This window comes from Hibiscus syriacus, unplaced genomic scaffold (assembly GCF_006381635.1).
Source record: "Hibiscus syriacus cultivar Baekdansim isolate YM2019G1 unplaced genomic scaffold, ASM638163v2 tig00111582_pilon, whole genome shotgun sequence".
Classification (NCBI taxonomy): Eukaryota; Viridiplantae; Streptophyta; class Magnoliopsida; order Malvales; family Malvaceae; genus Hibiscus; species Hibiscus syriacus.
The window spans coordinates 10,628,417-10,700,505 of record NW_024063126.1 but is presented as its reverse complement, the minus strand read 5'-3'; the positions used below and the strand labels follow the sequence as shown (position 1 = coordinate 10,700,505).

General features: G+C 34.4%; 2 protein-coding genes, 1 long non-coding RNA gene and 1 pseudogene across 5 annotated transcripts; 3 read left to right on the top strand and 1 right to left on the bottom strand.

The window, feature by feature from the left end:
• The first annotated feature begins 3,377 nt into the window (after positions 1-3,377).
• Positions 3,378-5,931, top strand: LOC120165262 (chloroplast stem-loop binding protein of 41 kDa a, chloroplastic-like). Of its 3 annotated transcripts, none has more exons than XM_039174818.1 (7): positions 3,378-3,826; positions 3,930-4,051; positions 4,355-4,457; positions 4,553-4,691; positions 4,762-5,039; positions 5,233-5,442; positions 5,838-5,931. In XM_039174818.1, the coding sequence occupies exons 1-6, from the start codon at positions 3,449-3,451 to the stop codon at positions 5,413-5,415; spliced, it is 1,203 nt and encodes a 400-aa protein (XP_039030749.1). In that variant the 5' UTR covers positions 3,378-3,448; the 3' UTR covers positions 5,416-5,442; positions 5,838-5,931. The 3 variants fall into 3 exon arrangements, with proteins under 3 accessions (XP_039030749.1, XP_039030748.1, XP_039030750.1); XM_039174817.1 differs by having other exon boundaries at positions 5,233-5,421; positions 5,846-5,930; XM_039174819.1 differs by having other exon boundaries at positions 5,233-5,446; positions 5,845-5,921.
• A 7,274-nt stretch (positions 5,932-13,205) lies between these two features.
• LOC120165161 lies at positions 13,206-22,904 on the top strand (annotated as a pseudogene).
• Positions 22,905-27,604: 4,700 nt separating this feature from the next.
• LOC120165268 lies at positions 27,605-42,124 on the top strand. Its single transcript, XR_005519791.1, has 3 exons — positions 27,605-27,618; positions 31,790-31,795; positions 41,993-42,124. It is a non-coding gene; the product is annotated as an uncharacterized LOC120165268 (long non-coding RNA).
• Positions 42,125-42,137: 13 nt separating this feature from the next.
• On the bottom strand, positions 42,138-43,333 carry LOC120165267. The gene is made up of 3 exons (XM_039174822.1): positions 43,217-43,333; positions 42,871-42,918; positions 42,138-42,595 (listed from the first exon to the last, which is right to left on the bottom strand). Exons 1-3 carry the CDS (start codon positions 43,294-43,296, stop codon positions 42,385-42,387), a joined length of 339 nt encoding a protein of 112 aa, XP_039030753.1. The 5' UTR covers positions 43,297-43,333; the 3' UTR covers positions 42,138-42,384.
• Positions 43,334-72,089: the final 28,756 nt, after the last annotated feature.

The following is a 72,089-nucleotide window of genomic DNA, read 5'->3' as shown; positions in this document are numbered from 1 at the left end:
CACACGCCTACAAGAAACATTTAAGTAGATTTTGGTATCCAAATTTCTTTGGATCCTTTAGCGTTAGTTTCAATGCTCCTTGTTCCCTTGGGAATCCATACTTGTCTGATTTTGAGATATTTTCCTTTCTTTAAAGGACAAGTATGTTCCTTGTGACCATGATAATGACAATATGAACATTTTGTCATTATGGAACTAGATGAATTATTTAAAATGATCTTTGTTTTCTTTTGTTAAGCTTTCAAACTTAACTTTTAAATCTAAATTTTCTTTTTCCATACTTTCAAATTTCATTTTTGAAAGTTCTAAATTCTCCTTCAATATTTCGTTTTGATTTTCAAAATCCTTTTTAGTTTCTAGAAGAAGTTTGTTTAATTCGAAAATTCCTTTTTCAAATTTTTCAGATTTCGTTTTTGAAAGCTCTAACTCATTTCTCAACATTTCATTTTGATTTTGTAAATCTGTTTTAGCTTTCAAAAGAAGATCATTTTTAGCTATAAATTTAGAAATCAGTTTATTGTATTTGGAGTTCATGGTCTCAAACTCCAAAAATAATTCATCATAAGCATCTTTTAACTTATTAAAAGATTTTGAATTTAATTTATTTGAGTTAGAAGATACATTTGGCTCTGTGAGAGCTAATAGAGACATCATCTTTATTGGTTCTTCTTCTTCCTTGTCTCTATATATCTCCTCAAGCTTATCCCACATCTCCTTGGCACTTGAACAAGAAGAAACTCCTTTATATACATTAGTATCAATTGCACAACACAACATGTGCATAGCCTTTGTGTTTTGTTGAGCTTTCTTCCGTTCTTGATTACTCCACTTCTTTGCCTTCTTCGTAGGAGAGGAATATCCTTTCTCGATTATTATCCAAGCTTCCATATCAAATGCTTGGATAAAATATCATAATAAACCTCTTCCAACGACGATAATTTGTTCCATTGAAGTGTGGAGGCACGTCAATTGGTCTGGATTCTTCCATGGAGAATGAACCGGAAGTGGACGACATCTTTATCGATTTAACTCTTCCCGGATCTAGTCAAGAGATGATTAAACCTTCAAATGAGTGAGGCTCTGATACCAATTGTTGAGTTAATCGATCGACGAAATATGCCAAGAGGGGGGTGAATTGGCAATAAAAATTTCGGTGGAAGCTTTTGCAGAAAATTGAAAATATTTGCACAGCGGTTTAGAGTGGTTTGACTTTCTCAACCAAAGTCTACGTCCACTACCTTAGCTATCCACACTAAGGATTTTCCATAAATTCACTAATTTGTCTTTCTTTTGAGGACAAAGAGTAACCTTACAAATCCCTCAAGAATTATACCCCAAATTCTTGAGAACACTCTCTCCCAAAGAGAACAATACAAATTTTGCAAACTTATAAGAAAAACCTCACAAGGAAAGATGTTTGCACAATTCTAGAACAAAGAAAGAACACTCAAGAATAATACAATTGAGTACAATAAGTGTTCTTGAAAGCAAAGATGGATATTGAATGAAATAGGCTTGAAAATGCTCAAACTTGAGGTTTGTTGCTTTCTCTTTGATTATCTCTTGATTCTTGTTTCTTGTTGTTGATCAATGGCTTCTAAGCTTGTTTAAATACTCCTTGGATCATTTATGAACGTTGGGGATCATTACTGGAGTTAATAGAGTCGTTAGTGTGTGAAAACAATTAATAAAATCAGTTGGGAGCGTGTGTGCATCGATGCATAGTTAAGGTGCATCGATGCATCAAGTGTAAAATTCAAATATTTTGACCGTTGGAACACTTAGTGCATCGGTGCACTAAGGGTGCATCGATGCATAAAATGCATTCGATGTTTCAAACAAGCCTAGAATGCATCGATGCATGGTCTGTGCATCGATGCATAAAATGCATTCGATGTTTCCATAAAATCTTGAGTGCATCGATGCATGGCAGTGCATCGATGCATAAAATGCATTCGAAATGGGGTGTGCATCGATGCATCAATGAGTGCATCGGTGCATCCCTTAACAAATTTGATTTTTGGCTCGTTTTTTGTTCGAAATACTTTGTGAAAATTGTTTTAAAAATATTTTAAGTATAAAACACAATTTTACACTTTAGTAAGGATTGAAATTAAACTTTGAAAGACTTGGAGTAATATTTTGATATTCGAATAATTGTATCGAATATACTTAGAAAATCATTTGTAAAATCTTAAAATTCATTTAACTTACTTTGTTATATCGAAACATCAAAATGTTTTCAACAGTTACGTTTTGATTCTGTTTTGGTCACCATATTTTAAAATGAACAATGATGCTAACATGAAATTTTTTAATTATGTTTGGATGTTAGACTATGTAATTCGAAGTTTCAAACATTTAAATTTGTGTGTATTTTTTTAATTAATAATTTGAAAAAAAGGGTATTCGGGTACCCGCAACATCCGAGACGGGGCACGGGTCGAGAAATCAATTACCCGAAAACCTGGTACCCGGATTTGAACACCCCTAATTTTGTTCATTCAAAAATTCATTATGGTTGAAGCTAGATGAAAAAAAAGAATCGATCGATCGTTCGAATGTTCCATCAAATTGTATGATCATAAAAATATTTTAACATAGATTTAAAATGAATTATTTACAAAACAAAACTAATTAAAGAGAAAAGGAAAAGCTTAGTTCAGGGTTTTTTTAGTTTAACCCAAATTTTATTGGTTAAAGTACATAAATGGTCCATGACTAGAAGGTATTGTTTTCTTGAGTCCCTTGATTATTAAAAGTTACAAAATGGTCACCGATTATAAGACAATTTTTTTGAGTCCCGACTATTAAAAGTTACAAAATGATCACTCAACTATTCATATATCCCAAAATCATAATTTTCTGTTAAAAAAATCAACGTCCATCTAAGTTGGATATTAATATGCTAATTGAGAAAAGATAAAATCATATTTTAATGATATCTACTAGCACCGATGTTGCTTTCAAGAACTTACTCGCCCACATAATGTTTTTAGCACCAACTCGATGACATAGTATAAATGAAAATTCAATCCACAAAATACAACTAAAACAATTTTGAGATTAATTTTATTATATTCAAGTCAACAAGTTAACGTACATCTCAAACGACCGTCAATTTTTTAACGAAAAAGAACGAATTTGGAACATATGAATAGTCGGATGACCATTTTGTAACTTTTAATAGTCAAGAGACTCAACAAAGTAATACCCTATAGTTTAGGGACCATTTGAATACTTTACTCATTTTTATTACTTTTCATATAATTTTGGGAAAAATATATAAAAAAATGAAAATAAAAACTTGAATACTTCTGAAAATGATACGGGCATATGCAAGGGGAGCAATCCACAACCGTTACCTTTAGATAAAGGCCTTAACCATGATCCATGAAAATTGCTGGTTCTGAAACAAGCACCAAGCAAAAGTAAACCTTCCATTTCAATGGCTGCTCTTGCTTCTTCATCCTCCTCCTCCTCCCTCCTCTTCACCTCACCGCCTTCCAAGCTTTCTTCCCCTTCTCTCTATCCTCTCCCACGCTTATCTTTTCCCATTACCTCTTTTCTTTCTTCTCCTCTCTCGATCTCTCCTTCTTCCCTTCCCTACCCCACAACCTCTACACGCTACTCTCCTTTCACTGTCAGGGCCGCTGCTGCAGACAAGAAGACGGTCCTTATACTCAATACAAACAGTGGTGGCCATGCAGTCATTGGTTTTTACTTTGCAAAACAACTTTTGGGTTCTGGCCATGAGGTCACCGTCATGACTGTCGGAGATGAGGGTTCGGATAAGATGAAGAAGCCTCCTTTTAACAGATTCTCCGTAAGAACTTGTTTTCTGGGTTTTTTTGTTGTTGTCATTTGGTTTCTAATAGGAGCTTGTTTTGTTTTGTCATTTTTTGTATGGGATTTGAGAATGATTATAGGAAATTACGAGTGCTGGAGGGAAGACCGTGTGGGGAGACCCTGCGGATGTAGGGAATGTTGTTGCAGGGGCACCATTTGATGTGGTGTTGGATAACAATGGCAAGGACTTGGACACCGTCAGGTCCGTTGCATCAATTTCTTTAAAAAATTAAGGATTGAACTTGAATATCACATGTAAACGCAACTCGATCGACCATTACTCCTTTTTCAAAAGACATGTACGACTCGATGTAAGTAATCGTCTCGGTTATCTTTTGGGAGGAGAGCAATGGTTCGCATGCATGAGTGTACATATATGGGAAAACATCAAAGACAAGCAACAATCATTGGATTAAAGCTAGATAATCAACAAGTAGGAACTTGCATATACCTGCATGTAATGTAAATAAAGCAGTTCATTCAAATTTCAATGCTTTCAACATAGGCCGGTGGTAGATTGGGCGAAGAGCTCTGGAGTGAAGCAATTCCTGTTCATCAGCAGTGCCGGAATCTATAAGCCGACAGACGAGCCACCTCATGTCGAAGGGGTATATATAACAATATGTGAATGTATATAATGTTGTCCCTAGCATGAATAAACAATACTGGATACGTTGCTTAAGCAAAATCTTCACCATTGCAGGATATTGTTAAAGCTGACGCAGGCCATGTCGGAGTCGAGAAATACATTGCAGAAGTTTTCAGTAGTTGGTCTATATTCCGGCCACAATACATGATCGGATCCGGAAACAACAAAGACTGTGAGGAGTGGTTCTTTGACAGTAAGTGTAGCAATATTTTCAACTTATCCATAGAACTTTGCAATCAGATTTTTACATTTTCTTGCAACAGGAATTGTGAGAAACAGACCTGTGCCAATCCCAGGCTCAGGGATGCAACTTACTAACATTGCCCATGTTAGAGACTTGTCCTCTATGCTGACCCTAGCTGTTGAAAAACCAGAAGCTGCAGCTTCTAATATCTTCAATTGTGTGAGCGACCGTGCAGTGACTCTTGATGGAATGGCCAGATTGTGTGCCGAAGCCGCCGGCTTACCGGTAGAAATTGTTCATTACGATCCAAAAGCTGCCGGAATCGATGCAAGGAAAGCTTTTCCTTTCCGTAATATGGTAAACAATACTTCTTAACTTGAGCATACTGTTCTTCAAGCAAAAATATGGTTTCACTGCAACAAGTTCACAGGATGGATATAATCTTTATGTTATCTTCATCTCAAATCGACTAATCAAATCCGAAAGTCTATACAGTCTAATGGGAAACTGATTTGAACTGTATAATCACCTTTATCGTTCTTATGGGCAGCACTTTTACGCCGAACCAAGAGCTGCAAAGGACATACTAGGGTGGGAGGGCACAACAAATCTGCCAGAAGACTTGAAGGAGCGATTTGAGGAGTATGTAAAGGTCGGGCGTGACAAGAAACCCATGAAGTTCGAGATAGACGATAAGATACTAGATGCCCTTAAAGTTCCGGTAGCTGTTTGATAAGCCATAATCAAGTGGCATTCTAAAGTTTTAGGGTAAACAATGCATTTAGTATCTAAACTACCAGTTTAGATCCGTTTTAGTACCTAAACTTTCAGATTTTTCAAAATCATATCTAAAGTTTAATTTTTGTTTCATTTTAGTACTCTGCTGTTAAGTTTTGAAAAAAAATGAAAGTATGGGTATCAAAACACGTTTAGTACCTAAATCATACTTAGGTTCTAATTTTTTTTTGAAAATTTAGGTACTAAAATGGACCAAAACTGATAGTTTAGGTACTAAACGCGTTAAGGTTTTAACGACGGGTATCAAAATGAAACAAAAATTAAACTTTAAGTATGGCTTTAAAAAAATTGAAAGTTTAGATACTTAAACATACCAAAACTGATAGTTTAGGTATTAAATATGTAATTTACCCAAAGTTTTAAACTCATACGAGTCCATGCTGCCATTATGTATGAGGGTGTATGTTCTGTTTTTGTTTCCCCTGGCAAGTCTTCTCAATTTAAATCGAATACTTGATAATAATTTTTTAACTCAATTTATAATATCATAATTCAGATTTTAAATTATTATTTAACGTATATAATGCGTTATTAAGTTGGATAGAGTATTTTTTTTCTAATAAATTATTGAGTTTTTGTATTTATTGGAGTTCACAATGTAACATAAATAAGTGTGGGGAGGAACACTTAGGCCTGTAAATGAACCGAACGAACACGAACGGGATATGTTCATGTTCGTTCGTTTAACTTTAACCAAACAAATGAACGAATATGAACATAAACGAACGAAAAATTTCTTGTTCATGTTCGTTCGTTAAGGAATTTAGCTTATTCATGTTCGATCATTTAAATAATAAACGAACACAAATGAACGAACATAAACGAACGGATATAAACGAACACAATAAACGAACGTAAATAAATACAAATGAAAGAACGCAAAACGAACACAATAAATGAACGTAAATGAACGTAAACGAACATATATGAAAATATATTTTTTCTTTCCTAACAATTTTAAGATTATATTTTATTTAATTGTTTTGAGCTTTTTTTATTTGTTTTAAAATTAATTAATTTTAAAATATTTATGGGTATCATATTAAAACTTATTGGGCCTTAATATTTTAAATGAGTCTAGAGAGATTAGGCTGCATGTAACCCCCCAGACCGATGGGGGTAGCCCGATCCGATCCGAGAAGTCACATTAGGGCCACCGGAGCGACCCATTGTAAAAAATAACGGAAAATTTAAATCTTTTTATCAGAACATGTAAACTTATAAAATCATTTGTCACTATTTAAAAATAAAACATATTTCCAGACTCGTATATAAATCAAAATACAATTACATGCCCCCTAATCACATGTACCATACTCTGCAACAACGCCGGAAGAACTCCCTTACTGAAGCCGATAGATGCACTGGTACAATTCTTTTAACCTGAAAAGGTGAGTAATAGAGTGAGCTTCGAAAAGCTCAGTAATACAGAACTACCAGATGATGCTGAAAAACGTGCAGATACAGATAAACATATTTTCTTTATTGGTTCAGATATTTACAGATCTTTATGTTGAGCTGATGTCCATTGATATCGCATGTAGTAACAAATAGTATTCATTTCAGATGGAAATATTTCGGATGTCTAGGTTCAGGAGATCAGAACAGGTTTTCTAGTGTGTTCCCAAAAATCATGTAACTTTTCAGATCTTTTTTTTTTAAAACATATATATATATACCCCCATCCAACAAGTCCAAGTTGTGTAGGTTCCCCAGAACCATACACCCACCATCAAGTCCAGTTGGCCCTGAGCACACAGCCGAGGAACCGGTAAATAAGGCCCTGAGCACACAGCCGAGGAGCCTCCAGGTATACTTCCTCCAACATTACCCCCCCCAAGTAAGATATGTCCGTCCGTAAACGGATATATCAAAAATCAAAACATAAATCAGGTCAAGTATCATATCAAAAATCAGGTCAAGTAACAGATCAGAATCCAAGTCAAGTATCAGATCAGAATCCATGTCAGATATCAGATCAGAATCCATGTCAAGTATCAGATCAGAAATCAAATCGAAAATCAGGTAAAATATTCATGTGAGTAGGGAACACACCAGAATTTACAGATAGTATTCAAAGATATTGGATAATCTTAACAAGTAGGGGAACACGGATCTTTAGTATACCGATAGAATATCGGAATTCAGAATCACTATTGAAAGAGTTCAATAACTGGCAGAATCATCAGTTATTCAGAAAGTGACTTGAGCTGATAAGGAAGAAATGAAGGTTCAGGACATTTATATTATCTATCGATTGATCGAATTATCGGACAACTCTTAGATGAATAGTTTCCAGAACTAATGCCTGTCGATTGGTCAATTCATTGTTCTTCCAGGGTATTTACTCTTTAATACCACAATTCTTGTCCATAGACCATTTTCGGAATCATCGTTGAATAGATCTTCCAATGTCTTTATTTCATTTCCACACTTCTACAATATCATGAAATGCTGACGTACTTGATTAATTTGTTCAAACTCATTGTAATTGTACACTACGTAAACTCATCAGAGTTTCCAGACTTATCCAAGTCACTTACTAAATCCTCAGTCATTGAAGTTACCTATTTCATTTAGCAGTCATCTCTATTCCAGTTACTTCAGGATTTTCCAGAGTAATTCAAACGTTCCTGAATTTCAGATACATGTTGTACTTCCATTCCATTCAATTTGGTCTTCGTGGTTGATTGTCGAACAAACGTTCAATTCTTAGTACTGAATACAATCTAGAGCTGAGTTGAATACTTCCAAAATTTATCATCGAGCCAAACTTGAGAAGATGAACACATGTTCCAGTAATATTTATGTCATTCAGGTATTGACATAGCTTTAGGGTTGATCTATTCACTTGAATTGTTTTCCATTACCTTTAAAGGTAGTCCAATACTTATCTTACTTGGATTCCTTAATTAATCCAAGACATTTACTTAATTTAGGCCATAAGGGTATTTTGGTAATTTTGATGTTTAGTTTTATTCCATTCATTTCAGAGCTCGAGGATATTCAATCATTCATGAGCTTGGTGATATTCTTGGGTCATTTCTATTACAGGGGTAATTCAACCTTTTTCCTCAATCCGGTCTTATTATTTCATTCCAATTTATTATCTATTCCAGTCCGTTCGAACAATTCTGATAGCAAAATACCCCCGATAAATTACTCTTCAAGTATTTACTCATTATTTGAATATTTTCAGGTCAAGTGTCTTCTCAGACTTTACAAACGGAATATCATAAATTTTCCTGCACTAAGTCGGGATCTTAACAATTAAATCCGTACTTAATCGAGTTAAGTACGAATCCTCTAAGTATTTTCTCATTCAGAGTCATCTCAGACTATTCTACCTCTTAAGGGCATTTTTGTAATTTCTTAACCAGATAAGTTCGATATTAGCTCTTAACGAAAATAATATAATTTAGAGATCCTATGATTAATTGCTTTCTTGAACACTCTCTGATCTTGAAATAATTCCCTTAACACACTTCTAGTATCTTGTATAAACCCTCTTGGGGTTAAAAACCGGTTATCCATAATTTCTAAGTATAACTATCATTTCTTATGCACATCAATATATTTATCGTATCAATATGTCTTTTCAGATTTATTAGTCCACTTCCAGGGACAATTCTTATCATTTTCCAATATAAGAGTAATTTCCTATTTTTACCATACCGAAGTATTCTCATAATTTCCCATCCAAGTACCTTTAACATTTAATCCTTTGATGATATAAAATATAATTTACAAATCCATGTCTGATTTCTTTATCACTATTCACACAATTGTAATTTAATTCTAACAATCTTTCAATCTCATATATTAGTCATTCGATCCGTATTCAGTTACAGAATTTCTACCACATTCATATCGAGTGAATAAATTATTCAACTCCACAAAAGTGACCAACATTATCTTATTCATGCATTTACCAATATCAACATGTTCCATAAAGCATAAAGAGGTAGTAAAGTATTACCTTGATTTCCGTGCAATACTGATCGACCATAAAAATTCCATTCGAACGCCTTTGATCTTCAATTCAACTTCCAATAATTCCTCAGATACATATCAACATAAATTATATCAGAAACGGAGCTTAATTACGATAAACGGATCGAATCGGGTGATAAATTAGTGAAAGACGGCTTACCGGGTTCGAATTTGGTGAAACGGACTTCGGATTCGGATTCAGGACGTCGAAAGCATAAAATATGACTTTTCGGAAATTTGGAATTTTCGGTCAAAATCAAAGTCAACGGGTTTGACTGACAATTTCGAAGACTTCGGGTTCGAATTTTGAAAAACGGACAGTGGAATCAGATTTGGAACGTCGAAAAATGTCAGGATAGGTATACTCGGTCGAAGTCAAAGGTCGTTTAATGCCCGATCAAAGCCGGTCAAAGTTTTGGTCAACAGTGGTCAACTCCGGTCAACGGTCAACGGGTCAACAGTCAACGGGTCGGGTCAACGGGTCGGGTTGGGTCAACGGGTCGGGTCGGGTTGTGACCGGTCAAACCGGTCAAAACAGTTCCAAAACCGGTCAAACCGGTCACTTTTCCCTTCCCCACGCGCAGTGGTGGCGCGTGGGGCGCGTGAACAGTGATAAAATCCCGGAAAAATTTCTAAAAATTATTTTGAGCGATTTCGAGATACTTACAAAGCTCGGTTCACAATTTTGAACGGCGGAGAGCTCGATTTCAACAAATCGGGAAGTTTGACTGATTCACCTCCCAACGCGCCGCCGCCGCCGGAGAAAAAGGAGAACACCAGTGGACTCGGAACGGCACAAGGAACACGATGGTGCGGGAGGTGTCGTAAACGGATGACCCGATCGTCGTGAATCGATGAAAAACCAACTAAAACTGAGTTATTACCGACGATACTTCCGACTGAAATTCACGACGAACGGAGATGATTCACGACGAAAGGTTTGAGGGGTTTTGTTCCTCGGTTGACAACGAACACGATGGTTGTTTCGGCTTGTCGTTTGGAGGTCGGACGGCGAGTAGATTGGAGTTGGAAGTAGGGAGAACGGGAAAGGAAAACTGGAAAATTTTCCAGAAACATACGGGAGTCTGGGGGTTTATAACATCTCATAATTAAAAATGGCTAAACCAAGAGTTTAGCCACTGAACTTCCTGCACTTCTTAAAACGGTCTGTCAACTTTGAAATCTTACAATTTAATCCCTTATTTCTTTCAAAATACCAAATTAAATCCACCAATTTATATTTTCTTAAATTTAGCCCCTAAATTGGGGTGTTACACTGCACATAAATGAACATAAATTAATGAACATAAACGAACAAATATAAACGAACATAAATGAATGAACATAAACTAACGAACATAAACGAATATATTATTGAACGTTCACGAACGTAAATGAACGAACGAGCCCTTTGTTCATGTTCGTTCATTTAATTAAACGAACACAAAATATTGTTCAGGTTTGTTTGTTTAATAAATAAACGAACATAAACGAGCTTCCCGCCGAACGATTCACTGAATGTTCGGTTTGTTTACATGCCTAGGAAAAAAAATTGAACAATGACATCGAAGCATTACAAATTTTATTGAAAAAGCATGATATCTAATATTCAATTCGACTCGAAAAAAATTAATTAAAGCTTGAATAATAAAATATGATTCGTATATTCAATTAATTCGAAATTTTTTAACTTGAATCAACTCAAGTAATTCAACTAACACGAATACTCTTCCCTAATTCATATGTTATTTTAATTTTTTTTATCTAATTTGAATCAAATTTTCCTCTAATACTAAAAATTATCTACGAAATTTCATTTCTTATTTTTAACAATAAATTTTTTTTTAATTTAATCCCTCAACATTTTATGTTATTCAATTTAGTTTTTATTATATATCTTTTTATAAATTCTTTCTTTCCGTTACTTCCTTGACTCATTTGCATTCTCATCAATAGTTTTCTCCCAAAATATCTTCTTTTAAAAAATAAAATTATAAACATATTGATGTATTAAATAACATCATAATGCGAAAAAATAAAGATATATATATAAATGTATATATTGTATGATTATAGAAACTCGTTAAATTAAATCAATTCACATTATACTATTTACAATTGAATTTGAACACAATTTTGAAAACTAGACTCGACACAAATTTAAAAAATTTTAAATAAAATTTGAATCTTAAAATAAGACTCATCAACTCAATTATCTCATAAATTTTTAACTCAAATTGATTTGACTCAAACCATTAAAATACTCAGCCTAATTTGTATAAGATTTAGGTGAAATATTATTACTTGTTTAATTAGTTTAGATGGATAAAATTAAACAGTTTCTATCTTGTCATTAGTAACACCTAACAAACATTGACCTGACAAAACTTACCACAAAACATAGTTGCTTGCTTACTTCTAGGCTGCCACCTGTCCTGCCAAGCCCAAAACTCGTAGTTTTGATTTTGGTAACTTAAATTTATACATAATTTTTATTTAATCTTAAAATTTTAGTTCTAATATATTTATTTTCATATTAAAACATAACAAAATAATATAATATAAATTATGGTCTTTGACTAAAAACAAACAAGATAAAGATTGCAAGAGATCTAAAATTATATCTAAACAATTTTTTAACTATTAAATTTTTAGAAATTATGAAATAATATTAAATATGTCGAATTATTATTAATGTCCTTTAATTGGATTTTTTTGTCAATTTGGAGGGACTTTCAAACAATAAATTTTTTACTCATATTAAGTTTCTCATTATCTTCCCTTTAATTATCACATCATTAATTGTCTTAACCAATAAAATTATATTTTTTTTTCTTTTATCATTATTTACTCAAAATTAATTTTTAAATAACTACCCATTTTATGAGAGCTTTCTCTCAGCGTGCTCCACTTGGTTCTTTTTATTTCTTTGCTTGACATACGGCATCACCAATTTTAATATTGGTAGTTGATAGTCTGTATTTTTTATTTTATTTTAGAGTAAAGTTATAAATAGGCTTCTAATTTTTAGGGTGCTTTCATTTTAGTCATTTAATTTTTTGAAACTTGCAATACAATCATTGAATTGTTTCTTCTTCTGACATGGTACTTAACTCCCGTTAACCCCCTCATTCTTTTTCTTTTTCTTAACCAACAGCGGACGGAGGAGGGACGAGGAGGAGGGACGACTTACTGGGTTTTGTTCAGAACGGTGTGAGGACTCCAACAGTGGTGGAGTTGTGGCAAACGGACAACCTAATCGACCAAAAATCGATGAAAATAGAAAAGGGGCATTGGGGTTTTTCAATAAGATTTGGGGCCCTATCCACAGTGAACGAAGGTGAGTCTCGGCGAGTGGCTAGTGGGGTTTTGGTCAGAATGGGGCGACTCTCCTATTGGTACCGGTGGGGATGGTCACCGACGACTAACGACATAGATTGAGGATAGGTGTTCGAACGGTCTTCTTGTAATTTGGGACGAACAGTGGAAGGTATGTATGAATCGAGGGTCAAGGTATGATCGGGAGGCGACACCGATGATGATGGTGATAGCACTGTGAGACACTGTTGATCGAAGGTGGGGTAACCAGAGGTGGGTGAGAGAAGAAGAAAAAGAAGAAGAAGAAGAAGGGGGTTAACGGGAGTTAAGTGCAATGTCAGCTAACCCTAACGGAAGGTAACGAAAGGGACCTTACTGAAACGAACTAAAAGTTCGATGATTGTATTGCAAGTTTCAAAAGTTGGGTGACCAAAATGCAAGCGCCTTAAAAGTTCGGGAACTGTTTATATACTTTACCCTTTATTTTATTACATTATATATTTATTTTTTTAGTTTCTATTAATTTTATCTTTATGGTTTGTTTTCCTCTACTTTTTATGATATGTTTTTATCTATCTTTATGACACATTTTTTATTCTTTCTATCAGTTGTTTGGTCGTTCTTTTCGTTTAATTTTCTTGGGATTGGATTTGGTATCGCCACGACTGATCAAGATGACACTTAGTTGTTATTTTGCTTATCTTCCCAACTTTTAAATCTCATATTAGATTTAGATACATGATTTGTGTTCGGAGATAGTTTTCTCACGACGTTTGACTCTAGTTTTCGATTGTCTTCTTTCAATAGTTTGATTATCTGTTGTGGTTTGTTTGTTGATGCAGATAGATCTATTAGTATATATTTTTCATTTGAGTTTTTTTGAATGATTTTTTAACCTTTTACTTATGTGATCCTTGTATGGTTTCAAGTGACTAATTTTTTGTATTGATACTTAGGCCATCTCCAGCCCTCATCTCTACTCTACAACATCTCTATCTCTACTCTAAAGATGAAACAATAATTCATCACCAGCACTATCTATACATTACCACCAACTCTACTTTATTCACAATATTTAACTATTAGTATGTTTATTTATCTAATTTCAATGTATTTTTTCTATCTTGCAATTTAATCTACTTGAATTTATTATATTATGTTTAATTGTATTTTATTGTGTAGAAATTACAATAAAAAACATAAAAGATAGAATAAGAGAAAATAATGTAACAAAGAAAAGGAAAAGAAAAAGAAAATAAAAAAAGAAAGTAAAAAAATAACAAAAACCAAAAATTAGAAAAATAACAAAAAAATATATATTATGTAGCGCATCTACAGTGCTGCGCCAGATGTATAGTATCACTGTAGCATCTCCACATTCCAGACTCTACCTAGAGATGGGCTGGAGTTGAAATTCATCTCGAAAGTGGAGATTTTCTCTACTTTAGAGATGCACTGGAGTTGGTCTTATACGAATATATTCTAACTATATACTTAATTTACACATATACTTATAAACCTTCATTTTAATTTTATATTTTTTCTAATTTTAAACAAAACTAACTACATCTATTTACATAAAAGATAAATATCCATTTAATGTTTATACCAAAAGAAAATTATCTTTATAAATGACAAAAAAAAATCAAGTGAAATAAATAAAATTCATTTGTCGATATCATGAATAAACACGACGGAACATGTTCATAAATAACTTTTTGATTAGAATAATCTAATATAAGTTTTTAGGCGGAAGTAGTTGTGACATGGGCATATCGATAGGCTATAGGTCAGACTCAGGCCTAAAAAATTTATCGTAGACCAAGCTCAGGCCTTTTAAAGCCTGGCCTGGCCTGACCTGACCTATTCCCACCCCTACTTCTTATGAATGATGAATGAATCATGATCGTATAATTTGAAAAAATCCGTATACAATTGAACTTTACCCAAAGTAATAGAAAATGATGATTTTTAACATTCGTTTGAAACGTAAAAGTCTAACAAAAATGATAATATTTAACAAACATCAATTGTGTGGGTGTGGTCCAATCCTGATGCTACCACCACACCAATTATTTATTAGTTGGTGGTGTGTCATTAGAGGATTAATAATAATAATAATAATATTGACGGGTATGATGTTTAATATCTTATTATTTATTTGGAAATTTTTGATTTTCTAGAATAACACTTACTTTCGTGACATAGGACGAAGGCATGTTTACGTGGAAGGCTTAAAATGATATCAACGTTTGGAGAAACCATCCATGTGACATGCCACGTAACTAAAGACGTTTTATTTTATTTTATTTTGGAAGCTGAATTATCGAGCGTTCTTGAGGGTATCAACTTAGTATGGCAATATAGTTTCGAGCGTGTTGTTGTGCAAATCGACAATAATAAAGTTCTTCGGCTTCTTTCACCACCGTCTCCTACTAGTCCTTTCTCCCAGGTGAGAGCCATTTCTAGATTATGACAAAAAGCGAGGTTCATTAAGTTCGAGCAAATAGCAAGAGAAGCCAATGAAGCGGCAGATTATTTGTCTAAACACAACATCAAAGAGGATGGTTCCCTTACCATTTTCAACTTGATCCCCACCAGTCTTCATCCTTCCCTCCAAAGAGTCATGGTCCGCCTCATTTGCGGATTCGAGGCTGATGTAATCTCTTAGTTATGTAGCCTTTCATTTTCATTAAAAAAAGAAGAAGAAGAAGAAGATGCCATGTAGGCGCGTCTTCGTCCTATATAGCATAAATGAGTGTTATTCTAAGATTATAAATATTTTTATACTATTTTGATAACAAAGTATAAAAGAATATTATTTTAATAGCTCAGTCGATTTTTCTCTTCAATGCATGTAAATTCATTTATATTTATTTTAACAAATGTTTATCAAAAGGAAAAAGAAAATAAAAAGTTTCACATGGATTTAAAATAACCCTTAATGTGAAATACATTGCATGTGCATCTTCAAACAAACTAAACATGCTCAACCACCAATTCAACCCACTTCTTTCTTCTACATCTTTCTTCTTTTTAAGTTGCATGCAACTCAGGCTAAACTCACGATATAATGCACTCAAAATAAATAATTCACGAAATAACGTTCTCCCAACATTATTTGCTGAAATAGGGCGAAATCAACAATGTGGTCGTAGGTCGCCATGCCTTCCGGGCAACCTACGACGTGGCTTGCTTCTGTGCATGGGACATGCACAACCCAACCATAGGTCGCCATGCACTCCCAGCGACCTCCTAGGTCGCCATGCACGCCCGGCGACCAAGGAGGTCGTCATGCACTCGGGGCGACCAAGGATTCATGCATGGGGAGATCGTGCCATGCACTCGGGGCTCGGTTCATGCATGGGGCACTCGAGGCAACCAAGGATGACCAAGGAACGGTTCATGCATGGGGCACTCGGGGCGACCAAGGATCGGTTCATGCATGGGAAGAATGGGGAGATCGTGCATGTGTAGGTCGCCATGGAGTCTCGGCAAGGTCGCGAGCAGGCGAGCATGCAGCAGGGGATGTCGCCGCGAGTGCATGGCGACCTCCTTGGTCGCCGGGCGTGCATGGCGACCTAGGAGGTCGCTGGGAGTGCATGGCGACCTACGGCCACTGTTGATTTCGCCCTATTTCAGCAAATAATATTAGGAGAACGTTATTTCGTGAATTATTTATTTTGAGTGCATTATTTCGTGAGTTTACCCTGCAACTCACGACACGTAAAAAACAGTTAAATATAAATTCTTATTACTTTTGAACTAAATTAAAATAATTAATAATTCTTATATATTTTAAATTATATTCCACCATTTAAAATATAAAATATTATATGAATCAATTGACTTAAGTGGTTAAGAGATTTGTTATCTCTTGAGGTTCCAGATTCTAACACTACATATATAAAATATGAGCGTTTATTATTAAATGATTGAGAATCTTTGAATATATATTATTTAATATTCACCCTAAATTTATAGTATGAACATGAATACAAATCGATCGACAGTGATGGCTACGACGCGCATTTACCAAAAATTTATCGTTTTGGTAAATAATGTTTTTAGGTATATTTTTATGAAAAACTAAAAAATATAATATTTTAATAAAATAATAGTATATTTCATTATTTAAAAATATAAAATATTTAGTTTTATATTTTAAAATTAAAATATAAAAAAATTAAAATCAATTCATATAATTATAATTTTTATACTTATAAATAATTAGTTATCTAAATATTAAAGTTTGGTTTGATTTTGATAGGGTTTTTTCTTGACTTTTTACTGAAATATACTTCATTTAAAAATAATTTCTTATTTTAACCTGTTGTTGATTATTTCTAGCACCTCTTCTATGTCACGTAGGACAAAGGTGTGTTTCTTGTAAAGCGTTTTTGGAAGTGCGTTTTCTAGAACATACCTTCTTTACGTTGCAGTAGCAGAGGCACTTATTGAATTAAAATTAAAGAAAAAGAAAAATATAGGCCAAAAATACAAAAGAATCATATGAAATTTGTCTAAAAAAAATTAACACGCGTGATCAAAAATACGTAATTACATGAGCACAAGTCGAATCCCGCGACGATAGTGACATACATAATAGTCTTATGTTCAATTATTATGTTTAAAAAGTTATATTTATACATTTGAAATCCAACATATCTAAATAATATAAGATTTGAGAAGCTCATAAGTTTTCAAATCCCACATTATTTATATATATGTGTTTTCAAGTATTTAAATATATATCTTATGCACGGAGCAAGTGACCTTAATGGCAGGGACAAAGTCAGAATTAGATCTCAACAGAGGCCGAATCGTTTTATCAACTTTGAGTTATATATATAATTTTACATTTATTATTTTTTTATTTCAAAAAATATAAATGATAACATCAAATATGCATAGTTCTATATTTATATGAAATAACAAATTAAAAATTAAATTAAAGTAAATAATAAAAAATACGATTTTAAAACGTGCAAAAGACATAAGTATCACATAATCATAATAAACCATGTTGTTCCTTCAAATCTCGGAATGCATCCATGAGCAATGGTGTACTAAAGCTCATTGCAACATCTCTTTCAATATTGATAAGCATGCAACTTTTAAAAAATTCATCCTCCATTTTGTTGCGAAGTGTTGTCTTGATGATATTCATAGTAGAAAAAGCTCTTTCAGCGCTTGCTATAGAAATTGAGAGAGTCAATAGAAGTTTTACCGTTCAGAATATATGGATAAATGTTCACTTTCCTAGTATACACCAACCACTGACTTAGGTTAGAGATTGTCAACAATTTTCTTAGACCTAAATTCCAAGATAACTCAACCTCATAATAACACAATTATGTTCGTAAATTATTCTTTTCAACTTCCGTGAAATCCTCCGGATAAAATTTATTGACAAGATTGCAAACGTCTTCAACCTTGAAAAAATTTGTCACCATCTCTTGGCTCCAAAGCACAACCAAGAGTTAATAACTATATCGACTTCTCATTAAATCTACTGTTTAACTCTTGTAGTTGAAAATCAACTGTAGCATAAAATATTTCTACTCGATAATGATGTTCAACTGTAAAATGATCTTGTTGGCGACGAGCGCGACCTCCTATTTCTCTATAAATAGAACCCATATCTGGGATATCTATGTTGCGACTTTCACAAAATGAGGTAACCTCCATAAAAAGATTATTTCATATATCATCTCTAAATTTCTGCAAAAGTATCTTTGAACTCTCAACAAGATGTAGTGAATTCAAAATATCCTGAGATTTTCGCTGTAATGATTGAGAAAGTGCATCCGTGATTTCTAATATTTTCTTCATAAGATGTAAAATGAAGACAAAATCAAAGGAAGTCAAAATCTCTAAAGTTGTCATCGCTTCTCCAAGTTCATAAAATGTACTTCCTTCATCAATGAGTTTATATAGAATAACACAAGTGGCACTAAACATTTTTATCAAGCTTGAAATTGATCTCAAGTAAGAACCCCATCGAGTATCACCTTCCCTCTGCAAATTACTTGTTTGATTCAAACCAGTTCCAGTTTCAAGTTGTTATTTTTTAATCAAATGATTTATCTTGTCAGAATAAGCATTTTTAGTTCATCGATACACTTATATAAGGCAAGAACAACATTGATAATAAAGGATAACTTTGGAAAAATTGATAAACAAGTATGACCTCTTTCGCTGCAGCTATTATTGCCAACTGTAAACGATGAGCAAAACAATGCACATAGTAAGAAAAAGGACACTCATTACTAACTAATGCTTGTAACCCATTCCACTTTCCTCGCATGTTACTTACACCGTCATAACCTTGACCTCAAATATTCTTTATGTCAAAGCAATAACAAGAAAGAACAGAAAATATCTCATATTTTAAAGTCACTGCTGAAGTATTAGGAACATGAATGATGCTAAAAACGTTCCTTTACTATACCGAAATTATCAACATAATGTAAAATAATAGCCATTTGTTGTTTTCTTGATACATCCCATGCTTCATCGATAATAACACAAATTTTCTATTCACTAATTTCTTCACGAATTGCTCTCTCGATTTTATCTGTCAGAATATGTAAAATCTCCTTTTGTATCTCAAGCGAAGTCTAAGAAGCAATTATTGGAGCATTTTCTAATACAACTTCTTCAATATCTTTATTATAAGAGACTAATTGTTTCACGAGTTCAAGAAAATTTCCTCGGTTAGATGAAGATTCACTCTCGTCACGACCTCTCATTGGTAGCCCTTGTAAAGCTAGCCAACGCAATGCATCTATAGAGGTTTCACGTCTAAGCCTATTATTAGCAATTTGTAATGACATTTGCTTATGCAACACTTGTGGCAAGTGTCTAGACTGGTTAAGAAAATCCTCCAATTCTTGCTCAATAATTTTATAAGATGAATTAGGTTCTGAACCTACATGCATCTTAAAATAACAATTTTTTCCATTTACTTTCTTCCAATTTCGAAACTCATTCATAGTTAAAGTCTTGTGTGATGGATGACAATCTGGTTTGTTAAAAAGAAAACAAATAAAACAAAAGACAACATCATTTTCAAGAGAATATTCTAACCATGAACGAAAGTTTTTGTACCAATAAACTAGAAATTGACGAGGGTGAGAAACATGTCCAGATTTTTTTGAATTCAGATAGTACTAGTTGATATGGACCCTTAGCAATATAAACTCTTCGAATTACATTTCTTTCTTGTTTAAAAGGATATTCTCATATCTGCTTGTGCTTACCAGGATCTCGCTCCAAGTAATTAGAGTTGGTACTTGGTTTCTGATTTCTAGCTATCTTTAAAGGTCTATCTTCTGAAGGTGAAACATCAATAGGTGTACCAGTTGAAGTTTCAGTTGTTGTACTTGTATTTTTCGAAGTTTCCCCTCTTTATCTCTTAAAAAGCTCAATAATTGTTGAATTTTTTTTCATGACAAACTACATTTATATAAAATTAATTCACGAACATAAAAAAATTAAATTTACTAATTACCATCCACCTTAACAATTATTATATCAACTAAAGAAATACTAAAATTAAATATAATATCAAATAATTCTAATTAAAAATAATAAATATAATATTATTGAATTACTTACCTTTAAAATTGAGTGTCGAACAATTGAGAATCAGATTAAAGTAATATTAGAGGAGCTTTAGTCGATGTGAGGATGATTAACTCAATGTTTTTCTATGAAAGATTTTAATATTTTAATATATTTATAAGCCTTTTGTTGACTCCTACAATTATATTAGTACTAGGGTAAAAAAACATAAAATTGGAGCAGGGTCCGGGCCCCCTTGGTCCCCAAGGGCCATCCGTCTCTGCTTGATGATAAAGAAAATATTATTGTTCCTTGAGGTCTCAAGTTCGAACACTATGAGTGCCAAGAGAGTGAATATTCAATTTCAAATGATTGAGAGTTATCTTTAAACATATATTATCTTATAGTTGCCTCATATACCTTAGGCCATAGATTCTAAATCTATTAAGAACATTCATCTTCTTTTCCGTAGAGTTTCCTCTTTCTCTCTTAGATAATGTCAGATTTAGAATTTATCAAAAAGAAAAATTTAAACATACATTTATTGTACATCTGTGTTGCAACTCAACTCGTATTCGTGTAATCATATGACTTCAATATACATACGTATATTTATTTTTTAAATAAAATTCGTAATTTTTTTCTTCATATTTTGGATTAAGAAATTATTTTAAAATAAGGTATACTTGAGTAAAATAGTTTTTCTTCTTCTTTGATCCTAAGTTAATCAAAAATAGACGGCGATGAAGAAGGGGTGGGAAATATTGGGTTCACTGAAAGTGGGTCCCAAAGAGTCTTTAACCAAAAGGTAAAGGCAAGGGGTTATCCTTTCTTCATTGCCACTCTCTCTACACTTTTAACAATGGGGGTTGATACGAAAATCCACTACCGACACTGTATTCCTGTAAAGCTTCAAACTTGAGATAGTAAAACAGGCAAAAAGATTCAGACATTACCATTAAAGGGTACATAGTTTGAGGGAAAAACATACAACTCTTGGGAGTGTTCAGAAAAAAAACCTGTTCTTTCTCTCTCTCTGTCTCTGGAATAAACTGTTAGAAGCAGACACAGAGATAGAGACAGAGAGAGATGTTGGGGAAGACAGTGTGCCTAAGTTAAGATTTGGTTAATCTATCTCTCTTTTGTCTATCTTGTTTTGTATAAACAACAGAAGAAGCTGATTCGGGAATATTGTGAAACAATTTCCAAAGATTTTGTAAGTTTTTTCTTCTCCCCCTCTTTCTTGATGGAAATATGGTGCTATTTGTGTTAAAAGCTTGTTCTTTTTGTGGATTTGGGTGTGTTTTAATCAGATTTGGTTTTATGGGTTTTGCTTAACTTCTCATAATTCTCTTGTGTCAGCTAAGAAGCTTGGATTTTGGGTCATTTCTGCTGTATTTTCAGTTGGTTAGCTGGTTACTTTGATTTTTTTTCTTTTGGATGGTTGTTGTGTGTTGAATTTAGAACCTACTGAAGATGATTACATTATGTTTCTGCAAGTTACTTGTAGATCCTGCGGATAGGGGTTTCATAGTTTTGATTATTGAACTTTTTAATGTTAAATCTTTTGCAGTTCAGGCCTAGCTATGGGAACTCTTGCGATCGATATCGATATCAAGGGTGTGGATTCTGATATATACCGTGCATTGGGATTTAAAGAATTAGGTAAAGGAGTTGTTGGAACTCCACGGATTCTATCACTTCTTGAGAAATCTCTGTCCGAAAGAATGAGACGGAATCGGAGCCGGTGAAATTTAAAGATAATGTCGCAATCTTTCATGGCTTAAGAGCTCCCACCATAAGCATTCGGAATTATATCGATCGCATCTTCAAGTATGCTGGCTGCAGTCCTTCGTGCTTTCTCGTTGCGTACATTTATGTGGATAGATTCGTTCAACAAACTGATGTGCATTTGACTTCTCTTAATGTTCATCGACTCCTTATAACCAGTGTATTGGTAGCTGCAAAATTTATTGACGATGCGTAAGTGTTCACCTTTCTCTCATTTCATTACTGATGGAATTCGATGAACATTGTTGCAGTTTATGTATTGATACTCGTATTAAGAGTCAAGGTTGGTCTTAGATATCCTTTGAGCATGGATTCCCTTATCAAGACGAGTTAGCTCGTTTACGAGAAAAGTAGTTTCCATTTCGCAGCATTTCATCCAATTATCTTTTTTGCAGGTTTTTCAACAATGCATACTATGCCAGAGTGGGTGGGGTGACCACAGGTGAGCTGAACAAGTTGGAGATGAGTTTTTTGTTCAGTCTCGATTTCAGACTTAAAGTAACCGTGAATACATTTCAAAGATACTGTTCCCAACTTCGAAAGGAATCTTCGGACGATCATCAAATCGAACGGCCAATCCGAGCATGTGGAATTAAAGATGGTTGGCCGAGCAAAAGAGATACGCAATGTGCTGCAACAATCTCAAGATGAAAGATTAGCAAAATCCCAGGCGTCACATCATATATACAGATGCCGAAAATGTAGCTTTTTTAGCGACGATTCTCAAAGAAACAGCAAACTTGCTCCTTTTACATCATTTGTACGCCATTAGTTAGCGTGATTGTTTTATTTCTTAGCGTGCATTATATTAAAGATTTGAACTTTGTGATCATGAAATTTACCAAGTTTTGGTCATGTTTTTCATCTTTATCGTTTACCTTTTTGGGCTAATTTTAGATACAAAAACAATTCATATGCTTGGATTCTACTGCAGTCAATTACCATAGGTGGTAAGATTTTGCAGCAACAAACATTGTCATGTGATTGCTTTATGATGATGAGATGATGATTACATCATAGGCTGGAAATTTGAAAAGCCAATCTTAATAGTGACCCTTTGAACCCTTTAGGTCATTCTTATATTTGTTCATATTTAATGTTTATTCATGTTCGATTCATATTTATTATAAATTTTAAAAATTATATTTATATTCATTTATTTAAAGTTATGTACTTATACTTACCTATTTAAGATTAAAGGACTTCATGAATATGTTAAAAGAATGATTTTTATCTTAGAGGCCTCAGGTTCGACATCAGAGACTGCAAATATAATTATGAATATATTGTAATCACCTTAGATTATTCAAAATAAAATTAACAAACATTATATTGTTATGTTTATGTATATGTTTAACAACATTAAACAAATATATTTACGAATTATATATGTATTTGAAACTGTCAACAGCTGTCACCCCATCTCATTTTCATATGATTCTTCTTCTTCCTAAATGATAGGTACAATTTTTAACCACATATTTATAAATTTATGAAATAAATTTAAATTTGAACTTTTATTTGTTAACATAAAATATAAGTTATAGATCATTTTTTCTCATAAATAAATTCTATTTCAACCAAAAGAAGAATGAAATCATTTTACTCATAGATCCAGTTAAATGTACTAAAGAATAACTCTATAATAACTCTTGTATGTAAATTTACAAAAATTAAATTATTTGAAGTGTTATAAGCATTTGTAATAGCTTTACAATCCAATAATATATTTCTAATTATATAATTTAATAGCTTATTTGTTATCGTGTTGATATTTTTTGCTTTGGATTTTCGGATTGGATTTATATACGTGATTTGCGTTCATGGATAGTTTTTCACGTCGATCAATTCTGATTTGCAGTTTGTCGGTGGTCTTTCAATAGCTTGATCCCTTTTGTGATTTGTTTTTCGATGCAATCAGACTTGTTCGTATCTACCTTTTATCGAGTTTATTTGGTTAGGTTTTTAACCTTTTCCTTGTATGGCCATTCTGTGATATTAAGTGACTATTTTCTTATATGAACTATTATAGGAAAATATCCCCTATTATATATTTAGTTTAGTATCATAATTGTAAACTTTTATTGTAATTTGGATTTTCTTTTTAATTTTAATAAAACTAGTTACTTCTATCTCATCAAAAAAAAAATTCATCAACTAAAAGAAAGTTACCTTTTTATAACGCTCTCATCATTTTTTTAGCACTTGTTTCTGCATCATACTACATGATTGATCACTTTCGTTTAAGTTTTTTTTCATATTGAATTTGAAAAACATAATATTTGGTCACAAAGGGTTAACTATCGTTCGACTTTTTACGGAATATGGATGTAACATAGAGAATATTTAAAATTAAAAAGATTAAACTACACAAATGATCACTAATGTTTGAGTAGGTTTTTGTTTTCCCACAGGAGTTTCAGAAGTAACAAATTGGTCACTAAAACATCAAATGTGTCATTGAACAATGATTTTATATCTAATTTACCCCTAAAACTTTCTCTAGACACACTATTTTGTCCCACTTTATGTGATATTATATATTGCATATCATGTGATTTATATCATATGGTATACATTATATATTACATATTTATAATATGTATATATATTACATTTTTGTTTATAATATTGAATATATATATATATATATATATATATATATTACTCATTTTATTAAATGTTTTAGGTTAAACACAAGTACAAATTGCGGCCCAGCATTACACACCAAACCCGACAAGCAGCCTAGGACCAGTGGACCCGAATACAATCTGGAACTCGACCCGAACCAACCAATCTTTTACCCGATGCAAATTAGGGTTTTCCAATCCTAATCCTTTATCTCCTCAGCGCAACCAAACACGCAGGGAGCAGCCGGCCAAATCAAGGACTCTTGGAGAGTCCTCACGCCTCACGCCTCACACCACAATCACCGGAATCCTCAACATCAAGTCAAGCAACACAAACACAATTTAGTAGGACTCTAAAATCGAAACATTTGAGTCCAAGTGGGACTCTAAACCGATCTAAAAATAGCCAATCTCGGGGCTATAAATCGGTGTAAATCACACAATAACACACACAAGGAGATCAGTGAGAAAATATACAAGTAAAAGACATAAGAGATCGAAGCAAACTTGTATCGTTCTAAAACAATAAAAAATGGTACTTTTTTTACCTTGTTTGGCTTTTTCACTTGCATGCAATCTTTTATTTGCGATTGTTGTTTCTTTTTTTTTATTTTTTGACTCTAAAATCACCTAGAAAAAAAGTCGGCCGATGATCGGGGGAGGGCAACCAAGATCTTTCTTCTCAGATCTAGCCATCCCCGAGGCCATTTTGTGAAAACTACATGGATATTCGAAAAGAGGGTGGAAAGGGCTTTCGATTGATGTAAAAAAAAGTTTCCGCCGCAGATGGTGATCGACTGGAAACTGGGTTTAAAGGGCGGCTGTTCTTCGTGCATGAAGAACATGAAGAACAGTTGAGAGGTTTTTTATATTTTTGGTTTTGATCAAAATATGGAGAAGGGAAAAATGAAATGTTGTTTCTGATTTTTGGCTTATATACTAAACCCGTGAGACTCGTGAACCGATCCGACCCTCTCTAGGATCCGCGTGTTTTTGTTAAACAAAGGGGGAATTGTATTTTCGATCCCCCTATTTTTTTAAACTCTCCTTTTGCCCCCTTAATTCACATCTTAACTCCAATTTCCTTTTAAATTTTACCATTTATTTTCTTTTTCTTTTAATTTAGCCCTTTTATTAATATTATTATTATATATTTTATATATTTTATATATTTTTTATTTTTTTATTATCTGTTTTTTACCTAACATTCTTATTTCTTTTTTTTTTATCATAATTGTTTCCCCTTTTTATTTATTAATTTTATTTATTAAATACTATATTATATATATATATACATTTTTTTATTTTATTTTTTTATTTTGTTTCTATTCTTTTCTTTTTGCTTTCTTTTTGTTTCTATTTTTTTAATCTTATTCAATTCAATTTTACCCTTATTTTTTTTAATTCTATTTTGTTTTTTTCTTTATTGTGGTATATTTTTTTATTTTTTTTATTTTTTTGAGATTAGTCTTTATTTACTATTATTTTTTATTTCATTTTGTTTATTATTATTTAGCTTTTATTTGGGGCTTTTATGTTTTTATTTGACTTCCTTTCTTTATTGCAGTATATGTTTATATTTAATTTTGCAATTAGTATTTTCATTTTTATGCATTTTTTTTTCTCTTGTTACTTCAATTCAATTGACCCTTTGTTTGGTTTGTTTTATTTTATTTCTTTTATTTCATCAACATGCTTTTTTTTTTATCTTAATTCGATTATGCACTTTATTACATCTAACACTTTTCTTGACTTTTTAAGGGTATGTTTTAAAATCCATTAAAGATAAGATCCGACACATCTTTGGTAAGATGCAGATCAGGTAAGAAATCAAGCTGTCCGATCAACCCATTTTTATTCTTAAAATAAATTATCGGTGGCGACTCTAACCATTCCATTCAAGTCAAAGTCCAATTCCGGGCCTACCCGAAAGACGGTCGCGATAACTTGGCGACTCTTCTGGGGACATGTAAGTGAGTCGGACTAAAATTAATTTTCAGTTGTCTTCTTAAGTGAAAATGGTAAGTTTAAATTTTAAGGTAACTTTTTTTTATCTTTATTACTTACTTTTGATTATCTTTTCAAATAAATAGTTGTACTGACGATTTCTTTTAATGGTTTCAGTTTATCAAACTCTTTTACCACCTAAGGCTCTATACCCGAGCTCCAAACCCTTTTAAGTGGGGTGAAAGCGACGCCTTCGTGAGAATTTATTCTCCGCATAGGCCTAGCAAGTAGCCTTCGGGATTCATATATCTTATGTCTTCGTGTGAATTTATTCACAGCATAGACATAAGAGAATGTATCATCTCGAGTTTAACTTAGTCCACACAAGCTTGTAATGGGCTTAGGACTAAGGGTTTGGCAAGCCCAAGGGGCACCAGCAAGGCGAACTCTAGTTACTTTTTTTTAGAACCTAAACCGGGAGACTACAGGGAATTAACCCAAAAACCCCATTTCAAGACGTAGGATGTTTTTTTCACTCATGCAGTTTGTCATTTCTGTTTTTTCTTTCATCTCTTATATTTTTATCTTACTAACTTTTTGCTTTCATGTTTATCTTTTTAGCATTTGCATTATAAAAAGAGGCAATTGATCCATAAAAAGGTGTTAGTTACACAAATAATCTGCATTAATGGACAAATAGGTAGTAATGCAAGAGATAAAAAAGCTGAGGTACGACTATGGTCCGAAAAGACTCAGAAAGAGATGGAAGACAATCTGCAAGGAAGCTATGTGTCAGAATTGGTTAGCTATGCTTCTTTCAGCCTAAAGCAGAATGATGTTCAAGAGCTACAGAGTATTTAGGATAGCTGGAAGAGTGACTAGAAGAAGAAGTTCAGCTAGCGCTATGGTGATATTGCTCTCATTCTCTATGTCAAGATGGATGAGCCCCTAATTAGAGCTTTGGTATAATTCTGAAACTTGGGGTACAGCTGTTTCACCTTTAACCAGGAGGACATGGTGCCCACAATTGAAGAGTATACTACACTGATACACTGCGAAGGCATCAGACTGGAGCGGGCCTACATCAAGCACATCAAAAGTCAGCCTTTCAAGAATGGACTGGAAAAGGTTACATGGGTTGGTAAAAAATGGGTAACTAACTAGGCACGACACAAAGGTAGTGGGGAAGGAATTGCATGGATCCATATCAAGCAACTGATGAAGAACCATCCCGATTAATGGAAGGTAATAGATCTTTTCGCACTGGGTCTGTATGGTTTGATTATATTCCCAAAGACTCTAGGGTACATTGATGCAGCTGTGGTGGAACTGTTTGAACAACTCCCAAGGCAAGTAAATCCAACACCGATAATTTTAGCTAATACCTTCCGCTCTCTCAACCACTGCAGAAAGACTGACGGAGGAAGATTCATGGGGTGTGCTCAGCTTTTCCAAGTTGGATTTACAGTCATTTATGGAAGACTAACGGGATTTATTACAGCCGATTCAACACCACTTATTCACATTTGGGAGAATTAATTACTCTGAAATAGCATGAAGGTGCTTCAAAAGACAAGTGGATGTAAGTATTCACACATCTTCAGGATAGAGATATTGCCTAGAGAGCTTCTTGGCTGACTCACAGTGACATTCTCTTCCGATGTGGGGATTCAGACACTATGACATTACTCGGACTATGGGAGGAGTGGGATATTCTCCACTTTTGGCACTTCGACAGTTTGGAGCATGCCAGTTTGTCCCAGCAACATGCAGAATAGCTGGATTAGAATTTGCATACCATGCAGACAACTACAAGAAAATGGTTAAGGAAGTAGCTGAGTCATGGAAGAAAGTGCTTCAAATGGATGTCGTGGCTGCCAAGGACATGCTTACTCCAAACTATTTGGAATGGCGGAGGCTAAGGAAAAATGACAATATCTCATTGCCAGATCATGAGGACACCCGGACCATAGAGAAACATCTTAAGTTTGTTCATTCCGAGCTGGAGATAGCACGGGAAGAATTTGAAGCTGTAAAGAATGAACTGAAATAGAGGGTAAGGGAACTTGACGCCGAAAGATACCAGTGGAAATTAGATGTCGATACTCAGAAAGATCGAGTAGACAAGTTAGAAAAGGAACAGAGGAAAACTTGTTTTGAACTTGAAGACTTAAGAAAATGATATCGAGAACAAGTGTAGAGTAACTCCAATCTGAAAAGGACTTTTGAGTATTGGAAAGGTAAAACTAGCAGCCTGAAAAGGAAGTTTGAAGGGCATGATGAAAGAGAGACTCTGAAGGAATAGCTAAAGACTGCTCAGAGGCGTTTGATAGACAGTCAGCATCAGAATAAGCATTTGAGAATCTAGGTAGTTGATTTGGATAAGTCTCTTAAGAAACAGCAAGAACGGGATGGCAAAACCATAGCTGAGTTAGAAGCCATTATGGATGGATTCAAGAAACAAGCAAGTGAACTTAAGATAATGCCCTTTGATGGAGGGTTATAGTGGTGATTTTTTTTGGGAACAAGCTCAGCAAAGGGTGAAGGCTAGAGATGCAATCATCTGTGATTTCCTAGAGCAATTACAGAAGGCATCTCGTCATTTGCATAGTTTAGCAACAGAAGCCGGAGTGGTTCGACAAAGCATTCAACCAGTGACAGATGAAGAAAGAAGACTTGTCAACATATTAGAAGTTATTCAGGGTTTAAAGGATCTAGTCTAAATGTACCTTTGATATATTTTTATCTCTTAAAAGATAAAACAGTTTTATTTAAATAAGGATTATTTATAATAACAGACACATTTCTAGATCAATGCCTCTAAATCACATACATCATGCATTTCATACTTTGCATTTTATTTTCCATGTTTATTTTTCTATTTTTCTATGTTTTTACATTCATATTACTAACAGAAAATATCTCATTAGAAGAAAGAACAAACACCGAGTTTACCTCCACAAGCTCTGGATACACATCATCTTCACAAAAATCGCACCAAGAAAAGACAAATGGAAGCCAAAATTGCTCAACTCGAGGAAAACATATTGAAGTTACAGAGAGAGCTGGAAGAAAAGATAAACCAGAATAGTCAGAGTACATTAGATACAATCACGAAGAGCCAAGAGTCCTTGGTCGATCAGATTGTGGCTAAGTTATCTGGTTTACAACAAGCGAGTACACCAGGGGCACGTTCGTCTGATAGGGTAAATATACCACCGACCCCACAGGTGGTTATCCCACCCGAAATTTTACCCGGGCTGCAAGGGGACTCATCTACGGCTAAAAGAAAAGCCTCATCTACTGTAAAGATACAGACTTCTGCATCCAACCCTGACAATAATCCGGATGATTAGCACATACCGAATTTCGATGAGGAGGACAAGGCGAAAAAGATGGAAGAGAAAATTAAACTACTAGAAGACCAAATGAAAGTGGTCAAAGGGGACCATGATTACTATGGAGCGGATGCATTGGAGCTAAGCCTGGTCTCGCATTTGGTGCTTCTACCAAAATTCAAAGTCCCTGAGTTCGAGAAATTCGACGGAAATAGTAGCCCCTCAACCTACATCACTATGTTATGTTGGAAGATGATGGGATATATGGGAAATGATCAACTACTGATTCATTGCTTCCAGAAGAGCCCGGTTTAACTATCCTGTGGTATAATCAGCTGAACCGATCTAATATCAAGACCTGAAAAGACCTAGCCAAGTCTTTCCTAGAATAGTACAAACACATTAACGATATGAGACCAGATCGGGTTATGCTACAAAGCATGGAGAAAAAGCATAATGAAAGTTTCCGACAGTATGCACAGAGATGGAGGGATTTGGTTGTGCAAGTTTATCTACCCTTGGATGAAAAGTAAACCAGGAAGCTCTTTGTGCAGACTCTGAAAGCTCCTTACTTTAGGCACCTGGTCACAATTACATCAGGAAGCTTCTTAGATTTAGTTATAGCCAGAGAGATGATTGAATTAGCCATAAAACAAGGCATAATTGAGAGAGGTGAATCAAGCAAGAAACATCACATAAAGAACAAAGACAGATAGATCAACAACATCAACACCTATAATTCTAAAAAAGGTATTACGATCTCAAGCATAAAAACAACTGCAACTGTACCATCAGGTACTTTTAGACAAAATCAGAGGGAACCCAGGAAAGAAAGAGAGAATGAGCAATTCTATCATATCCCCATATCATACAAGGAATTATACCAACAACTTTTTGACACTTATGTAGTGTCACCATACCCTATGGAACTAATGAATCCCATATACCCCAGATGGTATAATGAGAACGCTCACTGCGAATACCATGGTGGTGTACCAGGGCACACAATTGAAAACTGCCTCGCATTCAAGAGAATTGTACAAAACAAAGAATGTGCAAAAAGAATTTGATTCACTTTAACTCTGGAGCACCAAATGTTGCAAAAAATCCTTTGCCTAACCATCAGGAGATTGGGATTAATGCAGTCACCACAGAGAAAGGCAGGAAAATTAAAATAGGTGTTTATGAAGTAAAGTCTCATTTGGCTTGGGTATGAAGCAAAATGTTGAAAGCAGAGCTTCTTGCACCACATTTGGATACATCAAGGAAAGGAGATGGTAACCACTATTGTTACCACAATGAAGAGAGGCATGAGGTGCAAGATTGCCCAGAGTTCAAAACTTTGATCCAACTCATGATGGATAGAAGTGAGCTGGAATTCTATGAAGAAGTCTAAGATTCTTCGGAAATAGATGTTTGTGTTACCGGAGAGTCATCTGGAAGAAGATACGGTAGGGGTAGTAGTTTGATAATTACCCCTAAGGAGAAGATAACAGAAAGAACACAAGCGAAGGTGGTGATCAAAACACCCCAACTTTTTCACTACAAGGATAGCCGACAAGTGCTATGAAAGTATGAATGTCAGGTGAGCACTTCAAGAGAAGATGACAGTGAAATGGGGAAAGTTGCGGGGAAACACTACTCCCAAGAGGCTAAGTCCCCCCAGAGACTACTTGAACCCTTCAAGAAAGATGTGTTGGCTATCAACGAGCCCATAAAGGAGGAAGAAGTAAGAGAGTTCCTCAAATTCTTGAAGCACAACGAGTACAACATCGTAGAATAGGTACATAGTCTGCCGATACGCACTTCAATGCTAGCAATATTATTGTACGTAGAGGCACACCGGGAGGCACTTTTGAAGATCTTGAATCAAAATTTTGTGCCACAAGACATACCAGTCAGCAAGTTGGATCGATTGGTTAGCAACATTCAAGCTGAGAATCTCATCTCATTTTTAGATGATGAGATTTCGTCTAAGGGAAGAGGTTGAGCTAAGGCATTACATATCACAATCCATTGTAAGGAGTTCGCTTTACCAAGTGTATTGATCGACAACGGTTTAACCCTTAATGTAATGCCTTTAGTCACATTGAAAAGGCTGCCAGTGGATACCTCTTACATGAGAACCTGCCAGAGTGTAGTCCGAGCATTTGATGGGACCAAGAAGGAGGTCATTAGAAAGATTGAGGTGTCGTTAACCATCAGACCTACCACATATAATATTGAATTCTTAGTGATATATATCATGCCTTCATACAACTTCCTTTTAGGAAGACCTTGGATTCATCAAGGTGGTGCAATACCATCCACGCTGTACCAAAAAGTCAAGTTTGTCATTGATGGGGACCTGATGATCATTAATGCCGAAGAAGATATCGTGGCGAGTGTGACCACGGATGCTCCATATATTGAAGTAGATGAGGAGGTGGTAGAGTGTTCATTCCGCTCATTGGAATTTGTAAATGCCACATTTATGGTTGAAGAAGGAAGTTTTCTAAATCTTGGCTTTCCAAGTATACCAGAATGGAGATTAGGCAGATTTTAAGAAGAGGTGCCAAGATAGGAAGAGGGTTTGAGAAGCAGCTGCAAGGAATGATTAATCCAGTCCTTCCTATATCAAAACTAGATTAGTTTTGGCTTAGTTTTCGGCTGAGTCACCAACAAAAGAGGAAAGAAATTCAGAAGAACCGAGAAAGATGATTGCACAGATTGATTAAAACTGAATTTCAATGGGAACCCATGGTATTCCCACCTCTTTACGACACATTCAAGTCTGGTGGTTATGTGTTTGAGACCATCTCATCAGATTTGAAAATGGCTTTGAAAGATTTGAGTATCAATTTTGTAATCACAAAATATGCTAAAGATATGGATAGATCTAGAATCTGCCCACTTCCACCTGAGTCTGTGCTTAGCAACTGGTCAGCGGAAGAACTGCCTGTGATTTTCAAATTTCTTTCAGAGTAATATTCAAACTATCCATATTTGACTATACCCGGGGCAATAGGTGATCTTTTGTAAGGGTGAATAAACATTTTTTAAATTAAATAAAAGATGCAAGTTTCTTTCATGGTAAACAATTTTATATTTCATTTCTTTTGAATTCATTTTTTAATTTTCTTCATTTCAAGTACGCTATTTCATTCTCTTTCGAATTTAATTTTTTTATGTTCCATGTGGGATATTTTCCTCTCACGCATACATATTTTCTTTTTTTCTTCAGGTCCCCAGATAACGATAATGCAGGAACTGATGATCCTGATCAGGAGGTAGATTTTGAATCGGCCATTTGTCTCGGGGAAGTTGATGAATGCGACAATAAAGAGGAGTGCAACTTGCCTACCGAATTGTTGAGAATGATAGAAAGAGAAGACAAACAAATACTACCACATGAAGAGAAAATTGAAATCTTGAATCTGGGCATCGAAGATGAGAAAAAAGAGGTCAAAATTGGCACGACACTTTCGGCTAAAGTAAGAAAAAAACTTGATAGTCTTACTTCAAGAATACAGAGATGTGTTCGCATGGTCGTATCAAGACATGTCGGGGCTAGACACAGATATGGTAGCCCACAAACTACCAATCAAACTAGAATGCAAACCCGTGCAACAAAAGCTAAGTAGAATGCGACCTGAAATGCTCCTTAAGATCAATGAGGAAGTCAAGAAGTAGTTCGATGCTAGTTTCCTTCAAGTGGCCAAGTATCCAGAGTGGGTTGCAAACATAATGTTGGTTCCAAAGAAAGACGGAAAAGTACACATGTGTGTTGATTACCGGGATCATAATAAGGCAAGCCCTAAAGACAATTTCCCTCTGCCACACATAGACACTTTGGTGGATAATACTACCGGGAATGGCTTCTTCTCGTTCATGGACGGATTCTCAGGATATAACCAGATTAAGATGCATCCTGAAGATATAAAAAAGACCACGTTCGTCATAATGTGGGGAACTTTCTGCTATAAAGTGATGCCCTTCGGGTTGAAGAATATTGGTGCAACATATCAGAGAGCTATGGTGACCCTGTTCTATAACATGATGCACAAAGAAATTGAGTTTTATGTCAACGACATGATTGTCAAGGCATAAACTGAGAATAAGCATGCCAAGAATCTAAGAAAACTCTTCCAGAGATTAAGAAAGTTATAGCTGAGACTGAACCCTAGCAAGTGCACCTTCGGAGTAATATCTGAGAAGCTGTTAGGCTTCATGGTCAGCAGGAAAGACATCGAAGTCGATCCCGATAAAGTTAAATCTATCCAGAATCTACCTCTCCCATAAACACAAAAGAGGTTTGAGGGTTTCTGGGCAGATTGAATTACATAACACGGTTCATATCTCAGTTAACCGATAAGTGTGACCCAATCTTTTGCCTTCTCCGAAAGAACAACCTTGTAGCATGGGATGAGAACTGCCAAACTGCATTCGAGAAGATAAAGGAGTACTTATCTCACATTCCTATCCTGATGTCCCATATCCAGTGCAAACCTCTATTCTTGTATCTATCCATATTGTAGAATTCAATGGGGTGTGTCTTGGGTCAACATGATAAATCCGGAAAGAAGGAAAGGGCCATCTATTACTTGAGCAAGAAGTTAATCGATTTTGAGGTCAGATATCCTCCTATCGAAAAGGTTTGATGTACTTTAGTCTAGGCTACGCGAAGACTCAGAAAATACATGTTGTATCACACCATTTGGCTGATTTCCAAGTTAGATCCACTAAAGTACATGTTGGGTGTATTTTCTCTCTCTGGAAGGTTAGCCCGATGGAAGATGTTGTTATCTGAATTTGACATCGAATATATGAGCCAGAAGGCCATAAAAGGAAGTACCATATCGGATTTCTTGGCAAGCAGAACTAATGAAAATTACGAGCTGTTGGACTTTGACTTCCCAGATGAAGATTTGATGGCCATATCCTTAGAAGATGCAAGTACTTCCACAGACAGTTTCTGGAGAATGTATTTTTCTGGTGCATCAAAATGCATTAGGACATGGCATCGGGGTCATACTGGTCTCCCCAGAAGGGAATCATTACCCATTCACTAGCATACTGAATTTCGATTGCACCAACAACATAGTAGAATATGAGGCTTTTGTTTTGGGGATTCGAGTTGTAATGGAGCAAAATATAAAGACTTTGTGAGTATATGGAGATTCAACCTTAGTAATCTATCAGCTCCATGGAGAGTGGAAAACCAAGGATATAAAGCTGGTGGAGTACCAGAAGCTAATACTGGATATGCTCGAAGATTTCGATAAAGTCACCTTCACTATGTGCATAGAGAAGAAAATCAAATGGTTGATGCTTTAGCTACCTTGGCAGCCGCATTCAAGGCTAGCGGGGAGTCTGAAATGATGTCAATTGACATGAAATCATATGAGTACTCGACTCATTGTTACCAAGTTGAGGAAGTGAAAGACACTAAGCCCTGGTACCACGATGTTCTGCAATACATAAAAAATCGAAGTTATCCAGAGGAGGCCACCAAAACTTATAAAAGAACCATTAGAAGGATGACAATTGGATGTGTCCTTGATGGGGAGGTCTTATACAAGAAAAGCCATGATCAAGTCCTGTTAAGGTGTGTAGATGCAGAAGAGGCAAAGATGATAGTGGAGGAAGTACATGACGGAGTTTGTGGAACACATGCAAATGGACATATGATGTCAAGGAAAATAATAATATGCGAATATTTTTGGTCCACACTGGAAAATGAATGCATCAACTATGCTAAAGATGTCATAAATGTCAAATTTACGTGGAGAGTGGGAAACCAAGGATGTAAAGCTGGTGGAGTACCAGAAGCTAATACTGGATATGCTCGAAGATTTCGATAAAGTCACCTTTCACTATGTGTATAGAGAAGAAAATCAAATGGTTGATGCTTTAGCTACCTTGGCAGCCGCATTCAAGGCTGGTAGGGAGTCTGAAATGATGCCAATTAACATGCAATAATATGAGTACTAGACTCATTGTTACCAAGTCGAGGAAGTGAAAGACACTAAGCCCTGGTACCATGACGTTCTGCAATACATAAAAAATGAAGTTATCCAGAGGAAGCCACCAAAACTGATAAAAGAACCATTAGAAGGATGGCAGTTGGATATGTCCTTGATGGGGAGGTCTTATACAAGAAAATCCATGATCGAGTCCTGTTAAGGTGTGTAGATGCAGAAGAGGCAAAGATGATAGTGGAGGAAGTACATGACGGAGTTTGTGGAACACATGCAAATGGACATATGATGTCAAGGCAAATAATGATATGCGAATATTTTTGGTCCACACTGGAAATTGACTGCATCAACTATGCTAGAAGATGTCATAAATGTCAAATTTACGGGGACAAAATAAATGTTCCACCTCAACCTATTCATGTGATGACATCACCATGGCCTTTTTCTATGTGGGGCATGGATGTTATTAGGCAAATCCATCCGAAGGCTTCAAATGTTCACTGGTTCATTCTTGTGGCAATTGACTATTTCACCAAATGGGTAGAGACTACATCATATGCCATTGTCACTCAGTCTACTATTTGTAAGTTTTTAAAGAAAGAGATCATAAGTCGGTATGGTTTACCTGAGAGGATCATTACCGATAATTCTACAAACTTGAACAACAAGATGATGGATGTTGCTTGTGAGCAATTCAACATAAAGCATCACAACTCTACTGCTTATAGACCAAATATGAATGGAGAATTAAAAGCATCAAATAAAAACATAAAGAAGACATTGGAGAAAACGACTGAGACATACAAGGATTGGCATGAGAAATTACCTTTTGCTTTGTTTGTTTATCGAACATCGGTGCGAACTTCGACTCGGGTAACTCCATTTTCATTGACATATGGGATGAAAGCAATTCTTCCCATTGAGGTAGAAATTCCGTCACTCCGGGTCTTGTTAGAAGTCAAACTAGATGATGCAGTATGGATGCAATCCTGATATGATCAGCTGAACTTAATAGAGGAAAAGAGATTGAAAGCCATTCATCATGGTCAAGTCTACCAGAAACGAATAATTCGAGCACATAATAAGAAGGTGCGCCCAAGAGTATTCCGTGAAGGAGATCTTGTGCTAAAGAGAATTTGTCCAATTCATAAAGACTTCAGAGGAAAATGGATGCCAAATTGGGAGGCAACTTATATCGTGAAAAAGGCCTTCTCCGAAGGAGCACTTGTCATGGCTGAAATGGATGGGCCGGAACTGCCAAATCCCGTCAATTCAGATGCATTAAAGAAATACTTCACTTAGGATAAAAACCCGAGAGGGCGTCATAAGTCAAAAAAGAAAAAAGAAAAAAATGAAGAAAAAATGTTTAGGGTGAAAACCTAAAAGAGCGCCCTAAATTGAAAAGAAAAAGAAAATAAAAAGGAAAAAGAAAACTTGAAAAACGAAAAAAGAAAAGAAAATAAGGTGGGTCCAAGATGAAAACCCGAAAAGGGCGTCTTGAAACCAATGATGGGTCCAGGTTGAAAATGCGAAAGGGCGATTTGGACAATTCAGAAAAGGTCCAATCCAGACAGTGAAGCATCCCGACATCTGAATCTTCTATAGACTTAACGAGTCGTAGAAAGGTTGCACTCTCCTGAACATTGTCGCATCTTCGAAGATCCCTTGACAAAGGTTGCATTCAAGATCATTTAACGACTTATCAGTTCAGAAGCGCCCGCATTATTGAGATCTAAGACATCCATTCATACTTCATTTATGTATTTACCTTTCAGAATGTTTGGTATGTATTGTTTGTTCTTTCTTCCCTTAGGAATAAAGACGACCATTTCTCTAAATTAATTCATTTTGAGCATCTTGGGTTGAATTTAAACCTAATGATTTATTCACTTCTGAAAAGATAATTGCATATTACTGTACAAAGAAGTACAGATATTTGGAAGCCGATCAAAGCTCATGCACTATACTTGAGATGATTGGAAAGTGTTTCCCAAATCAAGGATAAAGAATAAAATTCTGCACATCATATTTAAATGTGTCGAAGAATTCAAGATTAAGAATCGGAAATTCAAGATTCTAGAGTCAAGATTCATCAAGAATAACAATCGGAGATTGAGATTTCTCTCCAGATCCTAAAGTAAAATATTTCACATATGCATTTTAGGCACACCTAAGAGCATTGCATTCATAGCATCGCATGTATGCATAACTTTGCAGATTCCTGTTAGAGTCAATTTTCAACTTCACAGCGAAGGATATTGAACTCAAATTGATCAATTTACAAGAAGGGATTTCAACTTCACAAAGAATGATATCCAATTCAAAGCTCAACTTCACAACGAAGGAGCCCTCCACGATTTCAACTTCACGAAGAATGATATCGTGCCCAATGGATCGACTCAATTTCACAGCAAATGAGTCATCTGCAACAACAGGGGTTTATTCCCCAACCATGTACAACATAACTCGAAGCCGAGAAGAGTTATCTATCAATAAGAACTTTCGAGATCGATTTCGTTCAGCTCGAGAGCACATTTATCGCAAGTAGCAACAATGAACTACTTTCCGGCCAAATTTTCTCACCAAGGTCTTTAAGTCGAGAAGAAGACCAAGGTTGACCAAGGTTGACCAAGTTGGCAACAAACTTATGATTTCGACTTTACAATGAAGGAGTCATCTATAACACAACAAGAAAAAACAAGTTTCATGCAAAAGTTTTAAGGTCAAGTTTCACGACGAAATGTATTGGGCTAGAAGATGATCCAGGAGCTACTTTCCAATACTTTAAGCTCGGTTTCAACTTCACGACAAAGGATATCGTGTTCAGTTCAACTCAACCCCATGGCGGGGAGTCATTTGTAATTCATACCAAATCGGCTGTAACAAATCAATCATCGGATTCCAACTCTACGACAGAGGATATTCGATAAGATGGAAATCAACTTCCATAACAGAGGATGTTAAATTTTACATTCATGATGGACGAAATTGATGTCTTTTAATCTTTTCCCTATTTTCGTTACACGATAATGGGCACAGAGGGCAGGTGTAGACACACTATTTCGTCCCACTTTATGTGATATTTATATCATGTGATTTATATCATATGGTATACACGTTATATATTACATATTTATAATATATATATATATATATATATATATATTACATTTATGTTTATAATATTGAACACATATATATATTACTCATTTTATTACATGTTTAGGCCCAAACACAAGTACAAATTACGGTCCAACATTACACACCAAACCCGTCAAGCAGCCTAGGACCAGTGGACCCGAATACAATCTGGAACCCGACCCGAAACCCGGTTCAGACTCGAACTGGCCAATCCTTCACTTGATGTAAATTAGGATTTTCCAACCCTAATCTTTTCTCTCCTCAGCATCGCCAAACACACAGGGACCATCCAACCAAATCAAGGACTCTTGGATAGTCCTCACGCCTCACACCACCATCATCGGAATCCTCAACATCAAGTCAAGCAACACAAAAACAGTTTAGGAGGACTTTAAAATCGAAAAATTTGAGTCCAAGTGGGAATCTAAACTGATCTAAAAATAGCCAATCTCAGGGCTATAAATCAGTGTAAATCACATAATAACACACACAAGGAGATCAGTGAGAAAATATACAAATAAAAGACATAAGAGATCGAAGCAAACTTGTATTGTTCGAAAGCAATAAAAAAAGGTATTTTTTACCTTGTTCGGCTTTTTCACTTGCATGCAATCTTATATTTGTATTTGTTGTTTCTTTTTTCTATTTTTTGACTCGAAAATCACCGAAAATGAATCTGGCCGATGATCGGGGGAGGGTAACTGAGATCTTTCTTCTAAGATCTAGCCCTCCCCGAGGCCATTTTGTGAAAACTACATGGATCTTCGAAAAGAGGGTGGAAAGGGCTTTCGATTGATGTAAAAAAAAATTTCGTCGCTGATGAACGGCAGTCGACGATCTGTTGGAAACTGGGTTTAAGGGTCGGCTGTTCTTCGTGCATGAAGAACACGAAGAACAGTTGAGAGATTTTTATATTTTTGGTTTTGATCGAAATAAGGAGAAGGGAAAAAATGAAATGTTGTTTTTGATTTTTGGCTTATATACTAAACCCATGAGACCCGTGACCCGATCCGACCCCCTCTAAGATTCGCGTGTTTTTGTTAAACAAAGGGGGGAATTACATTTTCGATCCCCCTATTTTTTAAACTCTCATTTTGTCCCTAAATTCCCATTTTAACTTCAATATCCTTTTAAATTTTACCATTTATTTGCTTTTTCTTTTAATTTAGCCCTTTTATTATTATTATATATTTTATTTATTTATTTATTTTATTATCTGTTTTTATCTAACATTCTAATTTCTTTTTTATCATAATTATTTTTTTCCTTTTTTCCCTTATTTATTTTATTTATTAAATACTATATTATATATATACATTTTTTTATTTTATTTTGTTTCTATTCTTTTCTTTTTGCTTTTTTTTTGTTTATATTTTTAATCTTATTCAATTCTATTTTCCCCTTATTTTTATTTTTATTCTATTTTGTTTTTCTTTATTTTGTTCTATTTTATTTTTATTTATTTTTCTTTTTTTTGAGATTAGTCTTTATTTACTATTATTTTTATTTCATTTTGTTTATTATTATTTAGCTTTTATTTGGGGCTTTTATGTTTTTATTTGACTTCCTTTCTTTATTGGTGTAATTGTTTATATTTAAATTTGTAATTAGTATTTTCATATTTATGCATTTTTTTCTCTGATTACTTCAATTCAATTAACCCTTTGTTTGCTTTATTTTATTTTATTTCTTTTAATTCATCATCATGCATTTTTTTTATTATCTTAATTCGATTCTTCACTTTATTACATCTAATACTTTTCTTGACTTTAAGGATATGTTTTAAAATACATTATAGGTAAGTAATTTGGATCATTGTTTTACCTTTTATTTTAACTTATCATTTTCTTAATTAAGACAACTGGAAATTAATTAGTACCGAAAGGACCAAAGAGCAGTTCAAGTGTGTTAATCATTCATTGACTGTAATCGATTCCTGAATCCGACACATCTTTGGTAGGATGCAGATCAGGTAAGAAATCAAGGTGTTCGATCAACCCATTTTTATTCTTAAAATAAATGATCGGTGGCGACTCTAACCATTCCATTCAAGTCGAAGTTCAATTTCGGGTCCACCCGAAAGATGGCCGCAACACTTTCTAATTTTCATTTTTTCCATACACCTCACCACTTCCACAATATTCACGTGAATCACCCTTCACGCAGCACTGATTTAGGGCGACTTATTAGTCGCACGATGAAACTATTGTCTTGATCGACGTCTACCGCGACAAATGGTACACGCTTCGTCATGGAAATCTCAAGGCTTTACGAATTCAGAGTTTCTTTTTTCAATCATCATCTGAAAGGTTGAGACCTGACATGGGGATTAACCGGAAATCACCTTTAGTAGCTGACGGCTAATTAAACAAGCTGATATATCTTCACCTGATGGTTAAAAGTAATCATCTAAGAATCCAGAGAAATCCAACCTTGCAGATTGCAGATACCTCGAGTGACATTGCATTTCTTTTCAAGCTTAGATGCCTTTGTGTCTCTTACACAAGACCGGATTGGATATTTTATTTTGTCATATGATAGAAAAATCCAGCCATCCCACAACAAGAACCACAAATTCAACGCCCCTTGTTCAACGGCTTAAACGTACACTTTTTCCTCATTTCCATCTGCCCAAACGAAACAGTTTGGTTCAATCTTTCACAAGTGAATTCACAATATGAATCCAGGTTAAGTTTTCAAGTTGTTTCTGCATTTACTTCCAAGGCAAGCACAGGATAAAATGAACAGAAATAGGAAAAAGAAAAGCTCACCTCTGAGTAACTGAATCATTTTATTTATTTATTTTTTCCACACAACTAGAAAAGCTTTAAAATAGATTAGCATAACTCATTATTTCTTGGGCACTTCAAAGCAGGTAAGGTATAGAATTTTCTTAAGCTGTTGCAATGGGAGCCGTTGTTTCTCTGGCGTTCATGGCTTCGAACCTCAGTTCCGAATTTCACTCCAACATATTGTAATATGTCATTTTTGTCCGGGCTCATTTAGCCCAAATAATTGAAAAATGTCCAAGTTACAGTCCAAAACATAACCCAAAAACCAAAACAGATTAGCCCATATTCAAGTTGGCCAAGCAGTTCAAAATATTAAGAAACATGGAAACCCTAGAGTTTGTGTAACCCTAGCCGCTGCTACATCTCAGCCCTTGGATCTACCAATGTTCAAGTGGTCTAGATCAACCCAAATTAGGGTTCCCACATTAGCTAATGCCATCGAACCTCCATGCCGTTAGATCTGGCTTGATCTGATGGACCTGATTGCTCCAAGACTCCTTGAGTGGCCAAACCATGCGCCAGTGAAGCGCGTGTAAAGTTTCAGGTGTCTCCAAGCCGTCCGATAGCCCCATCTTCAGCGCGTATGATGTACGCGAGACCACCCTTGTTCCTCCTCGCACCATGTGTGCATCCAACCTTAGCTAATGCCACATTAGCTAATGATCAAGTGGTCTAGATCAACCCAAATTAGGGTTCCCACATTAGCTAATGCCATCGAACCTCCATGCCGTTAGATCTGGCTTGATCTGATGGCCCTGATTGCTCCAAGACTCCTTGAGTGGCCAAACCATGCGCCAGTGAAGCGCGTGTAACGTTTCAGGTGTCTCCAAGCCGTCCATAGCTCCATCGTCAGCGCGTATGATGTACGCGAGACCACCCTTGTTCCTCCTCGCACCATGTGTGCATCCAACCTTCTTTCCTCTTTCATGCAAGACTCAACATAGTGACAAAAAAGAAAGCTAAAAAGAGTAGCAGAGATTAGAATTTTTGGGGACGATTTGTACAGATCTTTTTCTCATGGATTTGATTTTCTTTGGGGTTATATATATCAAGGAGATATTTTGTATTTTTTTGAATTAAAAAGAAAGGAGAAGTATTAGGAAGAAAAAAAATTGTAACCAGAAGCAAAAAATCAATACGAAACTGATATCTATTTCTCAAAGGTACGATATTTTCATTTCTTATTTAAATAAAAAGATATTTAAGTGTTCTTTTTTAAAAAAATAAGAAAAGAAAAACAAAAGGAGGACACTTTACCTTCTCAGTGTCACCGGAGAACGGGTTTCAGCAAGGAGGCTACGGCTGAGCCAACTTTTGCCTTTGTGAGACCATACCATAATAGGATTTTTCTAGAAAAAAGGATTTTTTTTTTTTTACAAAACCAAAATGAGAAAGTGGGAATTATAAAGCCAAATTAATGGCTTTTATTTTTTTCACGTATGAATGGCACCATTTGGCAACCATATCCATTAATGGGTTATTTATTATACAAGGCCTTGTCTTTTTAATATTAATGCTAAACAACCCACTCTCTTTTGTTTCTAATTTATTACCGTTTGTATTCATGCGTTTTAACTTTTTATATATTTATTTTAGTCCTTATTTTTTGGTTATGCGAGTTTTTATTTTATTTTATTTTGATGCCTTTTATTTTCTTTCTATTTATATTATGATTCTTACTTTTATGTGCTCTTACATTTTAGTCTTTATTTCATGCCTCTAATTTTTATGCCTTTATTTTTTAGTATTTTACATTTCAGTGCTTTAAATTATTTTATTTATATTTTAGCACCCTTTACTTTTACAATTTATCTTCCAACGCTTTAAATTTCAGCAACCTATCTTTATGCCTTTGTTTTACTTTTCTTTACATTTTGGTCCTTTGCTTATTCATGTTTATTTAGTTTCCAGCACTATTTTTGGTTACTTAATTTTAGTCATCATTTCATGCCATTATATCATATGTTTATAACTTACTTTATATGCATGTATACTAATCTGTTAAATATATATATATATATGATTATCATTATTATTCATGCATTTGAAATTAGAATTAATAATGAATTTTAGAATGAAATAGTAATATTTCTTTATTTTGATTAGAGTAAGGACTGTCTGCTTTAAGGCATGAGATGTCTTTCTTTTTTATAGGAAATAATTAAATATTATTGTTTTTCATCCTAAAATTCAAAGGTGTTGTTTAAAGGGATCCTAAATTAAATTAAATTCGAAGTTGTAAATTTCATTGCAAAGAAAACTAATTAATCGACTAGGTATCGATTTAGGGCGTTGTGGGGGTGTTAACCCTTCCCCATGTGTAATCGACTCCCGAACTCAATTTTTTTGGAACGTAGACCTAAAAATGTCATTTTGATAAAATTAAAATTAAATTTATTAAAATGACAACAGTTTTGGGTGTCCAATCACACCCTAATCGAAGATTGGTGGTGACTCCTCAAACTATTTTTTTAATTTTAAAAGAAAACACCAAATTAATCGAAATGAGATTTTTTAAATCACACTAAATTAAAAATTAAATTTGTTTTTAAGAAATCGTTTCGATAGCTTGGTGACTCTATTGGGGACATTTTTAGAGAGTCAAACCATTAGTCAATTAATTAATTGTCTTTGCAATGAAAATTACAAGTTCGTTCTACTTTATTTTTTGATCCTTGTTTAATTTAAATAAATTTTTGTTTGCAACTTGATTAACCACTAAATAGTTGGACTGATTTGCTTGCTAATGTTTTCAGATTAAATGTGTCTTTAAGGGAATTGAGAAATGAGTTTTATGTGTTGTGTGATTGTGTGTTTTTTCTTTTTTCCTCGCACACTGTGCACTTGATTATCATAACATGAGCTAAAACCCTGCCCCGTCCAATTTAAATAGGAATGAGAAACTACTCCCTTGTGGTTTTCACCTCCGTATGGGATAGTTGATCGCTCTTGGGGCTCACGCTTATGATCCTTATGATGGTTTTCACCACCGTATGGACATAAGGAGGTGTGTCCCCTCGAATTGAACTCGATCTGAAAGCCTGTGATTGACTAGGATTGAGGTTCTGGCAACCCAAGAGGGCATAAACAACGATGATTCAAGAACCTTTTACTTTATAGCCGAACCCAACATATATTGAACCTAGAACCCAAACCTTAAGAATCCCGTGAGGAGAGTACACAAGGAAAAGCTCTTTTGAGTCTTTTAATTTTTGCATTATAATTTTACTTTCCGAATAAATGTATGATAACTAGAGATCATGTGGTTAGGTTTATTTTTTCTGAATAAGCATGCGAACTAGATGTCATGGGGTTATGATTTTTATGTTAAACAAAGCAAGGGGGTAGAAATCATGTTTGGGTAGGATCTGTTAAAGCATGATTTGGTAGCCATCATGTGAGGGTAAGTTTTGTTGAGAAACTATATTATGCCCAATTGATTTCTTTATGATTACTCACTAATTTTCTTTTACCTTTTAATTTTATTTTGTTTTCATTTTTGTATTACACAATTCATTCCATGGTGTTGATCTGTGACCGATTTCTATATAAAAGGCTGGTAATATAAAACGAAGGGTTCAAAAAGAGGTAGAAGACAATACAGATGTTCTGAGATGGTCCGAGCAATCCTAAATTATAAAGGGAAATAGCTTAGATCTATCTGTGATATGTTTAAGCCTTGTAATCAAACTTCGTTTCTAATATAAAAGTTGTTATAAGGAATAGTTCCAGAATCAACACCTTGCATCTACATTTTACTTTTTGCATTGCATTTTACTTTTCACATTGTATTCTATTCATTCATAGTCATATTTTTCATATTCATTAATAAAATATCAACATTAATAAAAAGACTGTATGACATAATACTATAAACTTTCAAGCATACACACAATACCAAGAAAAAGGCAATGAAGGAGAGAATCGCCCAAATTGAGAAAACTTAACTAGAAATACAAGATAATATAAGAAAAGCTCAAGAAGTGATGCATGAACAAATGATGAAATACCAGAATGATATGACAGAAAAACTTGCAAGCATGTTACAAGGGAGAAATATAGATCGAGAAGAGACTCCAACTGTCGGTGATACCACCGAAAAACCTTTTTGCACACTCAGGCTTTGCAATGTATGCGGATCATGGAAAAGTTTCAACTGTTGGTGTTCCTATCGAAGAATCCCTATACCCTCCAGGCTTTACACCACCCCACGTTAGAACACAACAAGGAATGACTGTTCAACTAGGAAGAGTGCACATAAACTTACCTGGAATCTCTGTAAACTCACACCAAGCTGAAAACGTCCCAGATTTTGATAACGAGGGTAGAAAAGAGAAAAACAAATATCTAGAAGAGAAATAGAAACAATTGTAAGAGGAAATCAGGATTATGAAAGAAGACACTAACATATATGAGGTCGATGCTAAAGAACTGAGTCTAGTTCTTGATTTGGTATTGCCTCTTAAATTTAAGGTTTCAAATTTTGAAAAATTTGATGGCACGAGATGCCCTCTTCTCACATCACTATGTTCTATAGGAAAATGACTGGCTACATAGTGGGTAATCAACTGTTGATCCATTGCTTCCAAGAGAGCTTAACAGGTTCAACCATTCGATGGTACAACCAATTGAGTAGGGTTCATATCAGGTCATAGAAGGGTTTGAACAAAGCTTTTCTTGAGCAATATAAGCACGTGAATGATGTGAGGCCTAATGGAATCATGCTGCAAAGCATGAAGAAAAGTTCTAATGAGAGCTTCAGATAGTACGCTCAAATGTGGATGGATGTTGTTGTACAAGTTCATCCGCTGCTTGTGGAATAGGAAACCAACATACTCTTTATAAACACTTTAGGAGCTCATTTCATTGACCACCTAATAGGAAACTCATCCAAGATTTTTTTTGATTTGGTTACAACAGGGGAGATGATTGAAATGACAATCATAAGTGAGAGGCTTAATGGAGGTGAGTCTAGTAAAAAGCCGCCAGTGAAGAAGAAGGATAACGAAGTCAATAACATGAGGAAATATGACTCCAATAACATCATTTTGTCTTGACCTCAAGCCACAGGATCATCCAAAAAGAATTTTTCCAAGCAAGGAACAAGGGAGCCGAAGAAAGAAAGAGAGAATCCTTAGTTTGACCCCATCCCCATGTCATACAAGGAATTATTCTAGATCTTATATGATATACATGTGGTATCACCTTACCATATGTCTCCTCTGTAACCTCTCTACCTTAGATGGTATGATGCTAATGTCCAATGTGAAAATCACACAGATGTTTCTGGATATTCGATAGAGAGTTGCACCATCTTTAGAAGATTATCCAAAAATTAAGGCAAACAAATGTCATTAACTTTGGTGATAGTGAGCAACCAAACATAGCTCATAAACTACTACCAAACCATGTGTAACACCCACATAACAATGCATGTGACCTGATGCGATTCGAGTTATCGCATTAGGGCCATAGGAGCGACCCATATTAAAAATCCTTGAAAATTTTAAAATTTATGTTAAAACGTGTAAAATAATAAAATAAATTATAATTAAAATACAAGTTCAGAAAATCATTCATATACTACAAACAGAATAAAAATCATACATGTTTCAGACTCGAATATAAAAATAAAATACAACCTACATGTCCCATACTCACATGCACTATACTCTACAAGAACGCTGGTGGAACTCCAATACTGATGTCAATAATTGTACTTAATCAATTCTTTTAACCTGAAATAGTGAGTAACAGAGTGAGCTTTGGGAAGCGCAGTAATACATAACTACCAAGTGATGCTGAAGGACATGCAAATAATAGGCAATAAAAATTTTCCTTATTGATTCAGACATCTACAGATTTTTGTGATGAGCTGAGGTCCCTTTGATATTTAAGGTAGTAAAAGACATAAGGCTTAAAGTTCAGAAGGAACGTTCAGAGAACCACTTCAGAAGATCAAAATAAGGTGTCTAGTTTGTTCTCACATAACTAGTGAAAAGGTAAAAATCTTTTTAAAACAAAAACAATTTAAAATGTATTCTTAAAATTATATAAAACCCCTTCAACTGGACACCAATATGCAGTTCCCCAGAACTGCATCCACAAGGACTTACCCTATTCCCTTTGGGCTCAGGTGCTAATCTAAGGGAACACTTTGCATCCATAAGGTCTTACCATAGCCGAACCCTAGGTGCCCACCTGAGGGGAGTGCCCTCATGTCCATAAGGACTTACCCAAAACATGTAGTAGATGTGGTACCCTAATGAAGTACCTTAGGGTCCATAAGGTTATACCACAAGGCCCATTAGGGCTATGAGCCCACCCAAGGGTCACCTTAGATCTGTAAGGAATTACCAGCTCGATTGGTCTGAACCTATATAAGGAATTACCAGTTTGACCGAGCTGAACCTCCAGAAACTTCATACAAGATCCCAGAGTACCCGGAAGAAATCAGTTTCCAGACTGTATATTACGGTAGCAGAGAAATCAAAGTTCAGACATATCAATTTAGTAGGAATAGTATTCAGAGATCATGAAATAGACAAGCAGACTTAAAACTTCAGTAACTCAGAAGTCTCTGTAAAACATATTTCAGAACAGATAAAATAATCATATAACACATAGGGAACACACTAGAGAATCCAATTATTTTCTATAGGTACTTGGTATTTATCAGGTAGGGACCCATAAAACTTCTATAAACTGATTAAATTTAGAATCGAGATCTCTATAAAAGGGTTTAATAGCTGACGGATTCATCAATTATTTGGGACGTGATTTATCAAGATCATATAGTATTCAAATACTTTTCGGAGGTACTATGTAATCAAAAAGGTATTCAGAATTCTTTGCATAAGAGTTACTTATGATTTCATATATGATAGGAGTGATTCCATTATTTAGGAAATTAGGGGCATTTTGGACATTAGGTTATTGGAGAATTCTTAGTAATTTGATATAATAAGGGAGAAACGATGATTCATATTATTTAAGATTCGTGTCGATTTATTAGGATATCAAGTTAACTCGAACTGAACAAATCTCAGCACTGTGATAACTGTCAACCGGTCAAATCGTTGCACTTCAAAGGTATTCACACTTTAATACTGATAACTTTTTTCAAACTGATCATCTTCAAAATCATCATTGAATGGATCTTAGAGATACGAACAAATATTCCATTGGTATTTATTTTATTTCTGTATTGCAACGATATCAAGAAATATCGATGTGCTTGATTCGTGGTTCAAAACCTTTATGGACGGTACACCATATAAGATTATCAACGTTTCCAAACTTATCCAAGTTATTCGTATAATTCTAGGTCTTTGAGGGTACTTAGGTAATTTAGTAGCCAAGTTATCCCGATCACTTTAGAGTTTCTAGAGTAATTTAGTCATTTCCACAATTCAGAAACCTACAATACTTCCATTTAGTTCAACTTGGTCTTTTTACACTTCAAGGGTATTTTTGTAATTTTTTACCTCATAAGGGTATTTTCATAATTTTACCTAATAGAAGTATTGTCATAATTTCTCATCCAAGTGCCTTTTTCATTTAACCCTTAAAGAGATAAATCAAAATTTACAGATCCTGAAGTTGATTGCTTTACCACGTAATCACAGAACTTGTAATTTAATTCATATCGGTCTTCCAATTTCCTATACAAGTCATCTGAGTCATATTCAGTTTACTAACTTTACACCATATCTGATTCGAGTCCAGTAATAATTAATTATATGCAAATGATCAATAAAATTTATTCATACAACCCATACCAATGTGTTCCTTAAAGCATGCAAGAAGGTAGTAATGTATTACCTCGATTTCCCTATTGCACCGTTTGAACATATAAACTCCATTCCATCGCTCTTAAACTTGAATTCAACGTTTAATAATTTCTTGGATACATAGCAAATAAATTTACGTTAGAAACTGAACTTAATCGGTAAACCAAATTTGATTCCATAGATAAATCATTGAAAAAAGGCTTACCGAGATACAATTTTGTAAAACAAACTTCGTATTCAGACTCAGAACTTCGAAAAACATAAAATATGACATTTTGAAAAAATTGAATTTTTTTGTCAAAGTCAACGATCAACGATCAGACCGGTCAACGGTCAGAACGGTTATACCGGTCAAAGTCAACGGGTCAGATTGACTTTTTTTTAGTTGACTCGGTCAATGCGATCGAGTTGACTCAACCTTTCTAGAAGTCTCGTTTGGGAAGCAAGCTCTACGCACAAGCGACGACGCATGAGATGACGACAAGTTGCAGGTCGATCGGTCGATTACTCCGGAAGCTTTAACAAATCAAAATTTACATTAGTCCAATTTTAGCCCAAATAATTCATATAAGCCCAACAAACGTACAAAACGTTACCTAACTGGTGATCGGCGGAGACAACGGTGGTGAGGGACAAAACCGACTTGGTTTTGGTCGGAACGGGACAGAGAACTAGATGGTGGTGGCGGAGAGGTTAGATCATCTCCAAATCGACCGGAATCAATAAAAAACCACTACGACGTGGGAGTTTATTTTGTCGCATATTCGAGCTCCAATTGTGACGAATAGCGGCGTTTCACAATAGAATGAGGGTTAGGTTTTGGCCGCCAGGCGATGACGAGCTGAACGAAGGTGGCACGAAGTTCAACGACGACCTGAAATAGACAGGTTTATCTAGGGATTTGGGTTTGGGATTCCACCGAGGGGTTTATTTTTCACTAATTAGAAAAATTGGTCTAATTCAGGGTTAATCCCTAAAATTCCCACAAGTTCCAAAATTGAGTTGTAACTTTTAAAAATTTACAATTTGGTTCTTAATTTCTCCCTTGTTACAACTTTAATTTGACACTTTAAATTAATAAAATGTAGCCCCTAATTTGGGGTATGACAATTCTCATCCCCTTAAAGAATCTTGTACTCGAAATTCACTCAAGTCACAAAAATGCATAAGTGAAGCTTTCAACAATTCTTCATTATCTTCAGGCATCTTTTACAGAAGTACGGGTCCTTTACTAATCCTTAACCAGCTAAATGTACACTATCATCAAAACTCTCCCTCATTCCAATAAAAGAATTTAAAAAGAATTATCCTCGTGGAATCAATAAGACCTTGGATGTGAGGTTAGGTTCATAGAGCGGTAATATATTCCAATTTCATTTTTGGAGTCGGGTCAGAATTTCTTGAGTGAGTAACTCGCACATTACACGTGAGACACTTTATAGAATTTGGACAAACGTTACTGGTATTCTTTTATGCATAGGTCAAACCTAACGAATAGAAAATTTAGGTTAGCTCATTACAGAGAGGAACTCGACCTTGGAGTTCCGACTTAGAGAAGTGCGATTATAGTCTAGGGGTATGTAATAAACAAACATCCTATGACAGTCGACTGACCGGTCTACCCAGAAAAACTCGAATCAACCTAAGCTCTGATACCACTAAATATAACACCTACAGACCGATGTGGGTGACTCGATATGATCCGAGGCGTCACATTAGGGCCACCAGAGTGACCCACAATAAAAATATGAAAAACATTAAAATTTATGTTAAAACATGTGAAATCATAAAATAAATTATAATTAAAACACAAGTTTAGAAAACCATTCATATACTACAAACAAAATTAAAATTATACACGTTTTAGACTAGGATAGAAAAGCAGAATACAACTTACATGCACCATACTCCGCAAGAATGCCGATTGAACTCCAATACTGATGTTGATAGTTGTACTGGATCAATTCTTTTAACCTGAAATAATGAGTAATAGAGTGAGCTTGGGAAACTCAGTAATACAAAACTACTAAGTGATGTTGAAGGACATGCAGATAACGAGCAAGCAAAATTTTCCTTATTGATTCAGACATCTATAGATTTTTGTGATGAGCTGAGGTCACATTGATAATTCAAATAGTAAAAGACATTAAGCTTATATATCAGAGGGAACGTTTAGGAAACCAGGTTCAAGAGATCAAAATAGGGTGTCTAGTGTGTTCCAACATAACCAGTGAAAATGTACAAATCTTTTTTTTAAATAGTAACATTTTAAAATGTATTCTTAAAACCATGATAAAACCCTCTAACTGAACACCAATATGCATTTCCCCAGAACTACATCCATAAAGACTTACTATAGGTCCATTGGGCTTAGGTGCCAATTTAATGGAACACCTTGGGTCTATAAGGTCTTACCCTAGTCGAAGCGTAGGTGCCCACTTAAGGAAAGTGCCCTCAGGTTCATAAGGACTTACCTAAAGTACGTAACAGAGGTGCCACCCTAAGGGAGTACCTTAGGGTCCATAAGGTCTTACCACTAGGCCCATTAGGCCTAGAGCCCACTCAAGGGTCACCTTAGATCCGTAAGGAATTACCAGCTCAATCGGTCTGAACCTATATAAGGAATTACCAGTTTGACCGAGCTAAACCTACAAAACCTTCATACTAGATCCCAGAGTACCTCGAAGAAATCAGTTTTCAGACTGTATATTATGGTAGCAGAGAAATCAGAGTTCAAACATATCAATTCAGTAAAAATAATATCCAGAGATCATGAATCCGACAGGCAGACTCAAAACTTCAGTAACTCAGAAATCTCGGTAAAACACATTTAATAATATATAAAACAATCATATAACACATAGGAAACACACTAGAGGATCTAATTATTTTCCGAAGGTACTTGGTATTTATCAGGTAGAGAGCCATGAAACTTTTATAAACTTATTAAATTTATAATCGAGATCCCCATAAAAGGGTTTGACAGCTGACAGATTCATCAGTTATTCGGGATGTGATTTATCAAGATCATATAGTATTCAGATACTTTTTGGAGGCACTATGTAATCAAAAGGTTTTCAGAATCCTTTGCATTAGTGTTACTTTTGATTTTAGATATGACATTAGTAATTCCATTATTCAGGAAATCAAGGGCATTTTTGACATTAGGTTCTTGGAAAATTCTTAGTAATTTGATCTAATAGGGGAGAAACTATGATTCATAGTATTTAAGATTCGTGTCGATTTATCAGGATATCGAGTTAACTCAAACTAAGCAAATCCCAACACTGTGATAATTGTCAACCGATCAAATCATTGTACTTCAAGGGTATTCACACTTCAATACTGACAACTCTTGTCAAACTGATCATCTTCAGAATCATCGTTGAATGGATCTTAGGGATACAAAAAGATATTCTAATGGTATTTATTTTATTTATGTATTGCAATGATATCAAGAAATGTCATCGTGCTTGATTTGTGGTTCAAAACTCTTATAGACGGTACAACATATAAGATCATCAATATTTCCAGACTTATCGAAGCTGTTCACTTAATTCTAGGTCTTTGAGGGTACTTAGGTCATTTAGTAGTAAAGTTATCTCGGTCACTTCGAAGTTTCCAAAGTAATTCATTCGTTTCCACAATTCATAAACCTACAATACTTCAATTTAGTTTAACTTGGTCTTTTTACACTTCAAGGGTATTTTCACAATTTTTTACCCCATAAGGGTATTTTAATAATTTTCCCTAAAAGAAGTATTACCATAATTTCTCATCCAAATACCTTTGTCATTTAACCCTTAAAGAGATAAATCAAAATTTACAGATCCTGAGGTTGATTACGTAAATGATCAATAATATTTATTCATGCAACACATACCAACGTGTTCCTCAAAGCAAGAAAGAAGGTAGTAATATATTACCTCGATTTCTGTACTCCATTTTTCAAACATTTAAACTCTATTCGATCGCCCTCAAACTTGAATTCAACGTCCTAAAATTTATCGTATACATAGAAAACAAATTTATGTCCGAAACGGAACTTAATCAGAAAACCAAATTTGATTCCAAAGATAAATCACTAAAAAATGGATTACCGAGTGCGAATTTAGCAAAACAGACTTCGAATTCAGACTCAGGACGTCAAAAAAACAAAAAATAGGACTTCTTAGAAAATTTGACTTTTCTGGTCAAAGTCAAAGTAAATGGTCAACAGTCAGACCGGTCAACAGTCAGACCATTCAATGGTCACACTAGTCAAAGTCAACGGGTCGAGTTGACTCAACTGGTTGATTCAGCTAACTCGGTAAACTCGATGAAGTTGACTCAACCTTTCTAGAAGTCTCGGCTGGGAAGCAAGCCATATGCACATGCGACGGTGACAATGGGCGTGTCGGTCGATCGATTACTCCGGAAGCTTCAACAAATCAAATTTTTTTTCCACATTAGTCAAATTTTAGCCCAAAAAATTCAAATCAACCCAAAAAACGTATGAAACCTTACCTAACTGGTGATCGGAAGAGACAACAGCGGTGAGGGATAAATCCGACTAGGTTTTGGTTAGATAAGATGGGGAACCAGATGATGGTGGCGGTGAGGCTAGACCGTCGCCAGATCGACCAAAATCGGAGCAACTACCAACACGACAGGGGGTTTATTTTGTCGCATGTTTGAGCACTAATTTGTGACAAATGATGTTGTTTCACGATAGAATGAGGGTCGTGTTTTGGTCGCCAGGTGATGACTAGCTGAACAGAGGCAGTACGAAGATGAACGGCAGCCGGACGGTAGAGAATTTTGAGGCGTCGGGGAGCAATGTGTTGAGCTAGGGATTTGGGTTTGGGATTTCACCGGAGGGTTTATTTTTCACTGATAAGAAAAAATGGTCTAATTTAGGGTTAAGTCCCTAAACTTTCCACAAGTTCAAAAATCGAGTTGTAACTTCTAAAATTTATATTTTGGTCATCAATTTCTCTATTGTTACAACTTTAATTTGGTAATTTAAATTATTAAAATTTATCCCGAATTTGGAGTGTGACACCATGCTAATATAGGGGTCAATGCAATTGCTAAGGAACAATGATAAAAGATCATAACAAGGGTGAGTGAGGTAAAATCACCCATGTACTGGATATAGGGTCAGATGATCAAGGCAGGTCTGTTGGTCACTAACCTGACAGTTAAACAAGTTGAGAGAAAACATGTATGTCAATATCACAATTGGGAGGAACACACCATACAAGACTGTTATGAATTCTGAGCTTTAGTGCAAATAATGATAGATGACAAAGAGAAGAAATTTTACAAAAAAGATGTTAAAGAAGAAGAGGCAGAGGTTTGTGTATCTGAGGGTTCTTCTAGGGGAGTTTACAATGCCAATTGCCATATATTCATCATATAAAAAATTCGTGTAGTAGAGAAAATAACCCTAAGTTGATAATCACACCCCCATCTCCATTCTCTTACAAGGACAACAAGCAAGTTCCATAGAAGTATGAATGCAAGATGGATGATGTAGAGAAAGAAAATGAAGAAGTGCGTGAAGTAGGCCATTTCACCAGGAGTGAGAGATGTTACTCTCCCAATCAGCCCAAAAAACCTGAGAAGACATCTACCAATGAAAAGGGAAAGAAGGTTGACTTACTGTTGAAAGATAATGAGCCGATTATTAACGAGCATGTGACAAAAACAAGGCTCTGGAATTTTTAAATTTTTTGAAACATAATAAATATAGTATTGTTGAACAGTTGCACAAGCTACCAACTCGCATCTAGATCCTTTCTCTTTTGTTGAGCTCTAAGGTACACCGAGATGCTCTATTGAAAGTCTTGAATCAGACTTTCATGCCTAATGATTTACCTATAGACAAGCTAGATAGATTGTTTGCAAATATTCAAGCTGATAACTTTATTTCCTTTTCCGATGACGCGATCCCGTCTGGGATTATTGACAGCCACAAAGTTCTACATATCACTTTTAGGTACAAGGGGCATTTTTTATCTCAAAAACTAGTTAAAAATGGATATGTACTAAATGTGATACCAATTGGTAACCCTAAAGAAGTTTCTTATTGACAATATACATATAAGGAGTTGTCAGAGCGTCATTCGATCATTCGATGGAACCAAAAGATAAGTGTTGGGGAAAATTGACATTCATTTGACTATCAACCCGTCTACCTAGGAGGTTGAGTTCTTTGTCATGAACATCATGCCTACGTACAATTGCCTATTAGAAAGGCCTTGGATCCATCAGGAAGTGGTAGTTCCATTTACACTGCACCAAAAGCTCAAATTTGTGATCGAGGAGAGATTGATATGCATCAATGTCGAAGAAGACATTATTGCTTTTGTTTCCACCACTTCCTCTTACGTAGAAGTAGACGAGGAAGCTATGGAGTGTTCCTTTAGATATCTACAGTTTTTCAATGCTATATTCGTGGATGAGGGAAGAAAGATATCCAAACCTAAACTGTCAAACTGTACCCGAATGGAACTCAAGTTGATTTTGGGAAGGGGAGCCAAGGTTGGAAAAGGGTTAGGGAGCCTCCTATAGGGACTCGTTAATCCTATTTTTCTGACCACCAAAAGAAATCGATTTTTTGGGATATCAACCAACCTTGAGGGAAAATTGAAGGGAATCTAAAGGAGCCAGTAAAGGAGAAGAGCGAGGTTAACTGGAGAGGACCTTAGTTGGGAGCCGATGCTTTTCCCAGCACTGTATGATACTTTCATGACTGGGGGTTACATGTTCCAAGAAATCCAACAAATCAAGAAGCCCATTATCGAGGACGCACTGAAATATTTGGGTATTAATGTCATACTGGGTGATGAAGCTAAAGAAGAAAAAGTTGTAGGCATCTATCCCGTTCCACCAAGATTCGTGCTAGATAATTGGACTGCTGAAGAATTGCCCGTGTTTTACAAATCTATATCAGAGTAATACATGATAATTTTCTTTGCTGTCTAAACCCTGGATAGTAGGTGATATTGTGTAAAGGGTTAATCTATCTATTTTAATTTTCAATGAAAGATGCATTTCTATTAATTCACAAAGTGGCAAACATTCTCCCATTCAGTTCTTCATTATTTATTATTTATGTATACATTATTTCATTCTATTTATCTTAATATGGGATAGATTCTCCTGTATGTGTGTGTATATATATATCATCTCATTCGTTATTCTTTCAGGACCTCAGATATCAGTAGCATGAATGACAATGACACTGACCCAGAGATTGATTTCGAGCTACCCATATGTCAAGGAGAAATCGAGGGTTGTGATAATGATGAGGATTGTAACTTACCTTCTGAAATGCTAATGGTGGAAAGGGAGGATAAACAGACTCTGCCTCATGAGGAGCCTACTGAAACTTTGAATCTGGGATCAGATAAAGATAGAAGAAATAAGATTGACACCACTTCATCTGTCAAGGGACGTCAGGGTTTGGTTGAACTTCTTCAAGAGTAAAAAGATGTGTTTGCTTGGTCATATGAAAACATGCTGGGTTTGGATACTGAATTAGTAGTACACAAGTTGTCGATAAAGCTAGAATGTAAACCTGTGCAACAAAAGCTTAGAAGAATGAGACTTGAGATGCTGCTAAAAATTAAAGAAGAAAAAAAAGAATCAATTAGATGCCATATTCGTTAAAGTAGCCAAATACCATGAGTGGGTGGAAAATATCATCCCAATACCAATGAAGTATGGGAAAGTTCATATGTGTGTTGACTATAGAGATCTTAATAGAGCCAGTCTGAAGGATAATTACCCTTTACCACACATAGACACCATGGTGGTCAATACTGCTGGAAATTCCCTGTTTTCATCCATAGATGGGTTCTATGGTTACAATCAAATAAAGATGTACCTGGAATATATGGAAAATATTATGTTTGTTACTATGAGGGGCACGTTTTGTTACAAGGTGAAGCTGTTTGGGTTAAAGAATGCATGGATAACATACCAAAGAGCCATGGTAACACTGTTTCATAACATGATGCATAAAGAAATAGAAGTTTATATTGGTGATATGTTGAAAACATTTTGATGTTTCGATATAACAAATTACGATAAATGAATTTTAAGATTTTACAAATGATTTTCTAAGTTTATTCGATACAATTATTCGATTATCAAAATATTACTCCAAGTCTTTCAAAGTTTAATTTCAATCCTTACTAAAGTGTAAAATTGTGTTTTATACTCAAAATATTTTTGAAACAATTTTCACAAAGTATTTCGAACCAAAAACGAGCAAAAAATTCAATTTTCAAAGGGATGTACTGATGCACTACTTCATGCATCGATGCACTCCTAATTTAATTGAATTTCGAATGCATTTAGTGCACCGATGCACAAGCCATGCATCGATCAAACCCTGAATATTTAAAAACTTCGAATACATTCAGTTCACCGATGCACAAGACATGCATCGATGCACCATGGTTATTTTGAAACATCGAAGATGATTTGTGCACCGACGCACACCCCACTGCACCGATGCACTTGGACAACCAACAATCGAAATATTTGAATTTTACACTTAATGCACCGATGCAACTTGACTATGCATCGATGCACACTGATTTTATTAATTATTTTCACACAATAACAACTCTATTGACTCCACCAATGATCCCCAACGTTCAGAAATGATCCAAGGTATATTTAAACAAGCTTAGGAGCCATTGATCAATAACAATTATCAAGAATCAAGAGAGAATCAAAGAAAAACCAACAAACCTCAAGTTTGAACATTTTCAAGCCTATTACATTCAATATTCATTTTTGCTTTCAAGAACACTTATTGTGCTCAATTTATTCTTGAGTGTTCTTTCTTTGTTCTAGAATTATACAAACATCTTTCCTTGTGAGGATTTTCTTGTAAGTTTGCAAAATTTGTATTGTTCTCTTTGGGAGAGAATGTTCTCAAGAATTTGGGGTATAATTCTTGTAAAGTTACTCTTTTTCCTCAAAAGAAAGACAAATTAGTGAATTTGTGGAAAATCCTTAGTGTGGATAGCTAAGGTAATGGATGTAGACTTTGGTTGAGAAAGTCGAATCACTCTAAATCGCTGTACAAATATTTTCAATTTTCTGCAAAAGCTTCCACCGAAATTTTTACTACCAATTCACCCACCTCTTGGCCGATTCCATCGATCGATTAACTCAACATGATATGATTTTCAAGGCCAAGAAAGAGGAAGAAGATGTCGAGAATTTAATGAAACTCTTACAGAGAATGATGAAAAGCCAACAAAATACTCAACCCAAGTAAATGTATATTTGGGGTCATATCTGGGAAGCTCTTAGGGTTTATAGTGAGCAAAAATGGAATTGAAATAGACCCAAACAAAGTCAAATACATTCAAAATTTACCACCCCTACAATCCAAAAAAGAAGTTCGAGGATTAATGGGGAGATTAAATTACATTACTCGATTTATCTCACAACTGACCGAGAAATTTGATCTCATTTTTCGCATTCTTTGCAAAAATAACTCAGGGGTGTGGAGTGATTATTGTCTAGCAGCTTTTGAAGCAATCAAGGGATATTTGTCAAATAACCCAGTCTTAGTGCCACATATCTCAAGTAAACCATTAATTCTCTACTTGTCAGTCTTTGAGAACTCAATGGGGGTGTGTATTAGGGCAACATGACCAAACTGAGAAGAAAGAGAGAACAATTTACTACCTCAGCAAAAAGTTTACTAATTACGAGGTAAGTACTCACCGATCAAAAAGTTGTGATATGTTTTGGCTTGGGATACTCGAAGGCTCAGGCAATATATGTTGTGTCACACCACTTGGTTGATCTCTAGACTTGACCCTATGAAATATCTTATGGGTGTACATGCTCTATCTGGAAGATCGGCTCATTGGTAGATTCTATTGTTAGAGTTTGGCATCCAGTATGTAAGCTAAAAAGCAGTTAAAGGGAGTACCATAGCATATTTTATTGCAAGTATGGTTTTTGAATAATATGAACCGTTGAGTTTTGATTTCCCATATGAATATTTGATGACTATTTCAGTAGAAGAAGCAATTACTTCCGCAATTAAACATTGGAAGTTGAACTTTGAAGGTTCTTCAAATGTCTTGGGGCATGAAATTGAGCAATTTTGGTCTCACCTAGTAGAGAACACTAACCTTTCACCAGTCTATTGAATTTTGATTACGCAAACAATATGGGTGAGTATGAAGCTTGTGTTTTAGGTCTTAGAGCTGCCATTGAGCGCAAGGTAAAGATACTTAAAGTATACGAATATTTAACTCTTGTAATTTATCAACTAAGTTGTGAGTAGGAAACAAAGGATCCCAAGCTGGTGGAATATTGTTAATTGGTTATGAAACTTATCGAAGAATTTGAAGAAGTGACATTCAATTACCTCCCTAGAGAAGAAAATCAAAAGGCAAATGCCCTGACCACTTTGGCAGCAAACTTTAAAGTAAATTAGCATTAAAATATGATGCCTATTGAGATTCAGGCATATAAGTATCCAAGCCATTACTTTAACATTGAAGAAGAAAAAGATGGAAATCCATGGTATTATGATATCTTGCAATATATCATATATCAAAGTTATATTGAACAGGTAACCGAGAATGACAAAAGAACTATTGGAAGGATGTTTGCAGGGTATGTGCTTGATGGTGAGATATTGCATAAGAAAAGTCTAGATCAGTGTATATTGAGGTGTATGGATGCTAAGGAAGCTAGAATAATCGTCGAGGAAGTGCATGAGGGGGTGTGTGGTACCCATGCCAATGGACATGCATTTACTAGACAAATAATGAGATTTGGGTATTATTGGTTAACAATGAAGACCAATTGCTTCAATTGTGTCAGAAAATATCACAAGTGCCAAATTTATGGAGACAAGATCCATACCCTTCCTCATCCATTGCACGTGATTACAACTCTATAATCGTTCTCTCTGTGGGGCATGGTTGTCATTGGAGAAATTACACCCAAGGCTTCAAATGGTCATTGTTTCATCTTAGTGGCAATAAACTACTTCACTAAATGTATAAAAGCGGCTTCCTATGCAAATGTCACTTAGTAAATAGTCTGCAAGTTCCTAAAGAAATAGATCATTTGTCAGTATGGTTTACCAGAAAAAATCATCTCTGACAATGCCTTGAACTTAAACAATAAGATGATGGAATCAGTCTGTAAGTAGTTCAAGATAAAATATCATAACTCCACCACTTATGGCCCAGAGATGAATAGGGCAGTAAAGGTAGCTAATAAGAACATAAAGAGGCTTATAGAGAAGATGACTGAGACTTATAAGGATTGACATGAGGAATTATCATTCGTTTTGTTTGCTTACCAAACTTTAGTATGGACTTCAACTAGGGTAACTCTATTTTCTTGGCCTATAGGATGGAAGTTGTGTTACCTATTGAGTAGAAATTCCCACACTTCGAGTTTTTCAGAGGTAAAATTAAATGAGGAAGAATGGGTACAAGCTAGACATGACCAATTGAATCTGATTGAAAGAAATTGAAAGCCATTTGTCATGGTCAGATGTACCAGAAGCACATGATACAAACGCATGATAAGAAAGTTTACCCACGATAATTTCATGGGGAGATATAGTACTTAGAAAGATCCTGCCCATTCAAAAAGATTTCCAAGAAAAGTGAATGTCGAACTAGGAGGGACCTTATGTTATGAAGAAAGCCTTTTTTGGAGGAGCTTTGATCCTCATCAAGATAGATGGACCAGAGTTACCTAACCCTATGAACTCTGATGTTGTTAAGAAATAGTTTTCTTGAAAAAAGAAAGAAGAAAAAAACAAAGAAAAAGAAAAAGAAGAAAAATAGAGTAAAAATAGATAAAAAGGGGTTCAAGATGAAAATCCGTAAAGGGCATCTTGAAACCAAAGGCGGTCTCCAGCTGAAAATCTGTAAAGGGTGACTTGAGTTTTGTTAAAATTCAAGATTCGTACATGGTGAAGGTTCTGAATTGATTTTGAAGTTGAAAGGGCTCTTGTTTTGAGCAGTAACATCAAATGGTGATCAGGGTTAAGACTAAAGATTGAAAAGTCTTAATTAAAATAACCATAAAAGAAATTGAATTTAGATGAGATCCAATACTAGTTTATAGCATCTAATATCTGGATATTTGGTAGTCTAGAAGGAACTTCATGCCCTTACGCATTGCCACAATCCTTTAGATCCCTTTAAAAAAAAGCTACACTTGAGTCACTCTGCGGTGTGCTAGTTCGAAAACATCCTTACTATTGCTATATGGGGAACCTACTTCATTTTATTTTATTTCTTCTTCCAGTTAAAAGTTTTCCATGTATTTACCCAAAATCTCTATACATTATATAAATAAAAAGATGTTTTTTCTTGTTAACATCCTTTTGCAAGCATCCTACATTAAAACTAAATACATGTAGTTTAACTAAAAAAACATGAGATCACAGTGTGTTATTGTGCAAAACGTCTTGAAAAGTATAGGTGTTTTGAAGCTCACAATGGTTTTAGCATGAGGCTTGCATAGTGTTGGGCTCCGAGAAATTAAAATTTTTAACAAGTTGGGGACAACCCAAAATATTTATCACTGATCAAGAAGTTAGTCATAAGTGCAGTTAGATTTCAAAAATGAGGAAAATGAAGATTAGATCCAACCAAAAGTGTATGTAATCAAAACGGTCAATTGGGGTGAACTGGTAGTGATTTTCGTGTTCAAGATTTGACTAAATCATAAGGCAGTTAACGAGAGAGGGTTCTTCTTTGAAAACAAAAATTAAATTGCATCATTGCATACATGTTAGGCACAAATAGGATCATGGCATTCATAAAATGCATGATAACCAATGTAATTAAGAACTTACAGGTCTCCAAAAAGAAAACTGAAGATCGAAGATGTTTAAACCTCAAGATAAAAGTAACCAGTTCAAAATCTTGAAAAATGATAAGTTCAAATGACACCAGAGTCAAGATAGATTTGCATATCTGGTGACTACGAGATGAGTTTCCATAAGAGAAATTGAATTTCAAAGATTCTTTTGAATTCCAAATTTTCGGGTGTGATGTTTTCAAATTCTTGAGTGTATACTAACAAATGATAATATTTAATCTTCGGATTTGATCTTCTTGAAGACAAGATAAACAAATCGATCCCGATTCAGTTCTTTCCAAAGAATAGTGGAGTTAATCAAATTTCTTTAAAAGATCAGGTCTTCCTTAAAGAGTAGTAGATCAGATCCTTATTTTTCAGATTTGATCTTCCTAAAAATCAACGAAGGAAGTCAACCTCGATTTAATGTTTCCTGAAGAACAGTGAACTGAATTAAAATTCCCAAGTCTAATCTCCTCTAAAGAGTAGTGGAGCATATTCTCATTCTTTCAAATTTGGTCTTCCTGAAGAGCAGCGAAGCAAATCAAGTTCGATTCAACCTTCCCTGAAGAGCAGCGAAATGAATCAAAATTTTAGATCTAATTACCCGAAAAATAGCGGAGCAAATCAAGTCCGACCTACCCCGAAGTTATAGCGGAGTAGATATTCTTTTTTTTGCTGATCTGACCTACCTTGAAGAGCATTGGAGAAAATCTCCTTTCTTTTCCTGATCTGACTTACCCTGGAGAGAAACAGAGCATATCTTCTTTCCTTTCCCAGACTAACCTACCCTTAAGAGCAGCGGAGCAGATCTCATTTCTTTTCTCGATCTGACCTACCCTAGAGAGTAGCGGAGCATATCTCATTTTTTTCCGATCTGACCTACCCTCAATAGCAGCGGAGCATAGTCTTTTTCCAGATTTGACCTTCCTGAAGTTGCAGTGAAGGAAAACATCCAAATCCGACCTACCTTGAAGTTGTACTGGAAAAAATTAAACTTTAAAGTCTATTCAAAATCCTAAACTATCCAACCAGACAAATTCACTATCTTTTTATCTTTGCCCTATTCTCGTTACACGATAATAAGCAAAGAGGGGCATCTGTAATATGTCATGTTTTTTCGAGCTCATTTAGCCTAAATAATTAAAACTTTTCCAAATTACAGTCCAAAAATATAACTCAAAAAACCAAAATAGATTATCCATATCCAAGTTGGCCAAATAGATCAAAATATTAAGAAACATGCAAACCCTAGAGATTGTGTAACCCTAGCCACCGCTACATCTCATCCCTTGGATCTACCAATGATCTAGTGGTCTAGATCAACCTAAATTAGTGTTCCCACATTAGCCACTATAGTCAAACCCTCCATGCCGTTAGATCTGGCTTGATTTGATAACCCTGATTGCTCCAAGACTCCTTGAGTTGCCAAACCAAGCGCCAGTGAAGTGCTAGTAACATTTCAGGTGTCTCTAAGCAGTTTGATAGCCCATCTTCGGTACGTATGGTGTACACGAGACCATATGTGTTCCTCCTCGCACCATGTGTGCATCCAACCTTCTTTCCTTTTTCATGCAAGACTCAACATAGTGACAAAAAAGAAAGCAAAAAAGAGTAGCATATATTAGAACTTTTTGGGACGATTTGTACAAATCTTTTTCTCATGGATTTGATTTTATTTGGGGGTTATATATATCAAGGATATATTTTGGAAAAAATGAGGAGGTTTGTTTTTGGATTAAAAAGAAATGAGAAGCATTAGAAAGAAAAAATTTGTAACCAGAAGCAAAAAATCAAAATGAAACTGAAATATATTTCTCAAAGGTACCATCTTTTTTCATTTCTTGTTTGAATAAAAAGATATTTAAGTGTTCTTTTAAAAAAATAAGAAAAGGAAAACAAAATGAGGGAACTTTACCTTCTCGATGTATTCGGAGCAAGTAGAGGTCTCTTTAGTCTTTCCATTGCTTGAATCCGATCACCAGAGAACGGGTTTCAACAAAGAGGCGACGGCTGAGCCAACTTTTGTCTTTGTAAGACCATAACATAACAGGATTTTTAGAGAAAACGAAAAGCTTTTTCTTTTTTGTTAAAAAACCAAAATGAGAAAGTGGGGATTGTTATGCAAGTATGAATGAAAGCATTTGGTAACCATATCCATTAATGGTTTATTTATTATACAGGGCCTTTCCTTTTTAATATTAATGCGAAACAACCCTACTCTCTTTTGTTTCTAATTTATTACCGTTTCTATTCATGCATTTTAACTTTTTATTTATTCATTCTAGTCCTTATTTTTTTGGTTATGTGAATTTTTATTTTACTTTATTTTGATGCCTTTTATTTTCTTGCTATTTATATTATGATTCTTACTTTTATGCGCTCTTACATTTTAGTCCTTATTTCATGCCTCTAATTTTCATGCTTTTATTTCTCAGGTGTATATATTAGACTTTTATTTTAAAATTAAATATTTATAGCTATCTATTAAATTTTCTAATATATACACACTATTATAGATAAATACATCATTTTTTTATATAAATTTGTTCACATGAAATCATTTTCTCATAATATGTATGATGTCCTCGTAAACATATCTTCACTTAATCAAATAATTAGACTAAGGGCAATACCTCTTCATTTTACGATTGTTGTGAAACGACTGTCTTAAGGCATAAGAAAGTCTTTTCCGATAGTTTTAAAATGAAAGGGTATTCCATTAAGTGAAATCCTAAAAAATGATCACACCTATTTGGGAACGAGAGAAAAAAAATGTTTGTCAATTTAAATTCGTCGAGAAAAGATCGTTAGAACTTATAAAAGGTCTGATCTCAATGTCCTTAAATAATCGAACATCCTTATTCTTTCTAAAGGGATTGGTAATTCTAAATTAATTTGTTCTATTTGATTATCATCATTATTCATGCATTTGAAATTAGAATTAATAATGAATTTTAGAATGAAATAGTAATATTTCTTTATTTCGATTGAAATGAGAACTGATTACTTTAAGACATGAGATGTTTTTTCTTTTCAATAGGAAATAATTAAATATTGTTCTTTTTCATCCTAAAATTAAAAGGTGATGTTTAAAGGGATCCTAAATTAAATTAAATTAAATTTGAACTTGTAAATTTCATTACAAAGACAACTAATTAATCAACTAGGTACTGATTTAGGGCGTTGTGGGGTGCTAACCCTTCCCCATGCGTAATTGACTCCCGAACTCAATTGTTTTGGAACGTGGACCTATAAACATCGTTTTGATAAAATTAAAATTAAAATTATTAAAATGACAACCGTTTTAGGTGCCCAATCACACCCTAATCGAAGATTGGTGGCGACTCCTTAAACTGTTTTTTTTTAATTTTAAAAGGAAACACCAAATTAACTGAAACGAGATTTTTTAAATCACATTTAATTAAAAATTATTTTTAAGAAATGGTTTCAACACATATACCATTTTGTGGGGTCGATTTTATAGCCTTAAGATTCCTATGATGAAGCGTGTATCATTTGTCGTAGTAGACGTCGATCAAGGCAATAGTTTTAAAATGCGTTCAAAAAGTTACCTTGGGTTAGTGTTGGGTGAAGGGTAGTTCACATTAATATAGTGAAGGTGGCGAGGTGTTTGAAAAAAATAGAAATTAGATATAAAATTATTATTCAATTACCTATTTAATGTTTTAATGACCAATTTATTACGTTTAAAAATTCAGTAGATAACAAAAACTAACTCAAACATTAGTGGTCATTTGTGTAGTTTATCCTTTTTAATTTTGTATATTCAATGTGCCACATCAGCAATCTGTTAAAGGTCTAACGAGAGTTAACCCTTAGTGATCATATCTTAATTAAATAAAAACGAAAGTGATCAAATATTATATTTTTTAAATTCAGTAAAAAGAAGTCTACAAAACCTAAACGGGGAGTGATTAATCTCGTAGTTTACTAAAAATATATTTGTATTCTTGCCTCCAAAACCATATTTTTCATCGGTTGTCCTTTAAACAATGTCATCAAAACTAATTTCCATAAAAAGTTGATTAAAACAGATTTTGATGTTGCTACATATTTCTACCTTTTGTGACTTTTTATATTCACAAACGTCGCTAACTGTTACGACGTTTGTTATAATAGAACTTCTTGTGATGCTTTTACGAATGCTGGGAAAGTTTTTGATGGCGCTTAAAAACATTGTTATAAGAATAAAAAATTGCTAAAAACTTTTTTTCTATAGTGATATAATTTCTTACGTTCCTCAAGAAGAAAACCATCTCCATTATTATAAATAAAGACAACATTTTGTCTCATATCAATAGTCACCATAAGAAACACTACAACAAAATAGGTATATAGCAGCGTTTGTAGCGACATTTTCAAAGCAAAACGCCACTAAATTTATACATATTGTGGCGTTTATATCCAAAATGCCACAAAATGATAACATTAATAGCGTTTTTTCATAAACGATGTTAAAACTCGTACTTTAGTGGCGTTTATTTCACAAATATCGTTAGTGACATTTGTAAACAAACGCTGCAATAGTTCAGAACTTTTGTGGTATTTTTTTTAAAAAAATACCACAATATGTTGAACCATTAGTGGCATTTTGTTTGAAAACGGCGCGGTAGTTTGTTCTATAATGGCGTTTGGTTTTAAAAATGCTACAAAGTTTTATAAACCCCCCCAATTTTCTCCTACCCGATCCTTAATTTCTTTTTATCATCTTCTTTAACCTAAGTTCTTCCTCTATCCTTAGCTTTGCATCTTCATCAAATCGAGGCAGCAGTCGCGACCAGTCAAGTCGTCGGTCACCACCGTCGCGCCATCAGTCACCACTATCGCACCTCCATCATTCCTCATGGCTCAAAATCAGGTACTCTTTTATTCCTCAATTGTTGTTTGTTGTTGTCTACATCACTTTTGTTAGTATTTTCATAATTACGGATTTCTGCTGGTTTGTTTGTCTTTAATTTTCAGAATTCCTTAAGTATCATCGCCCACTTTTCTACTCCCGTAAGTCTTTTGTATAGATGGCATTTAACATAGGGAATTAAGGGAATAATTTAATGCTAATAAAAATAAACCCTAAGGGTATTTGTAGGTTAAGCCTGAAGCTTGAAGTCGGTTAAAGTCTCTCAAATAAAAAAAAGGGGAAATATTATTTAGTTGTAGCGTGAGTTTGCCAAAAAGAAAAACAAACCTTAATTTTTAGAAGCTAGCGTCATTGCCTGGTTATATGCTACCATCTCCCTGCTGCTTATTTGTATGATCGTCCGTTATCACTTGAGGAATCACTGTTGGGTTCACTTGATTGTTTGTAAACTTTGATTTATTTATGTCAACTATTTTTACTTAATCCGACTTGTAATTAAATTTTAAGGAGATTGTTATTGGATATTGCTACATGATATTAAATTTGGATAATAAATAGCAGAAAATAACATTTGCAAATCATGTTGGTTTAGAGGTGTTTTAAGAAAAAAAATCATTGTATAACAAAACACAACTAAATACATAGTCAATACCAGTGTTTGTAAAACAAAACACACTAAAGTTCAATATCTTTTGCGGCGCAAATATAGAAAATGCCACTATATACGTAGTCAATAGCGGCGTTTTACATTAAAAATGCCACTATATGTCAAAACATTTAGCGGCATTTTTAGGAACAAACGCCACTAAAGAAAAGATAAATAGCGACATTTTCTTAAACACCGCTAAAGATCATAACCCTTAGTGCCGTTTGATGTTCACAAACACCGCAAACTTTTGTGGTGTTTATTTTAGTGGCGCTTTTTGCTGCTCTTGTTTTTTGCGTTAGAAGGGTTTTTAGCGACGCTTAAAAACGTCGCTATATGACTAAAAAAGCCGCTAAAAACCTATTTTGCTATAGTGAAATTCATATACGTGCATAATTATTAATTATTTGTCATATTAATAAAATTTCATCAAAAATTTATAATAGTTTTGGCGTGTAAGTAACTTCCCCATATACCATGTTTTCACCATCGAAAAAGATTCACCCTTATGATCAATTGAACTAATAAAAGCCTCTGATCAGTATAAGATGAATAGTTCAAGATTTTTCTTTGAAAATATGTTTTATTTTAGGTTTTGTTGGAAGAACTTTTTGTGGAAAAAGAAATTAGAGCTTTTGGGGAAGGAATAATAATAATAATAATAATAATAATAATAATAATAATAATATAATAATAATAATAATAATAATAAAAGGGTTTATTTAAGAGAGAGTATATGATAAAAGATAAAAAATGAAAGAATAATTTTGAGAAAAAAGAAAAAGGAAAAGAAATAATTATTTTTAAATATTTTTCTAGAAGGAGAATGAAGAATTATGAAAGTTTAAACGAGAATTTTCTAAATAATTTTTTAAAACGAAATATGAGATTTTATAAAAAAAAATGAGAGTTGATTCGCCTATCAAAGTATATTCAACATGATTGTTACTATTTTTATTAACTAAATTAATATTTAATGATTCAATTTATTATCAAATGATAAATTTTAAATAACATAGAATGTTTATCATAATATATAATTAAGTTCTATAATTACACTACAACAAGTTTATTATTGAGGATTTGTTTTTCATTGCTCTTTAAAAATTACGATGAAAAAGTGATTTTGAAAAATGTTTTTTGATTGATTGTTTATATATTTTCGTCATTGTTGTCAACTTTTTTAAATAAATAAAATATACATTTTAGATATTATTTTTGAACATATAAAAGAATTAGTGATATAAATAAGGATTAATACGACTATATTGTTCAAATTTTTTGTTGTACTTGAAACTGCAAGGGGAATAAGGGTAAAATTGAAAAAGGAAATTAACTTAGTTTTTATGCTTCTATATTAACTATATTTGATTTATTAACTAATTAATTTATATTAAATAACATATAAATTCATTATAAAGATAATTCTTTCAATTTAATTTATTTCATTCACAATATAGACGAGAAATTCATTACGTACTAACATCGCCAACATGACAGTTCCTGGTTGATGCCTAGGGGTTGTAATCACAAAGAGACTTCAACGATAAAAGAAGTTGATGCAAGAGTGAAATGTACATGAATACAACAACCTTATTATAATGATTATCGTTGAACAAAAGACTTGTAAAAAGTTTCAATTACAGAACTCAAATGGGTGAAAATATATATATATTTTCCAAAACAGTTAAAGTACTTATAAAACCCTTATACCTTTATCTAATGACAGCACAAATCAAATCTGCTTCATACAAAACATATAAATGTTTTGATATAATAGAGATATTTTAGATATTATAACTATTTTTTTTGGATTTAACTAAAGGTGATCACAAAGTAATACATGTTCTAAGAATTCTTAATCATTTGACAATGAACGTTCAATCACTCTTGCAGTCGCTGGTGCTCGAACCCGAGACCTCTAGGAACAACAATGATTCCTTTAACCACTTAGGTAAATTAGTTCATGCCACAACTAAATGTGTTGATCATATGTCACACCCCAAATTTTGATTTAAAATATTAATTAATTAATTTAATTAATGGACCGTTTTGTGAGGATTAAGAAACTTAAGGTTTATTTTCAAATTTTCTAAAAGTTCAAGGACCTAAGCTTGCATTTTCCCCTTCTTTTCAACCAAAATAAACCCCCATGAAATCCCAAACTCAAATCCCTAGCTCAGCCCATCGCCCCCCGTCGCCTCTAAATTCTCTATCGTCCGGCCGCCGTTGAACTTCGTACCACCTCCGTTCGACTCGTCATCGCTTGGCAACCAAAACTCATATTTTGATCCACTTGAACCTTATAATCACCAATTAAATTCCATATCTATTTAAAAAACCCCAAAAATAAACTCCTACATTTGAAATTCTTAATACTTCGATCTCCTTATTTTTTAATGATCATTTAAAGACTAGATTACTGGAAGTGCAACACGTCACTGAAGTATTTAAATGATGTATTATCCCTAACTTTTGAAATAACTAATGTGTTTAGACCCCAAAATGACTAAAATAATCTCGAATCCTGAGATAACCTAAATACTTTATGACTTGGATTAAGTGAATGTCTTTGGATAGACTATGGGAACACCGATGAACCTAAATGATGGTACTGCCCCTAAAGGTTATGGAGCACAACCCAAATCGTTAGACATTTTGGATACTATTACAATATATAAATATATAAATGAAATAAATACCAATGAAATACCTATTTGTCTCATCAAGAACTGATCAATGATGATCATGATATTAATCAGTTCAGCTAGTGTAGTTAGTGTTAAGAAGTGAGTAGTAGTGAAGTATCACGGTCCGAATGATTGACAAGTATTGCAGTGTTGGGATCTGTAATTCAATTAGACTCGAAATCCTGATAATTTAGTATAAAACCTTGAATTTTACAAATCATCGCTCTACCCTTATTGAGTGAAATTACTGAGAATTCTCTAAGAATCAAAATATCTGAAATACCCCTATTTGTTTAAATATTGAAATCACTCCTGTCATACTTGAAATCTTAAGTAACTCTGATGCAGAAGATTTTGAATACCTACCTGATTGCCAAGTACCTTCGAAAAATAAATGGATACTCTAGTGTGTTTCTTATGTGACATGTAAATGTTTTATGTTGAAAACATGTTGATGTTTCGATATAACAAATTAAGTATAAATGAATTTTAAGATTTTACAAATCGTTTTCTAAGTATATTCGATTTAATTATTCGAATATCAAAATATTACTCCAAGTCTTTCAAAGTTTGATTTCAATCCTAACAAAAGTTTAAAATTGTGTTTTAAACTTAAAATATTTTTGAAACAATTTTCATAAAGTATTTCGAACCAAAAACGAGCCAAATATTAATTTTTTAAAGTAGTGTACCGATGCACCATTTAATGCATCGATGCACCCTTGAATAAATTGAATTTCGAATGCATTTTGTGTATCGATGCACAAGGCATGCATCAATGCACTCCTGAATATTTTGAACATCGAGTGCATTTTGTGTACCGATGCACAGACCATGCATCGATGCACTCCAGGCTCATTTAAAAGATCAAATGTATTTTATGCATCCATGCACCCCTAGTGTACCAATGCACTAAGTCTTCCAACGGTCGAAATATTTGAATTTTACACATAGTGTACCGATGGACCTTGCCTATGCATCGATGCACACACGCTCCCAACTGTTTTATTAATTGATAATTACACTATAACGGCTCTATTGACTTCACCAATGATCCCCAACATTCAAAAGTGACCCAAGGTATATTTAAACAAACTTAGAAGCCATTGATCAACAACAAGAAACAACAATTAAAAGAGAATCAAAGAGAAAGCTTTAAACATCAAGTTTGAGTTATTCAAGCCTATTTTTCATTCAATATTCATTTTTCTTTCAAGAACACCATTTGTACTCAATTGTATTCATTCTTAAGTGT

Excerpts from the sequence above, each read along its gene's own strand:
- LOC120165262 (XM_039174818.1), top strand. The coding sequence starts at position 3,449 with ATGGCTGCTCTTGCTTCTTCATCCTCCTCCTCCTCCCTCCTCTTCACC. Across the intron at positions 4,692-4,761 it reads TGAGGAGTGGTTCTTTGACA|GAATTGTGAGAAACAGACCT; the intron begins GTAAGTGTAGCA and ends TTCTTGCAACAG. Across the intron at positions 5,040-5,232 it reads CTTTTCCTTTCCGTAATATG|CACTTTTACGCCGAACCAAG; the intron begins GTAAACAATACT and ends TCTTATGGGCAG.
- LOC120165267 (XM_039174822.1), bottom strand. The coding sequence starts at position 43,296 with ATGGTATGGTCTCACAAAGGCAAAAGTTGGCTCAGCCGTAGCCTCCTT. Across the intron at positions 42,919-43,216 it reads TCTCCGGTGACACTGAGAAG|CTTTCTTTTTTGTCACTATG; the intron begins GTAAAGTGTCCT and ends TACTCTTTTTAG. Across the intron at positions 42,596-42,870 it reads TGCATGAAAGAGGAAAGAAG|GTTGGATGCACACATGGTGC; the intron begins GTTGGATGCACA and ends GCATTAGCTAAG.